Source organism: Hypanus sabinus, chromosome 7 (genome assembly GCF_030144855.1).
Source record: "Hypanus sabinus isolate sHypSab1 chromosome 7, sHypSab1.hap1, whole genome shotgun sequence".
In the NCBI taxonomy this organism is placed as follows: domain Eukaryota; kingdom Metazoa; phylum Chordata; class Chondrichthyes; order Myliobatiformes; family Dasyatidae; genus Hypanus; species Hypanus sabinus.
Window position 1 is genome coordinate 178,450,530 of NC_082712.1, and position 71,791 is coordinate 178,522,320.

The 71,791-nt window shown below is 45.9% G+C and overlaps 2 protein-coding genes and 1 non-coding gene across 3 annotated transcripts in view; 2 read left to right on the forward strand and 1 right to left on the reverse strand.

Moving 5' to 3' along the window:
- Window positions 1-9,824: 9,824 nt before the first annotated feature.
- LOC132397437 (eukaryotic translation initiation factor 4 gamma 2-like) lies at window positions 9,825-42,022 on the forward strand (the record flags this gene model as incomplete). Its single annotated transcript, XM_059976230.1, is given in 22 exon segments — window positions 9,825-9,845; window positions 9,848-9,903; window positions 14,410-14,475; window positions 17,256-17,324; window positions 20,797-20,899; window positions 21,782-21,916; window positions 22,037-22,103; window positions 22,455-22,606; window positions 23,617-23,727; window positions 24,460-24,543; window positions 24,631-24,729; window positions 24,815-24,956; window positions 25,949-26,109; window positions 27,122-27,235; window positions 27,630-27,758; window positions 28,947-29,045; window positions 30,045-30,260; window positions 30,813-31,071; window positions 31,913-32,117; window positions 33,662-33,867; window positions 34,708-34,829; window positions 41,153-42,022. Coding segments are annotated over 22 exon segments (2,685 nt in total), but the record flags the coding sequence as incomplete, so codon positions are not given.
- On the forward strand, window positions 27,268-27,469 carry LOC132397597 (small nucleolar RNA SNORD97). Its single transcript, XR_009513410.1, has one exon. It is a non-coding gene; the product is annotated as a small nucleolar RNA SNORD97 (small nucleolar RNA).
- A 28,958-nt stretch (window positions 42,023-70,980) lies between the features above and the next one.
- Window positions 70,981-71,791, reverse strand: part of ctr9 (CTR9 homolog, Paf1/RNA polymerase II complex component) — a 108,111-nt gene continuing 107,300 nt past the window's right edge. The window contains exon 25 of the mRNA XM_059976231.1: window positions 70,981-71,791. Within this exon, the coding sequence (XP_059832214.1) occupies window positions 71,392-71,791 (400 nt within the window). The 3' untranslated portion in view covers window positions 70,981-71,391.

Genomic DNA, 71,791 nt, shown 5'->3' on the forward strand with positions numbered 1-71,791 from the left:
CCGCATCGGAGTACCAGCAATTCTCCTTCGGTCACCAGAGTGACCCAGCCCGCATCGGAGTACCAGCAATTCACCTTCCGTCTCCAGAGTGACCCAGCCCGCATCGGAGTACCAGCAATTCACCTTCCGTCACCAGAGTGAGTCCGGGCAAGGTCAATCTACCGGGGGTGAGTTGAAGCCGGAGTCCTGACTCGACGTTTACGCCCCTTGTCCGTGTCTACCCCTCGAAGAGTCCCGGCTCGATGGCTGAGTTGAAGGCGGAGTCCTGGTTCAAGATTCCTTGTCCTGTGTTTTGGTGTCCATGTTTCTGACTGCAGCGATCCATGGAATCCAAGTGTCTGGCGGCGGTAAATCAAGGTCACAGGGTCCGAGTCCAAGGTCCGCGGCTGTCCATGCTCCCCCTGTCCAAGTCCAAGGTCCGCGGTTGTCCATGCTCCCCCCTGTCCGAGTCCAAGGTCCGCGGTTGTCCATGCTCCCCCCCGTCCAAGTCCAAGGTCCGCGGCTGTCCATGCTCCCCCCGTCCGAGTCCAAGGTCCGCGGCTGTCCATGCTCCCCCCGTCCGAGTCCAAGGTCCGCGGCTGTCCATGCTCCCCCCGTCCGAGTCCATCCGCGGTTGTCCATGCTCCCCCTGTCCAAGTCCAAGGTCCGCGGCTGTCCATGCTCCCCCCGTCCGAGTCCAAGGTCCGCGGCTGTCCATGCTCCCCCCGTCCGAGTCCAAGGTCCGCGGCTGTCCATGCTCCCCCCCCCGTCCGAGTCCAAGTTCCGCGGCTGTCCGTGCTCCCCCCGTCCGAGTCCAAGGTCCGCGGCTGTCCGTGCTCCCCCCCGTCCGAGTCCAAGGTCCGCGGCTGTCCGTGCTCCCCCCGTCCGAGTCCAAGGTCCGCGGCTGTCCGTGCTCCCCCCGTCCGAGTCCAAGGTCCGCGGCTGTCCATGCTCCCCCCGTCCGAGTCCAAGGTCCGCGGCTGTCCATGCTCCCCCCGTCCGAGTCCAAGGTCCGCGGCTGTCCATGCTCCCCCCTGTCCGAGTCCAAGGTCCGCGGCTGTCCATGCTCCCCCCTGTCCGAGTCCAAGGTCCGCGGCTGTCCGTGCTCCCCCCGTCCGAGTCCAAGGTCCGCGGCTGTCCGTGCTCCCCCCGTCCGAGTCCAAGGTCCGCGGCTGTCCGTGCTCCCCCCGTCCGAGTCCAAGGTCCGCGGCTGTCCGTGCTCCCCCGTCCGAGTCCAAGGTCCGCGGCTGTCCATGCTCCCCCTGTCCAAGGTCCGCGGTTGTCCATGCTCCCCCCGTCCGAGTCCAAGGTCCGCGGCTGTCCGTGCTCCCCCGTCCGAGTCCAAGGTCCGCGGCTGTCCATGCTCCCCCTGTCCAAGGTCCGCGGTTGTCCATGCTCCCCCCGTCCGAGTCCAAGGTCCGCGGCTGTCCGTGCTCCCCCCGTCCGAGTCCAAGGTCCGCGGCTGTCCGTGCTCCCCCCGTCCGAGTCCAAGGTCCGCGGCTGTCCGTGCTCCCCCCTGTCCGAGTCCAAGGTCCGCGGCTGTCCGTGCTCCCCCCGTCCGAGTCCAAGGTCCGCGGCTGTCCGTGCTCCCCCCGTCCAAGTCCAAGGTCCGCGGTGATCCAAGTCCCTAGTCTCCCAGTCCGTGGTTCGTGTTCCTCTTTGTCCTCGATTTCCCGATCTTCTGTGCAGCGAGTAAAAAACGCTATTTTATTGTACCGAAGAAAGACGTGTTTGTGTCCTGCGTGTGGGTCCTCTCCCAGCACCCTTAACCCCATCTCATGACACCCTCATTTTTCACAGAAACTCCAGCCATTTCTGCTCTGCCGTCCTTCCTGCTAGAGTCCCTTTCCAGTCAACCTTGGCCAGTTCTCCTCTCATGCCATTGTAATTTCCTTTATTCCACTGAAATACTGACACATCGGAATTTAGTTTCTCCTTCTCAAATTTCAAAGTGAACTCGATCATATTGTGATCACTGTTCCCTGAGGGCTCCTTAACCTTAAGCTCTCTTGTCACCTCCAGATCATTGCACAACACCCAATCCCCTAGTGGGCTCAACAACAAGCTGTTATAAAAAGCCATCCCTTAGACATTCTACAAATTCTTTCTCTTGAGGTCCAGTACTGGCCTGGTTTTCCCAATCCACTTTCTTGTTAAAATCCCCAACGATTATGATGAAATTGCCCTTTTGACACACCTTTTCTATCTCCTGCTATAATTTGCAATCCCTGATGGACAGGGCTGTTTCAACTACTTCTTGCTAGCTTTTCCATACAGTGTTTCCATAACAGGCCTTGACGCAAGCAGTCAAAGTACTCTCCAGCTCACATCTATAGAAGTTTGTCAAAGTTTTGGAAATCATGACGAATCTTTGCAAACTTCGAAGGAGGTAGAGGTGCTGTCATGTTTTCTTTGTAATTGCACTTACCGTATGTGCTGGGTCTGGAACAGACTCTCTGAAATGATAATCCCGATTGATAACACCATAGGAGAATATGGTGCTAGGGGAAGCATAGACAAAGTGGACAGACATCACTATTTTCCCAGCGCAACAAATACCAAGAGGACATCAGCTTTTATTTTGCTCAGCATAACAAAACTTTCAAATTCCAGGTACATTTACATTTCTTCCCCTCACAGATAGCAGCTATCAGAACACTTCCATCAAATCACCACAATGTCTCCCATCCACTCCATAATGTACTGGTTAAGCACAGGAGGACATTCAGCCAGAGACTCATTCCACCGAGATGTAACACTGTGTGTCATAGGAAGTCACTCCTGCCTGTGGCCATCAAACTTTACAACTCCTCTCTCGGAGTGTCAGACACCCTGAGCCAATAGGCTGGTCTTGGACTAATTTCCACTTGGCATTATTTACTTATTATTTAATTATTTATGTTTTTATATTGCTATATTTCTAACCTATTCTTGGTTGGTTGCACTGTAACGAAACCAAATTTCCCTCAGGATCAATAAAGTATGTCTGTCTGTATCCTATACAAGAACCTTTATTAGTATAGCAGATAGGTTTACATCTACATATTGTACAAAATGTTGCAATGTTTTATGAAAACTATTTGTTTTTGAGTGTACCATACATGTTAAAAAGTCCAAAGGAATGTATTCCATGATTAATTTACGCCAACCAGAAAGTCCAGGGGCCTTATCGGATATCCAACAAAGTAAAATGTTCTTCCTCGCACAAAAAGTCATTATGTTAAAAAGTTTTTTTCTGAAGTACATATAGGACATCAATTTAAGGTGGCTGGAGGAAAGATGGAAGAGATGTTGGAGGGAAGTTTTTCCCACAGTGAGTGATGGGTCCCTGGAATGCACTACCGGGAATGATTACAGTGTGGCGGTGTGCTACACGCAGCGCTAAAATTACGACACGGAGTCGGTAACTGCAGTCGAAGGAAAAAACTTTATTCGAAATCTTCAGCCTCACTTTTAAGCCTCCCTCAAACTGCCCCCCATGGCGCAGAGGCTCCAAAGCTCTGTGCTCGCAAACCCCCGTAGGCTATCTAATTGTGAGTCGGTTCGGATGTGCCAGGAAATGGGTCGCCACATAACCCCCCCCCCCACCCCAGAACCGGCGATACACCCCCCAATGTCCACAGTCTGGGCCAGAACCTGCTTGGGAGGTCGGCCTCTGCGCCAAGGCGCCGGAAACTCGGCCGGTTGCACCAGGTCCACATGGGCCGGTTTGAGGCGGTCCACCGTGAAAACCTCTTTCCCCCCAACGTCCAGCACGAACGTGGACCTGTTGTTCCGGAGCACCATAAACGGCCCCTCGTATGGCCGCTGCAGCGGTGGCCGATGCCCGCCCCTTCGTACAAACACAAACTTACAGTTCTGTAGGTCTTTGGGTACGCAGGTCGGGTTCCGCCCGTGCTGTGAAGTGGGTATGGGGACCAGGTTACCGAGCTTCTCGCGTAGTCTGCCCAGGACTGCTGCGGGTTCTTCCTCTTGCCCCCTTGGGGCTGGTAGGAACTCCCCGGGGACAACCAGGGGCGCGCCCTATACCAACTCGGCCGACGAGGCGTGCAGGTCGTCCTTGGGCGCTGTGCGGATGCCGAGTCGGACCCAGGGAAGCTCGTCCGCCCAGTTGGCTCCTCGCAGGCAGGCCATGAGGGCCGACTTCAGGTGACGGTGGAAACGCTCCACTAGCCCGTTCGACTGTGGGTGGTAGGCAGTGGTGTGGTGCAGCTGAGTCCCCAAAAGGCTGGCCATAGCTGACCACAGGCTGGAGGTGAACTGGGCGCCTCTGTCGAAGGTAATGTGGGCCGGGACACCAAAGCGAGATATCCAGGTGGCGATCAGGGCTCGGGCGCAAGATTCGGAGGTGGTGTCGGTGAGCGGGACCGCCTCTGGCCATCTTGTGAACCGGTCCACGATAGTCAGGAGGTAACGCGCTCCTCGCGACACTGGCAGGGGGCCCACGATATCCACATGAATGTGGTCGAAACGCCGGTGGGCGGGATGGAACTGCTGCGGTGGGGCTTTGGTGTGCCGCTGCACCTTGGCCGTCTGGCAGTGCATGCACGTTTTGGCCCATTCACTGACCTGTTTGCGGAGTCCGTGCCAAACAAACCTGCTGGAAACCATCCGGACAGTTGTCCGAATGGAGGGATGCGCCAAGTTATGAATGGAATCGAAAACACGGCGCCGCCAGGCTGTCGGGACGACGGGACGGGGCTGGCCGGTGGCGACGTCACAGAGTAGGGTCCTCTCACCTGGGCCTACGGGGAGGTCCTGGAGCTGCAAACCGGAGACTGCAGTTCTGTAACTCGGAATCTCCTCATCTGCCTGCTGTGCCTCTGCCAGTGCCTCAAAGTCTACCCCTTGGGAAAGGGCATGAACGGTAGGGCGAGAGAGCGCATCCACCACAACATTGTCCTTACCCGAGACGTGCCGGACATCCGTCGTGTATTCAGAGATGTAGGACAGGTGGCGTTGCTGGCGGGACGACCAGAGGTCAGACGCTTTCGTAAACGCAAAGGTAAGCGGTTTGTGGTCCGTGAACGCGGTGAAGGGCCGACCTTCTAGGAAGTACCTGAAATGCCGGATTGCCAGGTAGAGCGCCAACAGTTCCCGGTCGAAAGCACTGTACTTGAGCTCGGGTGGCCACAGGTATTTGCTGAAAAACGCCAGGGGTTGCCAGCGACCTGCGATGAGTTGCTCCAGCACCCCACCGACTGCTGTGTTAGATGCGTCCACTGTGAGGGCGGTAGGGGCGTCCATTCTGGGATGTACTAGCATTGCGGCGTTCGCCAAAGCTTCCTTCGTTTGAACGAAAGCGGCGGCGGACTCCTCGTCCCAGGTAATGTCCTTGTTCGGACCCGACATCAGGGCAAACAGGGGGCGCATGATCCGGGCAGCTGAAGGGAGGAAGCGGCGGTAGAAATTGACCATACCTACGAATTCCTGAAGGCCTTTGATCGTGGTGGGTCGGGGAAAGAGGCGGACCGCATCTACCTTAGCGGGCAGAGGGGTTGCCCCGTCTTTAGTAATCCTGTGGCCCAGGAAGTCAATGGTATCGAGTCCGAACTGGCATTTGGCGGGGTTGATTGTAAGACCGTACTCACTCAGTCGGGCGCAGAGTTGACGGAGGTGGGACAGATGCTCCTGATGACTGCTGCTGGCTATGAGGATGTCATCCAAATAGATGAACGCGAAGTCCAGGTCCCGTCCCACCGCATCCATTAGCCGCTGGAACGTCTGTGCGGCATTCTTCAGGCCGAACGATGCAGAGGAACTCGAAAAGGCCAAACGGGGTGATGAGCGCCGTTTTGGGGACGTCGTCAGGATGCATCGGGATTTGATGGTACCCTCGGACGAGGTCTACCTTGGAGAAGATCCGTGCGCCGTGCAGGTTTCCTGCAAAGTCCTGAATGTGCGGCACAGGGTAGCGGTCCGGTGTGGTAGCCTCGTTCAGCCTGCGGTAGTCGCCGCACGGTCTCCAGCCCCCCGTCGCTTTGGGCACCATGTGCAGGGGGGAGGCCCATGGGCTGTCGGACCGCCGGATGATCCCCAATTCCTCCGTCCTCTGGAACTCCTCCTTCGCCAGTCGGAGCTTGTCGGGGGGAAGCCGCCGAGCGCGGGTGTGGAGGGGTGGTCCCTGGGTCGGGATGTGGTGCTGTACGCCGTGTCGGGGCATGGCCGCTGTGAACTGCGGTGCCAGAACCGATGGGAAATCCGCCAGGACCCTGGTGAAGTCATTGTCGGACAGCGTGATGGAGCCGAGGTGAGGGGCTGGCAACTGGGCTGCACCCAGGGAGAACGTCTGAAAGGTCTCGGCGTGGACCAGTCTCTTCCTGGGCAGGTCGACCAGTAGGCTGTGAGCCCGCAAAAAATCCGCACCCAGAAGCGGTTGGGCTACGGCGGCCAGTGTGAAATCCCACGTGAACAGGCTGGAGCCGAACTGTAGCTGCACCTGACGGGTGCCATAGGTCCTTACTGTGCTGCTGTTCACGGCCCTCAGGGGGGGGACCCGGTGCCCTGCTGCGGGTGTCGTAACTCGTCGGGGGTAAAACGCTGATCTCAGCCCCAGTATCGACCAAAAACCGGCGTCCCGACCTTCCCACACATACAGGAGGCATCAGCGGCGGCCGGCCCCGGCGTTTCCCGGGAACTTGCAGGGCGGGCGACAACGGCAGGCTTCTGCGCCCCACCGCTGGTGGTAGAAGCACCAGTGTTCATTGGGCCGGGGGTTGGTGGGCTCTGCGGCCGGGCCTGGACTGGTTTGCTGCTGGGAGCGTGGCTGGGAGATCTGTGCGATGGACGCCCCGCTCACCTTTTTGGCGTTCCACAGCAAGTCCGCCCGGGCTGCCACCTTCCGGGGGTCACTGAAATCCGCGTCGGACAGCAGCAGGCGTATGTCCTCGGGCAGCTGCTCCAAGAATGCCTGCTCAAACATGAGGCAGGGTGTGTGTCCGTCGGCCAGAGACAACATCTCATTCATTAAAGCCGAAGGAGGTCTGTCTCCCAAGCCATCCAGGTGCAGTAAGTGGGCAGCCCACTCACGCCGTGGGAGTCCGAAAGTCCTGAGGAGCAGGGCTTTGAATTCCGTGTACTTGCCGTCTGCCGGGGGCGAATGTACGAACTCCGCGACCTGGGCCGCTGTGTCCTGGTCGAGGGAGCTCACCACGTAGTAGTAGCGGGTGTCTTCTGAGGTGATCTGGCAAACGTGGAATTGGGCTTCGGCTTGCTGGAACCATAGGTTCGTGCGCTGTGTCCAGAAACCCGGCAGTTTCAATGAAACCGCATGAACAGAGGCGGCGTCGGTCATTGCTGGTCCAAAAATCGTTTGGACCGTCGGGGTCACCAATTGTAGCGGTGTGCTACACGCAGCGCTAAAATTACGACACGGAGTCGGTAACTGCAGTCGAAGGAAAAAACTTTATTCGAAAACTTCAGCCTCACTTTTAAGCCTCCCTCAACCTGCCCCCCCCCCCGTGGCGCAGAGGCTCCAAAGCTCTGTGCTCGCAAACCCCCGTAGGCTATCTAATTGTGAGTCGGTTCGGATGTGCCAGGAAATGGGTCGCCACAACAGGGACATCTACTACTTTTAGACAGATACATGGATGACTAAAAAATGGTGGGCTCTGGGAAGGATTGATGATGCAGTAAGTCATCACAACATCATATGACGACTGTACTGTTCTATGTATAACTTACATCAATTTTAAATAAGAAATGATTTAGTTTAATGAATATCTTGTTTGTTGTAAACAGCCTGCTATTAGAGGACGGTCCCTTGGGTCACGTAGCTGTATTGATTGACAGTTGAAATGAGCTGGGGAATCAGAATGCTCCTGAAATACCCAATCAGATACGATTAGAGGGGCGGGGGAAATGAGCATTGGCCAAATTGTACTTTCTGTAGGCGGGGTCTGTTGTGATGGGCATCTTAAAAAGCACCGGGGGCGTGGCCAAACACTTCAAACCGCAGTGCGGCTTCATTGAAGTGACTGTCCAATCAGCATGAGCGGCCGTAGGTCCGTTTAGCCTGATTGGTGGAGAGGGCGGGATGTATCACACAACTAGACGGCGTGACTGGCGCAGCCCTGGTATCAATCAAAGGGTGATGACATATTTTCAGGTTTGGTTGTGTAGGAGACGCGCATGCGTAGTGGTGGGCAGGCGTGAACGAAAGAGGGAAAAATAACAAAAAAAAGAGCGGGGGGCCGGAAATAAAGTTGGGTTGCGCGGCGTGGCGCGCTGCTTTGTGGGTAAGAGAAGCCATTCGGCGGAGTGGCGGCGGCTGCGGCAGAGCTCGTCTCTTTGTCCCGGTCGCTGACGGCTCCCGCACGGTGCTGTCCTCTATGTTGAGCGGGAGTGGCCGAGCGATAAGTTAATGATCGTTTCCGCCTCTTCGTCGCTTTTTTTTCCTTTTTATTTTAGTCAGTGTGTGAGAGCGGCTGAAGACGCCTGGTGCTGACTGGGGCTGCGAGGCCGCCGAGGTGAGTCTTCCCGCCGCCATTTTGTGGCTGTCGCTCCTCACAAAATGGCGGCGCCAGGCCATGGGGCCTCGGCTTCCAGTTCGCTCTCATTCTTGGGGGAGGGCCGGCTTGCTCTTTAGTAATTAGTGTATCAATGCTCGTGGTGTTTGCTTTGTGTCGGGGTGAGGGGGATAGTGATTACTGATCCCGGTGTACGCCCTGTTCCCCCACCCCAGCGCCGCCACTTTTATATGTGTTCAGTTGGGAGGGTAGTGATCTCTTCCCCGGCGCCTTGCCTGGTCATCTGCTCTGTTTCTCCTCACCGAGATTTTACCGAAGAAGAGAGGGTGGGGTGGACGGTTCCCACAACTAGGGTGTTGGCCGATGCACCCTGTTCGGAGGATGTTCGGCCGACTGGCCAGCTCCTGTTCTTTGTCTTCACACCCCACATCACCCAACCTCCAGCATACAAGATTTGTGCTGCACCCCACCTCCCTTGCTGGAGTGAGGTTTAATATCAACCGGCATTTGTTGTGACTACTGTGTAATATATAATGATAAATTGTAACACAGTAAGTATATATATTTAAATGGGTACAAGGGAGAAAGGAATTTACACCGAGATAGTATTCATGGGTTCGTGGTCCGTTCAAAAATCCGACGACAAGAGGAGATGAAGCTGTTCCTAAAACGTTGAGTGTGTGTCTGGTAACAATGAGGAGAGGGCATGGTCCTGGGCGATGAGGTCCTTAATGATTGATGTGCCCGTCCTGCCTTTCCTCACCTCCTACCCTTGGCCCTCGCCCTCCTTCTCCGGCGGCTGGCAGACCAGTTTCCCTTCCTGTTGTTTCTCGGAATTACTGTTGTGGGGAACTGTGGTTTCCCTCTTGAGTTTTGTCAGTGTTTGCCGTGTTCGTTAGTATTTGGAGTGCTCTCGTCACCCGTCCACCCTTTCTCTAGTTTGTTTATTTTCCGTATCTTCCATATACGGTGATATATCCTGTATTTTGCTGGCTTTGATCAATTTTCCTAGCCCCTTCTCCCCCGTTCCTCTCTATGCCTCTGATTGTGGTCCTTTGTCTGTAGGTGTTGAGCCCACCCATCGTCTCTTTTTACCACTCTCGGGTCGATGGAAAAATAATCTTGCTTTTCATGGCTCCGTGACATCATTGATCAAAAGGTTTTTGATTGAGCCAGTTTTTCCGGCATTTCGTCAGACCTGGGTGGTACGGCCATTTTCCCCTTTGTTCAGTACTGTTCCTCCTTTTGTACGTTGGACTGGGTGGAGTAAGGTGGTGATTCATCATTGGGCAGATGCCCTGTTAGATCACTAGGCTGATTGTTTTATTTTCTCTCTCTCCTAGGTAACTCTTTTTCCCTTCCCTTCCCTTTAATATTCTTCTTTTGGAAGTTTTTCGTTTTGTCAAGCCGCCAAAGTGGAGAGTGTGATTGCAGAAGGGGTTGCTTCTCGTTTCAGGTACCTTGTGCTGTTAACTGCTTTTTAATTGCTGTTTGTAAGGAAGTAGCAGGGCACAGCAAATGTTAATTTCTGAGGTAGTAATTTTTTTAGTTGTATAGATTTTCAAAAGACCATTAGACACGAGAGTAAAACTGTCGTTTGGCTCATCAGGTCTGCTCCACCATTCCTTCATGACTGATTTATTATCCTGCTCAAGCCCTTTCTACTGCTTTTCTCTATAACCTTTGTCACCCTGGCTAGTCAAGAAACTGTAGGCCAATGTTTTAAATATACCCAATGACTTGGCCTCCACAGCCACCTGTGACAATGAATTCAATAGGCCCGCCACCCTCTGGCTAAAGAAATTCCTTCTCATCTGTTCGAAATGGATATCCCTCTATTGTAACCTCTCATTCTCACCCCATCTGCTTATCTATGGTTTTCTTTATATGATGGGTTTCAATGTGATTACCCTTCACTCTTCTAAACTCCAGCGAGTACAGGCCCAGAGCCATTCAACACTCCTACATTAACCCTTTCATTCCTGGGATAATTCTTGTGAAACTGTTTTCTAACTTCCAATTCCTGCCTTAGAATTGTGATGTGCTTAAGTATTAATTCATTTTCACCCCTGTGTACTAAATTGCTTTATTCTTGGAAAAACTTTAAGCATGGTCAGTATTTTAGTATCAAATGTAGCTGCCTGTACATTGGTAATGCTCACAAGTGGGGTTAACCGATTGAATGTAAATAAGTATTGGTCAGGAAATTGGGATTGTATCCCCACATAGATTGAAAGAGGTGTGCAACCATGTCTTCACTGAAACATGGCAAAGTCTTAATCTGAGACTCAACCATATCCCTTCAGAGATGCTGCCTGACCTGTTGAGCTTCTCGCATTTTTGAGGTGAAGTTGTGATTAAATTGGCACAGTACTGTGGTTAACTTTTGACTATCCTTTTGAAGTTACTTGGCATGGCAGTGAATGTACATTTTTCTGGTTTTCCACTTTAGTGTAACTTTCCTGTAATCCCATGGGCTCTTAACTCGGTAACAAGCCTCATGGGTGGCACCTTGTCAAAGGCCTTCTGAAAGTCCAAGTATACAACATCCACTACTTGTAATCTTAATTAATTCCAACAGTTTGTCAGGCAAGATTTTCCCCTAAGGAAACAATGCTGAATTTGTCCTATCTTGTCCTGTGTCACCAAATACTCCATCACCTTATCCTTAACAAATCTTCCCAATCACTAAGGTCAGGCTAACAGGTCTATAACTTCCTTTCTGCTGCCTTCCTCCTTTCCAGAGTGGAGTGACATTTCCAATTTTTCAGTCCTCTGGCACCATGCCAGAGTCCAATTATTTTTTGAAAGATCATTAATGCCTCCACAATCTACTGCTACCTCTTTCAGATCCCCAGAGTGTAGTTCATCTGGTTCAGGTGATGTCTTTTAGCTTTTTGAGCACCTTCTCCCTTGTAATAGTAACTGCACTCATGTCTCTTTCTTCCACATCCTTCAATCCCTGGCACATTGTTAGTGTCTTCCACGATGAAGACTGAGTTCATCTGCCTTGTTATTTCTCTGTTGTCATTTTCTAGCGGTCTTATGTCCGTTCTCATCTCTTATTTTTATATACTTAAAGGCTTTTTCTATCCACCTTGACAATTGTTTGCTGGCTTACTTTCATATTTCATCTTTTCTCCTATGATTTTGGTTGCTTTCTGTAGGTTTTTAAAGCTTCCCAATCCTCCATCTTCCTGCTAATTTTTGCTTTTACATTGACTTTGACTTCCCTTGTGCTATGATTATACTATTTTGCCATTTGAGTATTGCTTTGTTCTTGGAATACATCTATCCTGTAGCTTCATTTTTTCCTAAAACTCAAGCCATTGCTGCTGTGCTGTCATTTCCTTTATTCTGCTGCATCAGACTCTACTTTCTCCCTAACAGTTTCAAGTTGAACTCAATCATATTGTGATCACTATCTTCTAAGGGCTCCAGTTCATTATGTAACACCCAGTCCAGTATCACTGATTACCTTGTAGGCCAAAAGACAGACTGCTCTAAAAAGCCATCTTGTAGACATCAACAAACTTACTCTTGAGATCCATCACCAACCTGATTTTCCCAGTTGAAAACTCATGACTCATAACATTGCTCTTTTGACATACCTTTTCTATTTCCTGTTGTAATCTGTGGTCCACATCCCAGCTACTGTTAGGAGTCTTGCATATAACTGCCATCAGGGTCCTTTTATCCTTGCAGTTTCTTAAACCCACAAGGATTCAACATCTTCTGATCCTATGTCACGTCTTTGATGACTTGATGCTATTCTTTACCAGCAAAGCCACACCAACCCCTCTGCCTACCATCCTATCCCTCTTGATACAATGTGTAACCTTGGACATTCAGTTCCCAATTACAACCATTTTTCAGCCATGATTCATTGATGGCCATAACATCATAACTGGCAATATGTAATAGTGCAGCACGATCATCCACCCTCTTCTATTCTGTCATTGAGATATAACACTTTGAGTGCTGCATTTTCTACTCTTTGTGATTCTGCAACCTTAGTGCACTGATATTTAACCTGCTGGCTACTATTTTGTCCTATCATCTGCCTGTCCTTTCTGACTGCATGCTATCTTTGCTTTTTTTTTAACCATCCGTTGTATCTGGAGTTCCTTCATTCCAGTTCCCATACCCCTTCCAAATTAGTTTTAAACGCTTCCCAACGGCATCTTCTGTTACCTGCCCTGTGTTATTTCCTAATATCTCATACCTTTCTTATGCTCAGTTCTACTCGTAAAGCCTCACTAGATGGGCTCTGCAGTTGGTCCTGAGTGTGCATTGCTTTATCTTTTCCCCTGACTAGTAATGCCTTCAGCTCTTATCATGTCTGAAACAAAGGAATCCTGGAATAATGAGCTGGCAGTCCTGCCCCTCCTGCAGTCAAGTCTTACTGATGGCTGCAGTTTCAAAATTCCATGTGCTCATTCATTTCTTTAAGCTCGTCCACCTTTTCTGCAGTACTCCTTGTATTGAACTATACATAGCTTGGGACATTAGTCCCACCATGATCAATCTTTTGTTTCCTGACCATTTTCTGCTAGAGTATTAGTCTCTCTCCGGTTCAGGTGCAAGCCATCCCTTCTGCACAGGACTCAACTTCCCTTGAAGACAGTCCAGTGAAGGTGGGTCCAGTCTTCCAAAAATATGATGCCCTCCCTCTGCACTAACTCCTTTGCCATGTGTTAAACTGTATCAGCTTCCCATTTCTGATATCACTAGCACGTGACATGGAAAGTACAACCCTGGGGATCATATCCTTTAACATCACCTCATCATCCATCCTACCCATGTCATTGGAACTGGCGGGGACCGTAAGTGCTCTCCCTCCCATTTAAGACTGCTTTGGACTTGATTTTGGCACCCGGCAGGCATCAAACCATCCAGCATCTCTATTTTTTCCACAGAATCTCCTCTATCTGTTCACCTAATCATCAAATCTCGTCACTGGCTCACCTCTTCCCTTCCTTCTGAGTCACAGAGCCAGGCTCTGTGCTAGAGACTTGACTGTTGTGGTTTTCCTCTGCTAGGCCATCCTCCCCACCTATCCCCATCCCCAAGCAGTATCCAAAGTGGATACTGTTTTATCCTTTCCTTTAAGGAGAACATCTACAGGGGTACTCTGCAGGGACTAGCTATTCCTTCTCTTTCTCTCCAGTTGCCTGTGTCCTGCACCTTGGTTGTAACACCTCCTTTTATGTCCAATCAGTCCCTCAGCCTTCTGAATGATCCAAGAATTTTTAAAAAATCTACCTGCGCCTCTCCCCCTTGCAGCTGAACAAGTCAACACCTGAATTCCCCACTTCAACACTGTCCCCCTCATGCAGTAGCTGCTCTGCTTAATGCAAATTTTTTATTGGTTCTTGCCAAGTGTCTAATTGTGTGCAATTAATTGCTCCTGCTCGCCTCTTCGCAAGCTGACTCCTCAGGACTGTGATGAGCAAAATGGGTAAAGTATTCAGTTGCGCCAAGTCCATTTTGAGCACTTTTTATTTTCAAATTAACAGTTTCATTTCCCCAGGACACTCAGCACAGAGCATCAATGGTGCACATTGCAGTGGCTGCCAGCCCAATTCCAAGATGATGCCTCAGGCATTGATTGTTGTAACCAGTTGGCTTTGCTGGAATGGAAGATGTCACTCTGGGGCAGTAGGTTCATTGATTACACTATTGCTGGTTCATCTGAAGTTTGAGACCCTCAATCCTGAATACTGGAAAATTCTTGTTAGTGTCTCCTGCTGCTGACAGCAACAAATATCAACTTCAGTTGGAGGCTAGACTTCAGTTCTTATTTTGCCCTTATTAGAGATTATTGGTTTTTCTAGGCTGGCCTCTCTTCTTGGTGGAGATGTATTGCTATCCATTACCTGTAGTAAGAAGTGTGAGTTTATGCAATATTTAAAGTTGTGCCAAAGTAAATAAGGCCTTTACATTATTTTCGTACCTTTAGTGCTTCTTCGGGCGGAGGAGGAGGTAGGGGTGCGCCTCAGCACTATCCCAAGACTGCCAGCAACAGGTAACTATTAACTCTTTGAAGGTTCTTCCATTTGTGTGTCTTAAGTTATGAAAATGTGCTGCACCATAGGTGAAATAACTGCATATATACATCGTTAAATGGGTTGACCATAGGACATAGGAGCAAAATTAGGCCATTCGGGAATTGACCTGCTTCGTCATTCCATGGTTGATTTATTAACTCATTCTCCTGCTTTCTTCCTGTAACCTTTGATGCCCTGACTAATCAAGAACATACCAGCGTCTGCTTTAAATATACCCAATGATTCTGGCCTTAGACTTTCCCACTATAGGAAGCATCCTCTCCATGTTGCTCTATCTAGGCCAGGGGTCAGCAACCTTTACCACTGAAAGAGCCACTTGGACCCGTTTCCCACAGAAAAGAAAACACTGGGAGCCGCAAAACCCGTTTGACATTTAAAATGAAATAACACTGCATACAACGTTTTGTTTTGCCTTTATGCTATGTATAAATAAACTATAATGTGTTGCATTTATGAAATTGATGAACTCCTGCAGAGAAAACGAAATTACATTTCTGCATGCAACAAAAACATTTTGAACTCCGAAAAAAAGACGTTGGGTTGAAGGTTACTTTTAAGTAAAATACTCAACGTCTATTTGAGTCCTTCTTGTATTTATGAAAAACGCCAAACTTAAATTTGCCGCCAGCAGCAAACCAAAAATAACGTCAGCCAGCTGTCAACCTGAAAAATAAAAGGACTATTTCACTGAACAATGAAAACATATGAATATACGTAAAATAATACGCAATTAAAATATTTATCATACTTCTTCAGGTTGACTCACACCTGACAATGCAGTCGTATTCAGTAGGGATGGATCGATGCTTAGGGGAGTGACCGGGAAGGATAATGTGTTTTTTTCCTCTCTGAACTCACAGAAGCGTTTCCCAAACGATGTTTGCATTGCGATGATTGCAGAATGTAAATACTCCGAATTTATCATGTCGTGACATTGTTTGAACTCTCTCAAATTGGGGAAGTGAGACAATGTGCCTTTCTGTAAATCTCTGGCAAGCAACGTCAACTTGCGCTCGAATGCAAAACATCCTCCAACATGTGCAGGGCTGTACGTCCTTACCCCGTTGAAGAGCTGTGTTCAGCGTGTTCAGGTGCGCTGTCATGTCTACCATGAAGTGTAGCTTTTCCAGCCACTCTGGCTGTTCCAGCTCAGGAAAGTTGAGCCCTTTGCTGCCCAGGAAAGTTTTCACTTCTTCCAGACGCGCGACAAAGCGTTTCAGCACCTCCCCTCTGGACAGCCAGCGATAAAAACACGTTGTAGCGGTTGCTACACGCAGTCAGTAAACTGCAGTCAAAGATAGCTTTATTCGAACTAAACAGCCTTGCTTTTAAGCCTCCCTCAACCCGCCCCCCATGGGCGCGGATGCTGCAAAAGACACGTACTCACAAACCCCCGTAGGCTATCTCCCTTAGCCTGAACGCTGGCTAATTGTGAGCCGGTTCGGATGTGTCAGGAAATGGGTCGCCACAACGTCTTATTTAGATTGTACAAGATCACCATAATCTTCAAATTTAGATTTACATTTCAAAAACTAACAAACTAACATAAAATACATATTAATTAAATACTGATCATGTAGCGGTGTGCTACACGCAGCGCTAAAATTACGACACGGAGTCGGTAACTGCAGTCGAAGGAAAAAAACTTTATTCGAAATCTTCAGCCTCACTTTTAAGCCTGCCTCAACCTGCAGAGGCTCCAAAGCTCTGTGCTCGCAAACCCCCGTAGGCTATCTTATTGTGAGTCGGTTCGGATGTGCCAGGAAAAGGGTCGCCACAACCAATTATTTCCCAAAGCAACAGGGAGCCGCAGCACAGACGTAAAAGAGCCACATGTGGCTCCGGAGCCGCGGGTTGCCGACCCCCGATCTAGGCCCTTCAATATTTGATTGGCTTCAGTGAAACCCCGTGTGCAGAAATCAAAGTTATTCCCTGGCATATTAGTAGTTACAAATACTTGCATCAGTAAATATTTAATTCCTGTCTTTAAGCGCACAGGAGCGTAATGGTTAGCACATCACTTGACAGTGCCAGTGACCTGGATTAAATTCTCGCCACTTCAGTGCCTCTGAAGATCTACTGGTAGTGGGCTCATTGGGCAGTGTAAATTGTCCTGGGATTAGGGTGGGTTAAATCGGTGGGTTACTGGCCAGTGCAGGCTCATTCCAAGCAGTATCTCTGGATAAATAATGTCTTAATCGTAGCCATTTGGCAGTATACAAATCACGAAAAAATCTGCAGATGCTGGAAATCCAAGCAACATACAAAATGCTGGAGAAACTCAGCAGGCCAGGCAACATCTATGAAAAAGATCACAGTTGAACCTGAAGGGTTTTAGCCCGAAAAGTCGAATGTGCTTTTTTTCCATAGATGCTGCCTAGCCTGCTGAGTTCCTCTGGCATTTTGTATTTGGCAGTATATGTTGGGATTTGCTGTATGCTGGTATTTTTGTTGTTACTGGGATTTTGACTACCCCAAAGGGTTGTTACAGCATCTGTTAACTTTGCCTGAATAGTAGATCAGAATAAATCTCGGAAGTGTATGGCGCTTTGTTAATAAATTTACTTAGAACTTTGAGATTAGTGGTGATGAATTGTTTTGAGCAACTGTTATAGACTCTGTTCCTATCTCTCGACAGCCGGTTCCTGGGGGGGGGGGATGTTCTCCCTCTTCTCCCCCCACCCCCCCCCCCCCCCCCCCCAGGGCCTAGCGGTCAGAGATGGGTACCTTCATGAAGCACTAAACGAGATGTCAACTCCTTGAATGAGAAAGAACGACAAGATGGAATCTTCAGGAAAGTCAGAGGGTGAGTTTATTTAATAGGTTAACTTGTACTGGTGCGTATTTGGTGTGCAGTGTTTAAATCAGGAATCTTGAATGATATTTTTTGGGAGGGAGTATACTGTGAGCAGGCTGCTTTGGTGGCTGTGTAAATTTACCTTGTACTGCTGTGAGTGAAGTGGGATTTTTCAGTCAGGTTTAATATCACTGGCATATGTCATGAAATTTGAGGCAGCAATATATTGCAATACACAAAAAAATATAAATTATAATGATGTTTCTTTGGGAGGCTATAATATTTGACATGTCCCTTTGACCCTTGCCTGTTCACAGCCAAGCTTGGGACTTTGTCCATGGCAGAGTTTTGTTTATTCTTAGATCAACAGCATTGCATGAATTGCATTCTTTAATTTCTGAATGGGTTGAGAGAATTATGAAGTTCTCCCTTGGCAGTGTGAATTATTATGTGTGAGCCTTGACTAATTTGGTGGGATGTCCTTGTGACAGATTAGCAGTCTGGCATGCTTTACAACAGATGATTAGGATAATGGCTATAGACAGAGTGACATTGCACGTCCTCCAGACATGCCCTGCAGCTTGTGAATTTTCAAGTGTTGAACAGTATTAAGTCCATCATTTGAGAAATGGAGTTCTTTCTTAAGTTAAATGTGATTATTTCTGTTGTGTGCTTCAGCTGCAATGGAAGCATCATGATATGGTTCTGTTCTTTAGGATTTGCAGTCATTTGTAAATGTTAATTGATGAATCTGTTGGCTGTGAAAGGATTGGGCTATCTTGTTCTCTGGTTTGTATCTTTGTTTTCTCAAGGCGTGTGGTTTACAGTGCTGTGGTCTCTATTTTCACTGCTTGTTCAATCTCCCGTTGCCATGTCAAAATAAATAGCCCAGTCTGATACAGATTCACATGAATCTTGTCATATCTGTGTTATGCTTGTGGATATAAGCTTTGCCATAATCCTTTAATCTGGGTGGGTTATGGTTCAGCACTTCAACTTCAGGGTAGCCTTAGCTTCCAAGGACATGAAGGAAAGCAGTACATCATTTGTGCATTTGATCATGCATGATTGGCCGGGCTGCGCAGTTATGCTCTTCATAGTTCTATACACCTCTAATCAGGCCCTCCTGGCAACATCCTTGTAAATCTCCTTAGCACAATCCCCAGTTTAATCCTTTAGTTTGGTATGCAAAACTAAACAAATATTGGAAATTTACCTTTGTCAATGTCTTGTACAACAGCAACATTACAAAGGTTCATTTATTATCAAAGTACACAATTCTGATAAACTTTTCCAAATAGCCACAGAACCAACAGAGAATGACAGCATGATCATTAACCCACAAATCCCTAGCACCCCACCCCCCCCATACAAGAAACACAATCTGAGCAGGTTCATTGACCACTAAATACCCCTCCCCGCACACGTAAATGAGAAAGATCGGGCAAAAAAACACGGAATATATATTTTTTTAAAAACTGGAGTGGGTTTAGGAGTCTATAGTTCAAGCCTCTATCTGAAAAGCAAGTCGCCGGTACTCACCTTCCATTTTCATCTGTTTCAGTTGCTCCCTCATCACTTGGGAGTTGAACATCAGCTTGCAGCCTTGCCATGAGGTTTGCAATCTGCCTCTGCCTCCCAGTACCCTCCTGGAGACTGCAGAGCGTTGGAACACCTTAACGATCTCCAAACTGCAAATCACAGGCTCAAACAGTTTGTCACATACAAGACATAAAAGAAGTGAAATAAATGGTTTCATGTTCTATCCAGATGATGTCAAGCAAAGGAGAGTTGTACACAGACTCCATTATATCTTCTCTACTCCGTCCTAACTGAAGGCCAGTCCCTCCCAACTGCTGTGATGCCACTTTCAGGGATCTGTCCTTGTAGGTTCCCCTGTTCTACACTTCCCAGGACCTTGCAGTTGACTATCAATGTCCTGCTCTGATTTGTCTTCCCAAACTGCAGCTTTTCACACTTCAAATTAAACGTCATTTACCGCTCCATGGACTAGTTACCAAGCTGATCAAGGTTCATCTAAATCCTGATGACTAACTTTACTCAGTCACACCACTTATTTTTGTCATCTGCAAACAAACTGTGTTTTATACTTCCTTGGGCCTAGTATTGACCTCGAGGGAACGCTGCTATTCAGGAAAAACAACCTTCCACTATCATCCTCTGGTTTCTACCATCAAGCCAATTGTATATGAAATTAGCTAGTTGTCCAGCTGGAACCTCAAGGCTTTTCTGAAGCCCATATAAACCATGTCTGTAGCCCTGACTTCATTGATATTGGACATGAACTGTGCAGACTATTCATGATCAACCTGTCTTTTGAGTTGTTTGTATGTTAATCTCAGGATCCTGTTAAGTAAATTATCTGCTACAGATGTTGGCTTTACTAGTTCCCAGGTTTTTCATTTTTGGCCTTTCTTAACTGTGGAGTGTGGGGGTGGGTGGGAAAGAGTCTGCCTCTCTATGCTTTTCATAATCCTTACTTGTCACCAAACAATTGATACTAGAGCGTACAATCATCACAGTGATATTTGATTCTGTGCTTCGCGCTCCCTGAAGTACAAATCGAAGTAAATATAATAAAATTTTAAATTATATATCATAATTAGAAAGTGAAAGTAAGGTAGTGCAAGTCAGGTCCGGATATTTAGAAGGTACAGCCCAGATCCCTGTCAGGGTCCGTTCAGCAGTCTTATCATAGTTGGAAAGAAGCTGTTCCGAAATCTGGCCGTACGAATCTTCAAGCTCCTGAACCTCCTCCCGGAGGGAAGAGGAACAAAAAGCGTGCTGGCTGGGTGGGTCATGTCCTTGATTATCCTGGCAGCTCTGCTCCGACAGCGTGCAGTGTAAAGTGAGTCCAAGGTTGGAAGATTGGTTTGTGTGATGTGCTGGGCTGTGTTCACGATGTTCTTTAGCTTCTTAATCTTGTGCCTCTGTCAGGTTAATGTTTTGCTCCAGGGAAATCAAATCCATCCTATCAAACCTAAAGATTTTCATTCCGTGTAGCATCCTGATGAATCGCTGCACTCCTGGGGCAGTCCCATCCTTCATGACATTTTAGAACAGTGCAGTATTGCAAGTGTAGCTTAACCAATGTTTTGTGAAGTAATGTAACCTCCAACAAATATTGTTCATTCTACTTGAGAACAGTTTTTAAACATTGGCTGATTTTAATGATGGAAATTATGATTATTCATAAACTTATTCTAGGTACTCAAGTCGATGGACTGCTTCATATTTTATCTAATGCATAATTCTATCTAATCCATTTTTTATTATCCATGGTTCATAATTTGTATTTTGAATTCATGAACAGCTTTAATTCTGGCATGTTTTTTAAGAATAGCTTGAATGCTTTGCCTCGTCTTGGTGTTCTGGGAAATTACCCAGCAGTGATGTCTTGATTGGCTCTCAACTTGAAATTCGTCAGTTTGGTACATTAATCATCTGGTTTCTCTTGCAGCATTTTGAACAAGCTTACTCCAGAGAAGTTTGACAAGCTATGCCTTGAGCTCCTCAATGTGGGTGTAGACTCAAAACTGGTCCTAAAAGGGATCATTTTACTGGTGAGTTCAAAAATAGCTTGGCTGCTACTCAGATTAATTTTTACAGTATGCAGCCTAACTTAACTGTTAAGTTATTTGTCCTCTGCAAGCTTCTTATTTTCATTATTGTCCTACCAAATGTTTCCCGTTCTTTCTGATTTGTGGATTCTCTTGCTTGCTTCTATTTGCTTCATCTATTTTGTAAGGTAATGAATTCGCATTCACTTTCTAAAATTTCTTGTGATTGTTAAGCTCATAATTTCAAGAGCAGAAGTAGGCCATCCCATCACTAATATTATTATCCCTCTCAAACCCATTCTCTTGCCTTCTCCCTGTAATCTTTGACACCCTGACTAATTAGAACCTGTCAGCCTCTTTAAATATACCCAGTGACTTGGCCTCCACAGCTGTCTGTGCTCATTGAATTCCACAGATTCGCCACACTCTGGATAAAGAAATTCCTTCTCATCTGTTCTAAATGGACTTCCCACTATTCTAAGATTGTGTCCACTAGTTAAAGTACTTGGCTCCTGTTGCTTCACTGCTGCTCCAGTTTACATATATTTTGTATGATAAATGACGAGAATGTGCTTGGAAGTGGGTACAGAACGGATGTCGGGTAAGTTTTATGCAGTGTCGAGTGTGTGGAAAGGGCTGCTGGCGACTGGTAGAGGCAGACACAATAGGGTCTTTCAAGGGGTTCCTGGATAGGTACATGGAGCTTTGAAAAATAGGGCTATGGGTAACCCAAGGTAATTTCTAAAGTAAGTACATGTTTGGCACAACTTTGTGGGCCAAAGGGCCTGTATTGTGCTGCAGGGTTTCTATGTTTCTAAAGCATTTTGTTGCTTTACTCAACACTGAGAATATTTTGCTTTGATTTGGAATCTTTCCCTGCTGTAGATAGTAGACAAAGCCCTTGAAGAGCCCAAGTATAGCTCACTGTATGCTCAGTTATGCCTGCGTCTAGCAGAGGATGCTCCTAACTTTGATGGCCCAACTCCAGAGGGTTTGCTACAACAACACAAGCAAAGTACGGTAAGCAGAATTCACCCCAATGATTCTAGTGCTGTTGGCTTGTCTGCACATTGATAGATGCATTGGATCTTGCCTCTTAAAAAATTTTTTTTTTAATTACTTGTTACCTTTTCTTTCCAGACATTCAGGCGCCTTTTGATTTCGAAACTTCAAGATGAATTTGAAAACCGTACCAGAAATGTCGATGGTGGGTACAATTTTAATTATCTTAAATGCAAATTATTTTATTTAGAATATCACAGAATAGGCTTTTCCTGCTGTTTGAGCTGTGCAGCCCAGCAACCCACAGTTTTAACTCTAGCCTAATCATGAGTCAATTTACAATGTCCAATTAACCTATAATTGGTACATCTTTGGACTGTGGAGGAAACCAGAGCACCTGAAGAAAATCTATGTGCACACGGGAAGGAACATACAAAGTTGCTTACAAAGGGCATTGGAATTGGTCTCTGAACTCCAATGCCTCAAACCTTAGTAACATCATGTTAATCACTAAATTTCGTGTAGTCTTAACAAAACATTATTTTTGTTTGCTTAGTCTATGACAAGCATGATGGCCCCCTCTCAAATGAAGAGGAAGAGCAGCGGGCTATTGCCAAGATCAAAATGCTGGGCAACATCAAATTCATTGGAGAGCTTGGCAAGCTTGATCTTATCCACGAATCTATCCTTCATAAGTGCATCAAAACAGTAAGTCTCTTGGCTTTTATGCTTTTTGTTTCTTTCCCGCTTGTTGTAGGTTGTGAACATATGAGCTTTCAGTAGAGCAACTCGCACAAAATGCTGGAGGAGCTTAGCAGAACAGGCATCATCTGTACTTCTTCCTCTCTGCCCACCTTATTCTTCCCCCTTTCCAATCTTGATGATGCGTCGACTTTTTATTCATTTCCATAGTTGCTGCCTGACCTGCTGAGTTCCTCCAGCATTTTGTGTTGCACTGGATTTCCAGCATCTGCAGAACCTCCATTTATAGTTTTCAATAGAAATGTCTGGCTGGAATGTGGGAAGGAGTAGCATCTGAGGCTTTGGGAGCCAAGACAAGTTGGGATAGGGCATTTTGACAATGTATTGATTAATAGATTTGAAAGCTTAATTGTTTTATAATGTTACTGGATGGTCTTTTTCCCAGGATAGACACATCAATAATAGTGGCCATCTCTTTAAGATGAGAAGGGGATTGTTTTAAAGCCCATATGACATGGGTACAGAATTGGGACATTTGTCCCATCAAGTCTTTTGACCGATTTATTTTTCCTCTTAGCCCCATTCTCCGCCTTTTCCTTGTAATCTTTGATGCCCAACTAATCAAAAACCCATAAACCTCAATTTCAAATGTGCCCAATAACTTGGTCTCTACAGCTGTCTGCAGCATTGGATTCAACTGATTCATCACCCTCCTCATCCCTCTATTCTGAGGTTCCGTGTTCTGTTTAGGAAACATCCTCACCCCAGCCACTCTATCTAGGCCTTTCAAAATTTGGTAGGTTTCAATTAGATCCCCTTTTTTTGTTCTGAAATCCAGTGAGTACAGGCCCAGAGTCATCATATGCTCCTCATGTTAACCTTTCATTCTTGTGAACTGCCACTGGACTCTCTACAATGCTGGCACATCCTTTCTTAGATAAAAGGCTCAAAACTGCTCACAATACTCTGTGGTCTGACCTATGCGTTACATCCTTCCTTGCCATTTTTTCCCTCAGCTTTTGGAAAAGAAGAAGAGGATCCAACTTAAGGATATGGGGGAGGATTTGGAGTGCCTCTGTCAGATAATGAGGACAGTAGGACCTAGACTAGACCATGAAAAGGCCAAGGTAAATGGATATTGAGCTATTTTCTGCATGCATTTAATTGTTTCAGTTAAAACATAAACATGCCAAGTAGATTGTAGCTAGCCGGGTACAGAATGGTCATATGAGCCATGGTCCCTTTGAGCTACAAGTGAATGAATTGGACTTAACAAAGTGGATTTGGCATCCTTCAATCTTAGATGCTGTCCCTGACTGGGATTTCACCTCCACTGAAAGTCCTCTTTTGCTTGTTATGGCTGAAACATCTACAGAGTAGTGCACCTTTTTGCTGTACTTTGATTTGTGTGCATCTGACAGTAAGCTTGGTATTCACAAATTTTGCTGTGACAGGTTAAGCTTCTGTTTGACTTGGCCATACTTGAAAAGGACTTGATAGATTGATTTATTTAATTCAGGCCCTTCAGCCCTAAAGAGTCACACCACCCACCTAACCTAATCACAGGACAAATTTACATGACCAATTAACGTACTAGCCATTATGTCTTTGTGATGTGGGAGGAAATGAGAGCACCAGGAAGAAATGTGTAAACTCCGTACAAAAATGTATGCTGGAATGAATTGAACTCTTGACACTCATAGCTGTACTAATGTTGCACTAACTACTATCTACTGTGACGCCCTACTTAAACGTCTTCAATGTCGTTATTAATTTATAAATTATCTAATATGATTAATCAATGTCATACTGACATGTTTAATTTAAGCTTAATATTTGGAAATTTCTGCTCTTTCTAGTCTCTAATGGATCAGTACTTTGCCCGGATGCGTTCCTTGATGCAAAATAAGGAATTGCCAGCTAGGATTCGTTTCCTGCTGCAGGTAACACGTGTGGTTTTGACTTCATAATTGTGCTTTTTAAACAAAATCAGGAGTGTGAAACAGCAGCTTTATCCCCCTTCTGACCAGGATACTGTGGAGTTGCGTGAGCACCGCTGGGTTCCTCGCAAGGCTTTTATTGATAATGGACCAAAGACGATAAACCAGATTCGTCAAGATGCAGTAAAGGTGAGTTGTTATGAAACTTTGCGTTTCAGATTCAGGAGAAGAGAATTTTTTGAACTGTGGTTCATATTTCTGGTTTTGTGTGCAGGATTTGGGAGTTTTTATTCCGCCAACCATGGCTCAAGGAATGAGGAATGACTTCTTTCTGGAGGGACCTTTTATACCACCTGGAAGGAAATTTGATAGAGACCCACTTGGAGGACTTGCTGATATGTTTGGACAAATGCCGGGTAAGTCCAAAATAAACTTATCAAGGTGATTCGTTTTCTTGTGAGCATTCACAAAGTACAAAGAAACATAACTGAATCAATGAAAGATGGCACACAGCAAGACAAATGGACCAATGTACAAATGACAACAAACTGCAAATACAAAAAGAAAAATAAGCACTAAACTAAACAAAGTAAAATTTCTTATCAAATTATGTTACCATCAAGAAGATGGTACACTGAAGGCACATTGTTTTTCAGGATTCAGGAACATCACTTTCTCTGCCATCTGATTTCTAAATGGGCACAGGACCTATGACATAACAATACAGCACAGTACAGGCCCTCCGGCCCACAGTGTTATGCCAACCCTTAAACCCTGCCTCCCATATAACACTCCACCTTAAATTCCTCCATATACCTGTCTAGTAGTCTCTTAAATTTCACTAGTGTATCCAAATATAAGCACTATCTTGGTGGTACTTACTTGTTTTTTACACTATTAATCTTATGTTAACTGTTTAATAGACAAGTAATTAATGTAACTCAGCTTTTTCTCTCATGTATGTCATTGTACTTCTGTTATATAGTTCATAAATTTCATGACATGACGGTGATACTAAATCTGATTCTGTTAAATACTGCCGAGATTTCATTTTCTTGCGAGTAGTCATAGAAAATACAAAGAAGTTCGGTGAATTAATGGAAAAACGCACACGAGGCAAACAGCCAGTGTGCAACTGACAATAAACTATCAATACAAAAAGAAAAAAAAACAAAATAATAATAAATAGTAAGTATCGAGAATGTGAGTTGGAGTCCTTGAAAGTGAGTCCATAGTTTGTGGGAACAGTGATGAGGTGAGTGAAGTTATCTCCTCTGGGTCAGGAGATGGCTGAGGGGGTAATAACTTCCTGAACCTGGTGGTGGTATTGGACTCTGGGTTTTAGAAGTGCCTTTCAGGCATGTTTAATATCCTTTCTGAAAGTGTCTTTTTTCTTTATGACTTGAAGGTAGTGGAATTGGTACTGGTCCAGGCGTAATTCAAGACCGATTCTCACCTACTATGGGGCGACATCGTTCCAACCAGCTCTTTAATGGCCATGGTGGGCATGTTCCTCCTCAGTCACAGTTTGGGGACATGGGAAGCAAGTCTTTCCTTAAATCTAACCAGGTGAGAGATGGGAACATTTCATGTCACTTTAGAACAGTTGATTTAAGTTTGTTCTTGTGTATATTCATTAATGCAGTCCGACCCACAAGTTTGCCAACTTCCTTTGTAATGGCCTAGTAGGCAGCCTAGAAGTGGGATTATACTATCCTTGAATTAATTGAAAAGTGGGACAAGTTGGTGGGATACTTTTGCATTTAATAAAAATTTGTAGGTCAGATCAATAATTATCGTAATTGGTAGGTTGCATCCCCAGTCTGAAGGAGGTAAGTAGTTTGTTATTCCTGGCTTGTGCAGCTTGTGATCAGCTGAGATTTGAAGAGTGTAACTTATAGTTGAACTACCCAACTGAATAGCTGTATTCTATAGCTGCTTTTAATATCAAAAATTACCTTGTTTACTTCAAATAAGTTGAACGAAATTCCTTGTAGCGGCTAACCTTGTGTAATACAGAGCTTTCAAGACCTTGTGGTAGCGAACTGATTGGATTTTGCTTGCAATGGCATTTTGTGGTTTCCATACCACGGATGTTCCCTGCCCACCCCTTTCCTCCCCAGGGTGAAATAAAGCCCCTAGAAATGCTCACCTTACTGATAGGGTTAATGTTTCTGAAGAGGCTGGTACCAGAATGGGACTTGAAATGGATTATTTAATAGGCAAGTAAATTTGAAGTTAACCGAGATGCACCTCTGCAAACCTGCTTGATGAGCAGCCAGTCACTGGCATCACTTTGCCCGTGGTTACTGGGCAGCTGAAGTCTTGCAGAGTGCATGTTCGAGGCTGTCCCTTGTGATTTGTGTGTTGTCCTTCTGAGTCGAGCCTTGTGGCTTCCTATACTTGGGATGTGGCTGTCTGTGGAAACAGCCCCTGGTTGCTGGTGGACAAAAAGTACTGGTGTTGCAGGGTGTGGAGTCAAGGACTTGGCTCGGCCGCTGGTTGGGCATGTTTGTCCTGTTAAAGCTGAGGCTGGCAGCAGGTAGTATTGGCACAAGGAAGTGACAGTGTTCTATTACAGGGACAGATCCAGCATTACCACGGACAAAACCAGGGACACTCATCCCAGCAACCAACTCAATCCAAGGGCATGCCTCCTCGGTTCATAAAGAAAGGACAGATCAATGCAGATGAGGTAATCTGAATCTGGACATATTCACTGGTTCGGTGCCCAATGATTAAGGAATGACGCGTTATTGCGAGGACTAATCTGGCAAGCCATTCTTTCCATTTGACTCACTTGACCTCTCTTGCCAATTTCTCTCTGCCCCCCCCCCCCCTCACTCTATTTGCTTTGTCCTTCCCCCTCTCCAACCTGTCACGGATAGCTGGCCAGTGTCCTGTGAGCGTGGTTAAGAAATGAGGGCAGCCACACAAGTACCTGACAAAGTAACCAGCTGTTCTTCAGATATTTGGATCTGTATTAAGCTTTTTCGAAATGTTACATATCTGCATGCAGTACTAACTGTGTGTGTGTTTCTGTGTTGTAGGCAGCTGCTGAGTTTGTTATTTGCCTTTTCTATTTGCAGATCAGTTTGAGGCCTGCACAGTCATTCTTGCTGAATAAAAATCTAGTGCACAAACTTCAACCGCAAACACCAACTATGATCCCACCAAGTGCACAGCCTCCTCGTACTCAGACACCACCCCTGGGGCAGGTATGTGTTTAAGCACTGCTCAATTTGCTTGGTAAAATTCTAACACGTTCCTTTAGATACTATAAGACCATAAGATATAGGAGCAGAATTAGGCTTTTGGCCCATTGAGTCTGCTTCACCAATGTATCATGGCTGATCCAATTTTCCTTCTCCTGCCTTCTCCCTGTATCCCTTCATACCCTGACCAATCAATGATCTATCAACCTCTGCCTTAATAGACAGTAGGTGCAGGAGTAGGCCATTCAGCCCTTCTAGTCAGCTCTGCCATTCACTGTGATCATGGCTGATCATACACAATCAGTACTTCATTCCTGCCCTCTCCCCATATCCCTTGACCCCACTTATCTATAAGAGCTCTATCTAACTCTCTCTTGAATGCATCCAGAGACTTAGCCTTAAATATACATAGAGGCCTCCACAGATGCCTGTGGCAAAGAATTCCACAGATACACCACTCTGGATAAAGAAATTCTTCCTCATCTCCATTCTAAAAGGATGCCCCTCTATTCTGAGACTGTCCCCTCTGGTCTTAGACTCTCCCATCATAGGAAACATCCTCTCCACATCCATTCTATCAAGGCCTTTCACTGTTCAATAGGTTTCAATGAGGTCACCCCTCATTCTTCTGGATTCTAGTGAATACAAGCCCAGAGCCTGTAACTCAAGACTATAACTCAGTCTTGGCAAAATAAGGATTTATTATCTAGAACATTAAGCCCTCAACGTTATGCCAATCTTATAACCTTCTCTAAGGTCAATCTACCTTCCCCTCCTACATGACCCTCTATTTTTTTGTCATTTAAGAGTCTTAACTATCCTTAATGTATCTGCTGCTGTCCAATCTGACAGTGTGCTCTTTGCAACCACCACTGAAGAAATCTGCCTCTGACATTCCCTCTATACTTCCTCCATAAAATAATGCCCCCCCCCCCCACCCTGGTAAAATGTCTCTGCCTGTCTGCTCAATCTTCGTCTCGTAACATCTTGTAAACCTCCTTCGTTACCACTCTTCCTTTGCTGCAAAGAAAAAGCACAATGCTCGATGTTGTGAATTTTGTTTTGCAAGTTCGATGCAGTTCCTCATTAGAGAGGAATGATTTAAATTTTGACCTTCAAATATTTCTCTAATTTTTAAACTATTTAACATTGTAGCTTCACTATTGAGTGGTAACATCTGTTTCTTGTCAGCCCCCTCAACTAGGTCTCAAAACAAATCCACCCTTGATTCAGGAGAAGCCTGTGAAGAACAAGAAAGCACCTTCCAAAGAAGAACTGCTTAAACTGACGGTGAGTGACCTCACAGTTTTTAGATTGGGATGCTAGGGAGAATTGTATCTTGAGTAGGTAAGATAATCTGGTCACGTTCTACATCCAATTAGTCTTCACTGTCTGGCTTACAGTGGTTTTAGGGGCCAGTTTAATTTGTATAGTAACAATTCTCTGGTACTTCAGCCGATTTGATCATATAGAATAAATGGTTCAGTGACATGGCCAAATGGGGTCTGTAGTACAGTAATGTTCATATCCATAGAACAGTACAGGCCTTTCAGCCCACATGTTGTGCTGACCTTTTAACCTACTCAGCGATCAATGTAATCCTTCATAGCTCTCCAGTTTTCTGTTATTCACATGCCCATCTTAGTTTCTTAAATATCCCTAATGTATCTGCCTTAAACGCCACCCTGGTCAGTGTACACACATCCACCACTGTGTATATATTTTTTTAAAAAAACAGCTCCCTCTGACATCATCTGTCTTGTCATAGCTGGTGGTGGGGGGGGGGGGAGAGAATGCGTGCTAATGGGAATACCCCACTAATTAAATGCTCCCAATGGCCTGTCTTTCAAATAGCCTCTGACGGAAGGAGTAAAGCCGCTGTCCTGTTCAATGCTGACTGGCAACTCCTGCAGTGCTACTGGTGCTAAACGGCATCTGTCTCTGGAATTCCTTAAGATTTATCAACTTCAAGGAGAGTGGAGTCCTGCTGTATGGCAACAGCTTGCTTTCCGTACCATGCCAACATAATATCATTGACAGATCCAGACGAGCAGAAGGCCTCATGACATTCTCACCTCCCCCATCCCATGCTTCCCTCTAATCATCTTAAAATGATATTTCCTTCGTATTCAGAAGTGCTGCTTTCAATATTAAAAGTTGCAATTGTTATGCACCTTGACAGTCTGAACCTCTACTAGTAAAACTTACTACCCTCGAACACCACTGTGAAGATTTTTTTTAAAGCTTCATTTTAGTTTCTCACAATGGTCAATTTTTTTCTTTTTGCAGGAAACTATCCTAACAGAGTATCTGACAAAGGTTAACATTAAAGATGCTGTTAATGGAGTGAAGGAAATGAGGGCACCAAAACCTTTCCTGCCAGAAATGTTGAGCAAGATGATTGTGTACACTCTCGATCGCTCAGATGAGGACAAGGAACAAGCCAGCAGTTTAATAGATGCTCTCAGGCAGGAGGGCCTTGTTACGGGTGAAAATTTCATGCAGGTAATTTGGGAGTATAAGAAGTTGAGTTATTTGTCATGCTGGATTTATTCTTTTCGGTGTCCACTGCTGAATGACATTTACAGAATATAGTGTTATAGCTGTTGTCATACATCTGTATGAGGAGCATTTGATGGATCTGGGCTTATACTCGTTGAAGTTTAGTTATAATGACGGAGGATCTCATTGAAGCCTATCAAATATTGAAAGTCCTAGATACAGTGGACTTGGAGAAGATATTTCCTATTGTGAGGGAGTCCAAGAACAGGGGGTGGTGTATCTTGAAGTCATTGCCATAGACAAATGTGGAGGCCAAGTAATTGGGTGTGTTGAAAACCGGTTGATGGGTTCTTGGTTTTATTTCGGATGTCAAAGATTACAGGAAAATGGGGTAGAGGAATAATCAAGTCAGCCATGATGTAGTAGCAGAGCAGACTTGGCTGATTTTGCTCCTATGTTTCATGGTCCTAATTTTAAACCAGGTAAAGTGATTATTGATAATGGCAGAGCTACCTTGTAATTTTCTTGTTAATGGAGTCTGTTTTTTGTTTTCAGGCTTTCTTGAATGTATTGGACCAGTGCCCCAAGCTGGAGGGGGATATCCCGCTGGTGAAATCTTACTTGGCCCAGTACGCAGCGCGTGCTGTTATCTCAGAGCTTGTGACCCTTCTGGAACTTGCCCAGCCCTTTGAGAATGGAACCCAATTCCCCTTGTTCCTTCTTTGTCTACAGCAGCTTGCCAAATTGAAGGATCGAGAGTGGTTGACTGACCTTTTTCAGCAGAGCAAAGTCAACATGCAGAAGATGCTACCAGGTTTGTGAATCTGAGGGATAGTGTCATTAAGGTGTGAGCCTTTGGGGTGGTGGCTAATGCATAAGAGCATAGAAAGATGGCATTTCATTGCAGATAATGTGTTGGAATGAAGAACTGGAATTAGTTTTATTATCACAGAAACGTATTGTGAAAATTCCAGTTGTGGATTCCCAGTTTTTGCTGGGTGTAATCTTAAACTTACCTGGCATTAACTCCGGGTTTAAATCCTGCTTTTCTATGCATCCTCCTTTAGAATTGGGCTAATTTCCATGTCTTGAACTTTCTTGCATCAGAGGTTACAGAACCTGCTTGTGTGGTTGGAAGTACTCTTGATGTAGATCCACTGACCACATACACCTCTGCTCTGTTTGCAAGTGCTGTAAACCTACCATCACGTTTTCAGTCACCTCGGTAGAGCCCGTACTCATCTTCTCTGTTTCTTTATCTTGTATTGAACACCGTTTGGAAAGCCATTTTGTTTTACTTGCATTACAGCAGTCTTTCACTTCATCTCCTTCCCTATCTTGGATCTTTTATCCTATTCTCCCCTCCTCCAGTCCTTGCTTTCTCAGCTCTTCAACCATCAGTGTTCCCTCTGAGTCACTGTTGCTCACCTATTTTCTGACTGACTCAGATTTGTTGATTTGATCTGATCTTTTTCCCAGTTGATTTGCAATGCTTTCATGGGGTGGTAAGTGGTTAGCGGAGCACCACTTACCGGGTTCAGTTCCTGCGTGTTTTCTCTGTGTGGGGTTCCTCCCACAAAGACCTACTGGTTAGTAAGTTAATTGTTACTGTGCTGTATGTCTAACTTTAAAAAATAAAGTTTCTGTATCTACAGAAATTGACCAGAACAAGGATCGCATGTTGGAGATACTAGAAGGCAAAGGACTCAGTTTTTTGTTCCCACTACTGAAATTGGAGAAGGAGTTGGCAGAACAAATTAAGAATGACCCGTCCCCTCAAGCCATTTACAAGTGGATCAAGGATAACATTTCTCCCAAATTGCACACAGATAAAGGATTTGTCAACATTCTTTTGACCAGGTACATCTGCCAATGCTGGAGATTGTAAATAGTCCCGCATCTTAAAAGGAAAGCAGCAGCTGTTTTTCATTTGGAAGAAGGGAGACAGCTTCTGTTCTCTGAAGTACTGCTGCTTTGCTACCTTGGGGCTTGGTTTTCAGGGATCCTGTTTGAAAATAACTCGTCAGTCCAGACTGCATATTCTGGTCCTAGAATATACATAGTATAGCACAATACATATCCTTTGGCCCTCAGTATTGTGCAGACCTTTTTAACCTACTGTCTGAGATCAACTAGCTCTTCTTTGTCACGTAGCTCTCTTTTTCTGTCAACCATGTCTCTTTAAATATCCCTAAATGTACCACTACCCCTGGCTGAACCTCCATGCACCCACCACTGATTTAAAACAAACAGCTACCTGTGACATCCCAGAATACTTGATCACCCTTTTAGCCATTTCTGCCCAGGAAATGTCTTGACTTTACATTTAATCTATGTCTCATCTTGTTCACAAGACGTCCTGGAGATCCTTGAACTGTGTGGCTGAGTTCCATATGCCCCTCGGTGTCCATAGTTATGCTATAGACGAATCATTATCATCCAAAAATAAGTATTACAAGGCCAACATGTCCTCTTACCCTTTTTGCTTTTGTTATTCCCTGGCTAAAGATATTTCTCATCTCTGCTCTAAATGGATGCTCTTCTATTCTGAGGCTGTGCCCTCCAGTCCATCTCCTACCCCCCATCCTCATCACATTCTACAGGGGTTGTATTGAGAGCATCCTGAGCAGCTGCATGGTTCGGAAATTGTACCATCTCAAATCGCAAGACCCTGCAGCGGATAGTGAGGTCAGCTGAGAAGATCATCGGGGTCTCTCTTCCCGCCATCAGGGACTTTTACACTACATGCTGCATCCACAAAGGAAACAACATTATGAAGGACCCCATGTACCCCTCATACAAACTCTTCTCCCTCCTGCCGTCTGGGAAAAGGCTCCGAAACATTTGGGCTCTCACGACCAGACTATGTAACAGTTTCTTCCCCCAAGCTATCAGACTCCTCAATACTCAAAGCTTGGGCTGACACCTTGCCCTATTGTCCTGTTTATTATTTACCGTAATGCCTGCACTGTTTTTGTGCACTTTGTAGTTTTCGTAGTTCAGTCTAGTTTCTTTGTACTGTGTCATGTAACACCATGGTCCTGAAAAATGTCTCATTTTTACTATGTACTGTACTAGTTATGGTGGAAGTGACAATAAAAGTGACTTGACTTAGACTCTTCCTCTATAGGAAATGTCTTCGCATCCACTGTATTTAGGCCTTTCAATGTTTGATAGGTTTCAGTGAGACCTCCCTGCTCAATCCAGTGAGTAGTCCCAGAGCCATCAAATGATATTCAAACTTCCTTCTCCCTTCAAGCAGAAGATAGAAGAGACCCACTTCCCCCTATTCTAAACTTTAGTGAGAATAAGAATCAAGTGTACTAATTCTGAGGTTATGAAAGGGATGCAAGTTGGCTCTGGTGTTTACAGGACCTTGCATAAACTGTTTGCTATTCTTGCAGCTTCCTGCAACACATTTCGAAGATGGCCCCGGCTGAAAGTGCTGACCCAACAGGTGTTCCTTCCAAGGATGTGTTGGAACTTGAGAAGCAGCTGCTCCTGTCTTTTAAGCCAGTAATGCAGAAGTTCCTGCACGATCACACGGAGCTGCAGGTTAGCGCCCTATATGCATTGCAGGTGCACTGCTACACTCATAACTTCCCCAAAGGTAGGTTCCATGTTCATTCTGGCCTTCCTTCTCTCTTGTTTCTCTCGTCTATGATGGGAATAAGCAGAAGTGACAGTGATGTTGGTGTACTGGTTTTGTTTGTGCTTTGGACTTTTATGATTTCACTTTTTTCTGTCAGATTGTTTCTTGTGTTCATTTTGAAAGTGGCAGTCATACTGTCTTGAAACTTGAAATTGTTTATTCACTTAGCTATACAGTGCAGATTAGACCCTTTGAGCCATGCTGCTCCAGCAACCCCCATCAACCCTGGTTTAACTCCAGCTTAATCACGGGGTAGTTTACCATGAGCAGTTAACTACCCAGTACATCTTTGGGGAGCTGCAGCTTCTGAGGGAAAACCCAACCATGTGGAGGACGTACAGGGACTCCTTAATGATGACATCGGAATTGAACTCCTAACACCTGAGTTGTAATGGTGTTGTGCTAACTGCTAAGCTGCTGGGGCACCTTTGAGCAGTGCACACAAGATGCTGGAGGAACTCGAGGGTCAGGTTGAGTTTATTTTCATTCAGCTGTACATGTGTATACCACCAGATGAAATGGCATTTTTCTGGACCAAGGTGCACAATACAGTGCAAAACACAAGCACATGCACACACTCTTGTGATACAAATTTAAAAAGTAGAAGTATAATGCTATTGGTATTTTAACGTGATGAGGTCTGGATGATCTAAACCCTTTACCAGTCCTGGAACGTTGACTGTTAATTCCCCTCCATAGGTGCTGCCTGACCTCGGTTCCTCCAGATTTTCTGTTGTATCTGCAGAATCTGGTGTTGGCTGTTAGTTTTGTTAACCTAGTATACTGCTTCAATTACAGGTATGTTACTGCGCTTTTTTGTGAACTTTTATGACATGGAAATAATTGAAGAGGAAGCCTTCTTAGCATGGAAAGAGGATATCAGCCAGGAATTTCCAGGAAAAGGCAAAGCTTTATTCCAGGTATTTACATGTGTACATGTATCAGTTTTTGAGCTGAATCAAAATCAAGTTTCATACCAGTGGCATATGTTGTGAATTTTTTTTGTGGCATAATACATACTAATAAAAATGACAATAAGAAATGTTTTAAAAATTAGAGTAAAAAGGGAAAAGGAAATGAATGGGTGTTCATTAGATGTCTTAAAAGAATGTTCCTTACTGAAATGTCCGTGGCTGTGACTGGGTTTCAGCTGTAGTAGTCCTGAACAGAAATATTTGATTCCTATCAGAGCTGCGTACAATGAGTCTGTACTTAACGGCACAGTCCTGCACTTGTGAAGGATCTTCAGCAATTTAATGTTTCATTCTTGCAGTGTAAGGAAAGGGTCGCTTTGGAATCTTTTGCAAGTATTGCATTGTTTAATAAGATGTAGGAGCAGAATTCGGCCATTTAGCCCATCGCATCTTCTCCGGCATTCCATCGAGGCTGATATATTATCCCCCTCAACTCTATTCTCCTGGCTTCTGTCATATTTTTGATGCACTTACTGATCAAGAACATATCAACCTTCTTTTTAAATATACTCACTCCATGGATGTCCGTGATAGAGTTCCACAGGTTTAATACCATCTGACAAGAGAAATTCCTCATCTGTTAATCAGTGTTACACAGCATCTCACTGACTGCTCAGTGTAGCCCAAGTGGATGGTTATGATCAGCTAGCAGTAGCTTGTAACTGAAATTAGTCCTCACTTTTTCTCAAGTCTCAAGCCAGAGTGGCTTGCTGGTTCTTTGGGTGAGTGTGGCTGGGATGCCCAAACTAGTTGCAAATGCTGTCTTCTTGTGGTGAGCCTCCTCTTAGTTGGACCATAACACCATAAAACATATTTAAAACTCCACTTTAAATGAACCCAATGTCCTTCATGGATTCTCTACACCTTGTAGCATCTGGGGCATTCTCCCTTCTCCCATCAGGATATTTCTTGCAGTGGGAGAGTCTAGGACCACAGGGCACAGCCTCAGAATAGGAGGTCCTTTTTTTTTGGCTTCCAGGGAAAAGGACTGGCAACTGTGGGGATGAGTTGCAGTGGACTGGAGCGCTTGAGTGTATAGACATTGGGATAGAGGGTGTGCTGGAGCTTTTAAAAAGCATTAAGTTAGGTGAGTTGCTGGAACTGGGCAAGATATACCCCAGGCTATTATGGGAAGCGAGGGTGGAGATTGCTGAGCCTCTGGTATTGATCAATAGGGACGGGAGAAATATTGGAGTGTTGCAAATGTTCTCTTGTTTAAGAAAGGGAGTAGAGATAATCCAGGAAATTATCTTTCTTCAGTGGTGGGCAAGTTGAAGATCTTGAGGGGCAGGATTTAATGAGCAAAAGGAGAGATGTAATCTGATCAGGGATAGTCAGCAGGGCTTTGTCAAGTGCAGGGCATGCCTTATGAGCCTGATTGAATTCTTTAAGAATGTAGCAAAACACATTGATGGAGGTAGAGCAGTGAATTCAGAAAGTAAGGAGGCTTTCCAAGGGACTGTTTTGTAAAGGGCTTTCCTTGGGATCCAAGGAGACTGTTTTGTGGATCTGGAATTGGCTTGACAAAAGGGTGTTTGTACCAGATCTATTCTGGGATTCCTTCTCTTAGTGATTTTTATAAATGACCTGGAAGAGGATGTAGAAGGGTTATTAGTAATTTTGCTGATGACGCAAAGATTGAGAGTGTTGTGGATAATCCAGAGGGTTGTCGAGGTTACAGCAGGACATCAATAGAATGCAGAACTGGGCTGAGAAGTGGCAGCTTGACCTCAACCCAGATAAATTCAGGGGTTTGATCGGGGCACAACTGCATGAGTGCGTGAATATCAGCCGGGTAGAACAGCGAGAAGAGTTTAAAAGGAGACAGCATTAAAGAGAGGGCAGCAGAGTAGGGGGGCTTTGGCGATGATGGGCCAAGGCGAGGTAGGCTGCCTGTGCTGAAGATGGACAGGATGTATGTGTGTGAGGCTGGTGTTCTGTGCTCAGTGTCAGATGTGGGAAGTCCTGGAGACTCCCAGATGACCGCATCTGTACCAGGTGCATTGAGCTGCAGCTGCTTGGAGACCGTGTTGGGGAACTGGGAATGTAGCTTGATGCCCTTTGCCTGGTCAGGGAGAGTGAGGCAGTTACAGAGAGGGGCAGGTAGTCACACCGGGGCCTTGGGAAGCATAAGTGGGTAACAGGAGAGGGAAGGGCAGGAGTCAGAGGCTAGAGAGTACCCCTGTAGCTGTCCCCCTTAACAGTAAGTACTCCTGTTTGAGTACTGTTGAGGGGGGATAGCCTATTTGGGGGAAGCAACTGTGGCTGTGCCTCTGGCACAGAATCTGGCCCTGTGACTTAGAAGGGAAGAGAAAGGAAGAGGATGGCAACGATGATAGGGGACTCTATAGTTAGGGGGTCAGACAGGCAATTCTGTGAGTGCGGGAAACATGGATGTTAGCTTGCCTCACAGGTGCCAGGGACTGGGATGTTTCTGATCGTGTCTGTGATATCCTGAAGTGGGAAGGAAAACAGCCAGAGGTTGTGGTACATATTGGTACCAACAACACAGGCAGGAAAAGGGAGGAGGTCCTGAAAACAGACTACAGGGAGTTGGGAAGGAAGTTGAGAAGCAGGATCACAAAGGAAGAAGTCTTGGGATTGCTGCCTGTGCCACATGACAATGAGTATAAGAATGGATGAGGTGGAGGATAAACGCGTGGCTGAGGGATTGGAGCAGGGGACAGGGATTCAGATTTCTGGATCATTGGGGCAGGTGTGACCTGTACAAAAAGGATGGGTTGCACTTGAATCCCAGGGGGACATATATTCTAGTGAGGAGGTTTGCTAAGGCTATTGGGGAGAGTTTAAACTAGGATTACTAGGTGGTCGGAACCAAATGGCAAAGGCAGTTGGCTCACAAAAAGAGAAAGCCATTACAGAGACTTGGATGGCTCAGTGGCAGGAATGGTTACTTCAAGTGCTGGGTTCAGAAAGGACATGGAGGGAGGCAAAGGAGGTGGGTCAATGGCACTGTTGATCAGAGATAGTGTCACAGCTACAGAAAAGGAGGAAGACATGGAAGGATTGTCTATGGAGTCTCTGTGAGTGGAAGTTAGGAACAGGAAGGGGTCAATAACTAAACTGGCTTTTTTTATAGACCAACAAGTAGTAACGGGGACATCAAGGAGCAGATAGGCAGATTCTGGAAAGGTGTAATAATAACAGGGTTGTCGTGGTGGGAGATTTTAATTTCACAGATATCAATTAGCATGTCCCTAGAATGAGGGGTTTAGATGGGGTGGAGTTCGTTAGGTGTGTTCAGGAAGGTTTTTTGACACAATGTGTAGATTAGCCTACAAGAGGAGAGAGAGTACTTGATCTGGTATTGGGAAATGAACATTGTCAGGTCTCAGTGGGAGAGCAGTCTGGAGATAGTGATCACAATTCTACCTCCTTTGCCATAGCGTTGGCGAGGGATAGGAACAGACACGTTAGGAAAGTGTTTAGTTGGAGTAAGGGGAAATATGAGGCAACCAGGCAGAAAATTGGGAACAGTTGTTCTCAGAAACATACAGAAGAAATGTGGCAAATGTTCAGGGGATATTTGTGTGGAGTTCTTTGTATGGATACGTTCCAGTGAGACAGGAAAAGGATGGTAGGGTACAGGAACCATGGTTCACAAAGGCTGTCTTGTAAATCTAGTCAAGAAGAAAAGAGCTTTATGAAAGTTTCAGAGATTGAGAAGATTATAAAGCTAGTAGGAAGGAGCTTAAGAATGAAATTAGGAGAGCCAGACTGGGCCATGAGAAGGTCTTTTGGTGGACAGGATTAAGAAAAACCCCAAGGCATTCTACGAGCATTTGAAGAGCAAGAGGATAAGGCATGAGAGAATAGGACCAATCAATTGTGACAGTGGAAAAGTGTATAGAATCGGAGGACATAGCAGAGGTACTTAATGATCACTTTACTTCAGTGTTCACTACGGAAAAGAATCTTGGCGATTATAGGGATGACTTGCAGCAGACTGAAAAGCTTGAGCATATAGATATTAAGGAAGAGGATGTGCTATTGGAAACCATCAAGTTGGATAAGTCACCCGGACCGGATGAGGTAAACCCCAGGCTACTGTGGGAGACAAGGGATGAGATTGCTGAGCCTTTGGCGATAATCTTTGCATCATCAATGGGGACAGGAGGGGTTCTGGAGGAGTTCAAAGGTTATGGATGTTCCCTTATTCAAGGAAGGGAGTAGAGATAGCTCAGGAAATTAGACCAGTGAGTCTTAACTCTGTGGTTGGTAAGTTGATAGAGAAGATCCTGAGAGGCAGGATTTATGAACATTTGGAGAGGCATAATATGATTAGGAATAGTCAGCGTGGCTTTGTCAAAAGTAGGTCGTGCCTTATGAGCCTGATTGAATTTTTTGATGTGAGTAAACTCTTTGAAAATAGATTGGTAGGTGTAGTGTATATGGATTTAAGCAAGGCATTTGATAAGGTACCTCATGCAAGGCTTATTGAGAAAGTAAGGATGCATGGGATCCAAGGGGACGTTGCTTTGTGGATCTAGAATTGGCTTGCCTACAGGAGGCAAAGAGTGGTTGTAGACGGGTCATATTCTGTGTGGACCACTGGTGTGCCTCAGTGAACTGTTCTGGGACCCCTTCTCCATGATTTTTATAAATGACCTGGATGAGGAAGTGAAGGGATGGGTTAGCAAGTTTACTGATGACTCAAAGGTTGGAGGTGTTGTGGATAGTGTAGAGGGCTGTCAGAGGTTACAGTGGGGCATTGATAGGATGCAAAACTGGGCTGAGAAGTGGCAGATGGAGTTCAACCCAGATACGTGTGGAGTGGTTCATTTTGGTAGGTCAAATATGATGGCAGAATATAGTATTAATGGTAAGACTCTTGTCAGTGTGGAGGATCAGAGGGATCATGGGGTCCGAGTCCATAGGACACTCAAAGTTGCTGCATAGGTTGACTATGGTTAAGAATGCATATGGTGCATTGGCCTTCATCAATTGTGGAATTGAATTTAGGAGTTGAGAGGTAATGTTGCAGCTATATAGGACCCTGGTCAGACCCCACTTGGAGTATTGTGCTCAGTTCTGGTCACCTCACTACAGGAAGGATGTGGATCCTACAGAGTGCAGAGGAGATTTACAAGGATGTTGGAGAGCATGCCTTATGAGAATAGGTTAAGTGAACTTGGCTTCTCTTTAGAGGTGTATTAGATGATGAGGATAGCCAGAGAGTGCTCTTTCCCTGGGCTGAAATGGTTAACACAAGGGTGTTTAGTTTTAGAAGTTGGTACAGAGGAATAAGTTCACACTGAGTGGTGGGTATGTGGAGTGCACTGCCGGCGATGGTGGTGGTGGGTTACATGCTCAGCACAACATTGTGGGCTGACGATCCTGTATTGTGCTGTATATTTCTGTTCTGTGTTCCACTTAGAACAGATGAGGAATTTCTTTAGCCAGAGCGTGGTGAATCTGTTGAATTATTGCCACAGGTGGCTGTGGAGGCTGTCATTGGGTATATTTAAAGCAGAGTTTGATGGGTTTTTAATTAATTGAATTGACTTTATTTTTTACATCCTTCACATGAATTAAAATCTTTGTTACGTCTGTCTCAGTGTGCAATCAGTAATTTATAATAAATGGAACAGTCAGTGTAACAGAAATGCACTCAATCAGCGTGAGTTAATCAGTCTGATGGCCTGGTGGAAGAAGCTGTCCCCGAGCCTGGTGGTTCTGGCTTTTATACTGCAGTACCATTTCCCAGATGGTATAGATTGTGGTTGGGGTGGCTTGGGTCTCCAATGATCCTTAGGTGATTTTTTCACATCTGTCTTTGTATATGTCTTGAATAGTGGGAAGTTCACAACAGCAGATGCACTGGGCTGTCTGCACCACTCTCTGCAGGGTCCTGTGATTAAGGGAGGTACAGTTCCCATACCAGGCAGTGATGCAGCCAGTTAGGATACTTTCAATTGTGCCCCTATAGGAAGTTCTTGGGATTTGTGGGGCCCACACCAAACTTCCTCAACCATCTGAGGTGAAAGAGGTGCTGTTGTGCCTTTTTCACAACACAGCTGGTGTGTACAGACCATGTGAGGTCCTCGGTGATGTGGATGCCAAGGGCATCAAAGGTTATGGAGAGAAGGCAGGAGAATGGGGATAATAAATCAGCCATGATAGAATGTCAGAGTAGAGTTGATGGGCTGAATTACTTTTTTGCTCTTAGTGGTATGTGCTTTCAACAAGGGCTCGAGCGGTTTCCTGGTACGATGCATTTTTGACCTTGCATTTCATCTGATCTACAGGTGAATCAGTGGCTGACCTGGCTAGAAACTGCAGAGGAGGAAGAGTCTGAGGAGGAAGATGGCGACTGAAAACCGGCCAAAGCCTTAAAATTGTGCAAATATACTGTTGCTGTGCTGTAACTCCGTTCATGCCAACCACTGCAGAGATTCATTCCACTGTTGCAGTATTTAGCGCAGGAGCATGTTCATGCCTCAACGTCTGCATAATCTTTTAGTGTATGTCTTAAGCGTAGTGTACCATTGAATCTTCAGATTACAGTACCTTTTTTTAGGCAACTTCATGACCTTTGAATAGCATGCAATAACTGAACCCTAAATTTGCTGAGTGCAAGCGGTAGTTATAATGAAGACAATGCTGTTGGCTGCTGTTCTACATTGGTTGATTTTTACAAACTGAATAGCAACACCAATACACTGTAGAAATGCACTTTGCTCAGCAAAATACTTGAGTCGTTGCAATATTTGATTTATTTTCCCTTTGGATTGTTTGAAACAAAATAAATTGGAAACTGTAATCAGTGGGTTGCAGCTGTAACATTAATTTGCCTGTCTTTCTACCTCCGCTATTGGGTTCGAAGGCATATGCCAGGGTTAACTCTGTTTAAACCCTACATCCTGAGCATATGCCCAAGTCTTTAATCTCTTGTTTACCAGTTCATGCCCTGGTAAAAAGACTTGAAAGTGCTTGTCAAGATGGGGTGAAAAAAATACAATGGTGAGGTTATTGGAACTAACTTTTCTTTGACCCCTTTTGTGTGACAGTAACAGAATGAAGCCTACATAATTTATCAAATTGTGTTCACTACTTGTTCACATGGCCTGATTTTATATACAGTAACTTGTATCTATAATAAACATTGTGATACTTGATGGCTTTATTTTCCTGTTGATTTTATTTGGCTTCTTGCGTTAGTTTGAAGAAATAGATAAAATCTTCTGCTTGCTCAGTGGGCGCTAAGTGTAAAGTTTGTGCAGAGACATAAAGATACTGCTATTGAAGTGTAGCGCAATGCTATTGCATCTTGGGGTTAACATTTGGTGTCCTTCCTGTGAACATGGGAGTTTCTTCCCGGTGTTCAGGTTTTCTCCCACAGTCCAGAGATGTATCAGTTAGTTGGTTTATTGATCATTGTCCAGTTAGTCGGCTGGGGTTAAATAGGTGGATTATTGGATAGTGCTGCTCATTGCTGTATCTCCGAGGAAAAGTAAGCTTCCCTGTGGGTGAGACAGGCTTACAGCAGGTGGGGGTGAGGATGCTGCAGTTGTGACTAATATGCTGTTTAAACTGCATTTCAACAGTTGGTGCATTTTGCTTTCCAGTTCCAGCTTGTTTAACTGAGAGACAATGAAGGCTGTGCTTAGTGTGTACATTTGCCAATTTTGCATGTTTGCCAAGGTTAGGAACAAGGGAAAAATGACAGATCAAATATTTTTGAATGTATTTTAATGTAGGGACAGCAATTTAATGAAGACATTTGCTTGGCATTGACATTAAAATTTCTAACATCAAAAACATGATTTCTGCTTCATATTGTTTCAAACCTGTAAGCATTGTGGCAGAGTTGATCATCTGGTGAAAAATGAAGGTGATATAGCCACAGACTTGTTTACAATAGTCTTGTGTCTAGAAATGCCTGTGGCATTTAAATCTGCAAATAAATGACCTTAGGGACTCATGTTACTATTTTCCTCCATTCCCATCCCTGGCACCCACTGTAATTTTGTTTTAAACTTGCCCCTCTCTCTCACCTTAAATACCTGCTTTCTAAGTGATTTAAAGGACATTTATCATCAAATGAGAAATCTTGCCACAAAAAGCCATGAGACACAGAAAGCCCTCACTGTTCAAAGAAAAATATCGAACACCAAACCTCACAAACAAGCAAAATAAACACATTGTGCAAATGGCAAAAGAAGTCCAGGCATGTTCAGTCTAGTGCTCTGTTCATTATCTGCAGGCCACCTCGATCAAAATAGTGAAAAAGGAGCAAACAGGAACTGGAGTCCAATCCACAAACCTTGCCCAAGACCCAGGACTCTAGCTCAATCCCCCGGTAGCAGTAAGCGGGAGAGAGATCATTTGAATGCAGGGACTTTCCTCCAGCAACAGTGGATGTGAAGGAGAAAGACCATCACATGTAGGCACCACTTTCCAGCAGCTGTGGGTGAGGGGCTGGTAGATGATGCTGAACGCCTGCTTGTCTTCTGCTTGCTCCTCAATTTCGATCTTGCTCGACACTAATCAGTGAAAAATAGAGTTGATCCAGGCTTTTTGGTGTCATGGAATCCTCTCGGAGACAGCAAAGTGCCAGATCATTTAATCAGCCCATAAACACACAACCAAATGTAGATCACAGGCTGCAACAGTAGCAGAATCACATTGGAGAGAAATAGATATGTAAGTAGTTTTGTGAACTGTCTGGAGGATATTACATTTGGTTGTGTTGTGCACTGGTGCTATCTACCCTGAGGGGAAAGGATGCTGACTGTTAATGTTTCTTATAAAGCTGTCTGCTTTCTCCTTGCCCCTGGCTGCTCCAGAGAAGACAGCCCAAGTTTGTCCAACCTGCGGTAGTACATAACTTTTTCAAGGCAGTTCTTTGGTTCAGCCTCTCTTACTCCATCTCCAAAGCCTCCAGTTCCTTCCTGTATTGGTACAACCAGATATGAATGCAATACTCCAGATGTGGGCTAACTTGAGCTTTATAAAGTTGTACCATAATTTTCTTGCTCGAATTAACTGTCTCCACTAAAAGGCAAGTCCCATATCTTTGTTGTCTGTCATAGCCAACAATGACAGGAGACCTGTGTGGGTGAGTGTTTAAAGCCGTTGCACTGGGACAGTTCCACTCTTGACCTTGGAAGTCTGGGTCCAGTAGTATGAGTAGTCATCATAAATTGGGGTTTCCCTTGTCTGCAATAGATATCTATGACTACTGTGCCTTCGCTCTGCAGTACTGCCTTCCTGGCCTGTTCATCCCACCTGCACAGTCTGCTGGAGCTGGCTTGCACTAGCTTCACTAACCCTACCTTCCAGTCCTGATGAAGGGTCTTGGCCCAAAATGTCAATTCTTTTCCATAGATGCTGCCTGGTCTGCAGAGTTCCTCCAGCATTTTGTGTATGTTGCTTGGATTTCCAGCATCTGCAGATTTTCTCTTTGTAACCCTACTTATGCCCTATGGTTCACCATACCTCCGCTCCATCTGCCACTACAGACAGGATCTCCCTGTTGCCACCCACTTCAACTCTGCTTCACTCTCCCATTCGGATATGTCCATACATGGCCTCTACTGCCATGATGAGGGCCAAACTCAGGTTGGAGAGCTCATCTACCATCCAGGTAGTCTCCAGCCCCTTGACATGAACTTTGAATTCTCCGACTTACGGTAATTCCCTACCCCTCCCTTCCCCCATCCCTGTTTCCCTCTGCATCCTCCTCCAGCTGACTACCCATAGTGTTTTCCCCTTACATTCCTCCTTCACCTTTCCTGCCTATCCCCTTCCCTACCCCTTGATCTTTCCCCTTACTGGTTTTTCACCTGGCACCTACCAGCCTTCTTCCCATCCTCCCCCACCTTCTTTAAAGGGCCCCTGCCCCCTCCCTCTTCAGTCCTGATGAAGGTTCTCGGCTTGAAACATGGACTGCTCGTTTCTATGCATGCTGCCTGACCTGCTCAGTTCTGCGTGTTGCTTTGACCCCAGCATCTGCAGAGTATTTTGTGTTTACCTCTAGCCACTTTCAGGGATTTGATCCCTTTTGTCCCTCTTCTTCAACACTGAGAAGTCCTGTAATACTGTATGTTAATTTTGCATTTAATCTTACATAACACCTCACTTTTAGTCAGATTAAACTCTCCCATTCTCACTACCCTTTGGTGATATTTCTATCTTGTCCATCCATATTTTACCCAAGTAATTTATGTGAATGGAGGGGCCTCTGCACAGGATCAGAAAAAGATGCAGAAAATTGTAAACTCAAACCATCATGGACACTAGTAAAGACATCTTCAAAAGGCGATGCCTCAAAAAGGTGAGGACCCCCATCATCCAGGACATGCCCCCTTCTCATTACTACCATCAGGAAGGAGATACAGGGGCCTGAAGACCCACATTCAATATTTCAGGAACAGTTTCTTCCCCTCCACCATCAGATTTCTGAATGGTCAGTGAACCCGTATACACTATTCTGTTAATTCTGTTAAGGCCCCTCCTCCCCTTCTTACCCCACCCCTTATTTAATTATTAATTATTTTCACCTTTTTTTCTCTCTGTCCCTCTCACAATTACTCCTTGCCTGCTCTCCATCTCCCTCTGGTGTTCCCCTCCCCCTTTCTTTCTCCCTAGACCTCCCGTCCCATGATCCTTTCCCTTCTCCAGCTCTGCATCACTTTTGCCAATCACCTTTCCAGCTCTTAGTTTCATCCCTCTCCCTCATGTCTTCTATAATTTCAGATCTCACCCTCCCCCCCCCCCAACTTTCAAATCTTTTACTATCTTCTTTCAATTAGTCATGAAAAAGGGTCTTGGCCTGAAACGTCGACTGTACTTCCTATAGATTCTGCCTGGCCTGCTACGTTCCACCAGCATTTTGTGCATGTTAAACTGCTGCACTATTTGCTCTTTTTGCATTAATGTATTTATATGTTGTAATTAATCATTTCTTATTACGCACTATTGCTGCAAAACAACAAATTTCATGACAATAGCCAGTGATATTAAACCTGATTCTGAATTCACAGACCTCCAGTCAGAATTTAAATCCCATCAACCATGACCCTCTTTTCTGTGGAGCAAGTCAATTGTGAATCATCATGGCCAGTTCACTGTGGTGGCATTTGATAGAATTCCTGGGTTTTCCATCCAGGCCTCAACATCACTAACCAGCAACCTTTCCACTGCCCCTGTGAGCCGGCGAGAGCTCACGAGGAATTTGATAAATGTGTGTAGATGAGTCTGTGCAGATGGGGTTCATCAGCTGTGCTTGGCAGTTCATCTAGCAGAAGAAAAACACTGATTTCACATCTTTGCTGCCTTGCAGCTACACCCACTCATGGAGAATTGCTTTGGGAGTAAATCCCAAAGAAAATTCCAGAACTGGAGTCCCTAAGGCAATCCTATGTTGAGTTCTAACCTGCCTGGCAACTCCTGCGATGCTGTTGGTGCCAAATTGTTTTGGTCTCTGCAGTTCCTTTGGATTCATCTACTCTGTGTGTGTGTGTGGGGGGGGGGGGGGAGAGTGGGTGAGGTTGCTGTTACATGGGCAACTAGCTTGTAGACAGTGAGGAGACAACATCCAGGGCCAACCCCGGACCAGTAGGTGGTTTCAGTGTGTAGATGAGTCCAAACAGTTTCACTTCACTGGTAACCCCAGTTAAAGAAAATGCGTTACAAAAGTCCAGATGTTGGGAAACAAGAGTCTAATCAATGTGAGAGTACAGGGAATCAAGATTCATTATCTTAGCTGGTCCCATTTGCCCATGTTTGGTCAGAAACTCTTCTATTCCTCTAACTGTCAAAGTGCTCTTAAATGTCATTAATGTACCTGCCTCAATCACTTCTAGTAGCTCATTCCATATTCAGGCCATCCTCTGGTTCCTAATAAAGTTCTCGTCTTACACCTACCCCATTAGTTATCAATTCCTAGCCCAATCTATAACTCCACAATGGACACTCCCAAGCCTGGCTGTGAAAAGAGGAGAGTTGGGCATGGAGCATAACATTAAAAACAAAGGCAGTTACAGGAACACCAACAGAAGCTCCAAAGACCTCATCTGTTGGAGAGGAACGATTTTCGAAGATGGTCTACTTGTGGGAACAACTTAAAAGACTGGCCCAGCAGAACTGACAGAGGTAAGTGACCCTACCTCTGCCCCTCATAATTTTATATAAGGTCACCCTCATTCCCCTCCACTAATGAAAACAGTTGCAAAGTGCTCTTTCCAGGTTGTTCGTATGGCAGGCTGACCAAATCTGAGCACAATGTCCTGAGTGTGTGTGTCTAACCAATGTCCTGAGTGTGTGTGTCTAACCAAAGTCTGGTACAACTGCACTGTAACATCCCAGCTTCTGGACTCAGAGCCCTGACTGATGAAGGCCAGCATGCGAAACCTGTCTACCATTTACTTCCAGGTCCTTCAGTCTACAACGTTCCTCAGGGCCAGGCTGTTCTCAGTAAAAGTCTGAAATCAACCAGTCTTTCCAAACTATCAGTGTCTGTCGTCTCCAACAATGCCAGTGAAACTATGCAGGAGAGTTTTCAAAGTTGAGAAGTTGTTTAAGCAGGGCAGTATCTCTCTTGAGCGCAGAGGCCCACGTCCAATTGTAGAAGTAGTCGTCACAAACTGGGGTCTGCTTTGGTTGGAGCGAATGACCGTGACTTCTGTGCCATGTCATTCCCTTCAGTCTCCATGAAGTATTACAGAACCTCATTCCTGGCCATTGGATCTCATCCACCTCGCCCAGTGAAACTGACTTTGCATGCTAGGGCAGACATATGAGGAAATAACAAGCAGGATAGACAAAGGAGAATCAGTGGATGATGTGTTCTTAGGTTTTCAGAAGGCCTTTGACAAGCCACACATGAGGCTGCTTAGAGCCCATGGTGTTACAGGAAAGATTACAGGATTAGCATGGATAAAGCTGTGGCTGACTGGCAGGAGGCAAAGAGTGGGAATAAAGGGAGCCTTTTCTGTATGGCTGCTGGTGACTAGTGGTGTTCCACAGGGGTGGTGTTGGGACCGCATCTTTTTACGTTGTGTCAGTGATTTGGATGACAGAATTGAGGGGCAGGTAATGTTGAGGAAGCAGATTAGGAGAATGGGCAAAGAAGTTTCAGATGGAATACAGTGTCGGGAAGTGTATGATCATGCGCTTTGGTAGAAAGGGTAAAATTGTAGGCAGGGAGAAAGTTCAAAAGACCGAGGTGCAAATTGAGGAGGGAGTCATTGTGCAGGATTCCCTAAAGCTTAATTTGCAGGTTGAGTCTGTGATGAGGAAGGCAGATGCGATGTTAGCATTAATCTCAAGAGGACCAGACTATAAAAGCACGGAGATAATGCTGGGGCTTGATAAAGCACTGGTGAGGCCTCAGTGGAATCCTGATTCTGTTCTTGCTGGAATTTAGAAGAATGAGGGATGATCTCATTGAAACCTGTTGATAGAGTGGAGGTAGAGAAGATATTTCTTACAGCAGGGGAGTCTAGGACCAGAGGGCACAGCCTCAGAATAGAGGGATGTCCATTTATAACAAAGACGAGTGGGTGGTGGATCTGTGGAATTCACTGCCATGGGTGTCCGTGGAGGCCAAGTCATTGCTGGATGCTGGTAAGTCAGGGCATGAAAGTTTACAGGAAGGAGGCAGGAGAAAGGATTGAGAGGGAAATGAATCAGTCATACATCAGATGGGTGAGCAGGCCTGATGGGCTGAATGGTCTAATTCTGCTCCTATGTATTATGGTATGAAGCCCGCCGGCACACCTGTTGAAGCTGTGTACTGGGGTCACATGCAAACAGATACTTGGACACGGGTGAGAGCTGAGTGTCCAGTGGGGTCCAAAGGTGTACATGACAAGCCCCTTCACCAGCAATGCTGCCCCTCCCTGGACACCCCATACACTCAATGAATTAAACTCTATTTGACAGCCGCTGCCTTACTCCCCTGATCAAGATCCCGTTGTAAATCATGATCTTTATCTTCACTGACAACAAACCACATTTTAATGACTTACTCACCTTTGCCTAGTTTGGGTACTTGTAATTGCAAGCGAGTTTGTACTTCGGACTTCACTCAGTACAATCACACAATGGACATGAACATGCAGGGGAGTACTCTCTGAGGAAGGGCCTCGTCCCGGAACTTCCACAGATGCTCCCCGGCTTGCTGACTTCCTCCAGCACTAGTGAGGGATTTTCTGGATTTACAGCGCCTGCAGAATCTCTCGTGTTCATGATGTGCTGTGCTGTAGTTTTTTGAGTGTAACTGTACGATTACTGCGATCTTATCCGTGCTGGGTGTAACTGTTGGTATTGTGTTTGTACCTTGGCCCCAATGGAGACCTGGACTTCATTTGGATATACGGACGAGTATTCAGGAATGGTTGAATGATAATTAAACCAATTTGAACTTGAACTACTGCATATCCTTGCAATTGTTCAGTAAAATTTCCAGTAATTACCATACAGTTCTATTTTCAGTAGCAAGTATCATACCCCATGAATCTGGCTGGATTGTTATCTCGAGTCGGAGGATGAGACGGCCACCCCTGCTGTTTTTTTGTTCCCTCGGCTCGCCTCTGTTGCTCCTGTAAACGATTGTTAGCATTAAGATTTATGCCTGATTCTTGACTTCCAAAAACCCCTTTGAATTGCAAAAGTATCAGAATCTAACAAACTCACGCAGTGCCAGTTCTCCCACAGTGTGACCCTCCCTCAGTACCACCCCTCCCCAGTACCGCCCCTCCCACAGTGTGACCCTCCCCAGTACCGCCCCTCCCACAGTGTGACCCTCCCCAGTACCGCCCCTCCCACAGTGTGACCCTCCCCAGTACCGCCCCCCACAGTGTGACCCTCCCTCAGTACTGCCCCTCCCAGTGTGACCCTCCCTTAGTACCTCCCCTCCCATAGTGTGACCCTCCCTCAGTACCTCCCATCCCACAGTGTGACCCTCCCTCAATACCTCCCCTCCCACAGTGTGACCCTCCCTCAATACCACCCCTCCCACAGTGTGACCCTCCCTCAGTAGTGACCCTCCCTCAGTACCACCCCTCCCACAGTGTGACCCTCCCTCAGTACCACCCCTCCCACAGTGTGACCCTCCCCAGTACCGCCCCCCCACAGTGTGACCCTCCCTCAGTACTGCCCCTCCCAGTGTGACCCTCCCTCAGTACCACCCCTCCCACAGTGTGACCCTCCCTCAGTACCACCCCTCCCACAGTGTGACCCTCCCTCAGTACCGTCCCCACAGTGTGACCCTCCCTCAGTACCACCCCTCCCAGTGTGACCCTCCCTCAGTACCGCCCCTCCCAGTGTGACCCTCCCTCAGTACCTCCCCTCCCATAGTGTGACCCTCCCTCAGTACCTCCCCTCCCACAGTGTGACCCTCCCTCAGTACCGCTCCTCCCACAGTGTGACCCTCCCTCAGTACCTCCCCTCCCACAGTGTGACCCTCCCTCAGTACCGCCCCCACAGTGTGACCCTCCCTCAGTACCACCCCTCCCACAGTGTGACCCTCCCTCAGTACCACCCCTCCCACAGTGTGATCCCCTCCTCAGTACCAACCCTCCCACAGTGTGACCCCCCTCCTCAGTCCCACCTCTAGACTATTATTGTTATTGGGATGTGGGATTTGCCGCAGAACGAGATTCAGTGGGAAAGGAAATGATTTAAAGGGAATGTTCCTGCAGATGGCACATGTGCACCACCTGGTGGGCAGTCTCTGAACTACAACTACTGTGCTCGGACCGGGAATGGTGATTAGCCCATGATCTCAAAATGTTTAGAATTCAAGATTCCAGATTCAAAATTGTTTATTGTAATTTGTCAGTACACATGAGGATTTGGTGGCTGCAACAGATATTAATTCAACAACAACCCATTCGAAGGACATTACTATATAAATAGGGGAGGATGAGAGCCCAGCGTTTACAGGACAGCTGTAGGTTATTCTCTCAGCAACATTTTAAGTAAAATATTTATCTGAGCCGAACATAAAAAGTCAGTGAGATGACGGAGTACTTCAGTGCACAGGCAGAGAAAACCATCTTGTCAATGTTTATTGAGTAGACTCTCGATGTGGAAAGATACCTTGGAGACAGATTTATAGCTTTTTAATTTTCTTTGCTGTAGTATCTTTGTAGTGTTTGCAAGTTCCAATGTGGAATTGTTATGGGTTTGAGGGGATTTTGACTTTTAAATATTCTTAGGTGCACTAAGAATTTTGAGAGCTACATGTGAAGGGAAGTGAAATAATTGTTACTCTAGATCTAATGTAGCAATAAAAAAACATTATGCTAAACAGCAGAATAAAAACACAATAAGTATAAGCAGCTAATATAAATCCAATAGCCTGTCGATAAAGTGATGCTCGATACAGGAGAGTCTGTACATAAGGTGTCTGACAGGAAATGATACAGTAGTGGTGGTTGGGGGTGTGGAGGGGTGGGTTAGTGGGTATAAGTGTTGATCAGCCTCACTGCTTGAGGCAAGTAACCGTTTTTGAGTCTGGCGGTCCTGGTGTGGATGCTACGTAGCCTCCTCCCTGATGGGAGTGGAACAACAGTCCATGAGTAGGGTGGGTGGGATTCTTCCTGATGTCACTGGCCCTTTTCCGACACCTTTCAGTAAATATGTCCTCGACCTTGCAATTCCAGGGATACCATTCCTCCGCTCCTCACCTACCACCCAATCAGTCTCTGCATCCAGCACGTAATTCTCCATAACTTCCACAATCTCCAACGAGCTCCCTCCCCCGACTTTCCAGTTTCCACAGGGATTGCTCCCTACACGATTCCCTTGTCCATTTGTCCTTTCCCACGGATCTCCTACCTGGCACTTATCCTTGCAAGCAGAACAAGTGCTACATCCGTTCCTACACCTCCTCCCTCACTACCACCCAGGGCCCCAAACAGTGCTTCCAGGTGAGGTTACACTTCACCCGTGAGTCGGCTGGGGTCATTTACTGTGTCCGGTGCTGTCTCCTGTATATGAGTGGGACCCAATGTCGACTGAGAGACTGCTTCGCTGAGCATCTATGCCCCGTCCACCAGCAAAACCAGGATCTCCTAGTGGCCACCCATTTCAATTCTATTTCCCATTCCCATTCTGAAATGTTAGTCCACGGCCTCCTCTAATGTCGCAATGAGGCCACACTCAGGTTGGAAGAGTAACACCTTATATTCCGTCTGGGTAGCCTGCAACCTGATGGCACGAACGTTGATTTCTCTAACTTCTGGTAATTGCCCCCCTCACCCCCCACCTTCACCATTCTCCATCCCTATTTCCCCCTCTCACCTTATCTCCTTACCTGCTGATCAACTCCCTTTGGTGTTCCTCCTCATTCCCTTTCTTCCATGGCCTTATGTCCTCTCCTATCTCTTCCAGCCCGTAATCTCTTTCACAAATCAACTTCCCAGCTCTTTACTTCACCTTTTCCCTCTCCTGGTTTCACCTATCACCTCGTACTCCTTCCTCCCCCTCCCCCCCCACCTTACTTTGACTTCTCATCTTTTTTCCAGTCCTGATGAAAGGTCTCAACCTGAAACATAGAAAACCTACAGCACAATACAGGCCCTGTGGCCCACAAAGCAGACCCAACATGTCCGTACCTTAGAAATTACCCAGGGTTACCCGTAGCCCTCTATTTTTCTAAGCTCCATGTACCTATCCAGGAGTCTCTTAAAAGACCCTATTGTATCCATCTCCACCACTATCACCAGCAGCCCACTCCACACACTCACTTCTCTCTGCATAATGAACTTACTCTTGACATCTCCTCTGTACCTACTTCCAAGCACCTTAAAACTGTGCCCTCTCATGCTAGCCATTTCAGCCCTGGGAAAAAGCCTTTGACTATCCACACGATCAATGCCTCTCATCATCTTATACACCCCTATCAGGTCACCTCTCATCCTCTGTCACTCCAAGGAGAAAAGGCCAAGTTCACTCAACCTATTCCCATAAGGCATGCTCCCCAATCCAGGCAACATCCTTGTAAATCTCCTCTCCACCCTTTCTATGGCTTCCACATCCTTCCCCTCACTCCATTGTAAGACTTCAGCTTCTCCCTCAACTTGCAGGGTGAATTCTATCATATTATGATCACTGCCTCCTAAGGATTCATTTACCTTAAGCTCCCTAATCAAATCCGGTTCATTATACAGCACCCAATCCAGAATTGCACTTCCCCTTGTGGGCTCAACCCCAAGCTGCTCTAAAAAGCTATCTTGTAGACATTCTACAAATTCAGTCTCAGGATCCAGCACCAACCAAATATTCCCAATGTGCCTGTGTATTGAAATCCCCTGTGGCTACCATAACTCTGCCTTCTGGCATGCCTTTTCTATCTCCCATTGTAATTTGTAGTCCACATCCTGGCCACTGTTCAGAGGCTTGTATATAACTCCCATCAGGATCTTTTAACCCTTGCAGTTTCTTAACTCTATCCACAAAGATTCTACATGTTCCGATCCTATATCACCTTTCTAAATATTCGTTTTCATTTTTTTACCAACACAGCCACCCTCCCCCTCTGCCCACCTATATTTTTGATGCAAGATGTAACCTTGGATGTTAAGCTTTGAGACGCCCACGTCATTCCTGTCAATGTCTAACTGTGCTACAAAATCATCTACTTTATTCCGTATACTGCATGCATTCATATATAACACCTTCAGCCCTGTATCCGTCACCCTTTTCAATTTTCTCCCCCTTTTACACTGCGACTCATCCCACTGATAGTAATTTTTCCCTGTATCATTTGCCTGTCCTTCTGACAGTCTCACAACACACTGCCTCTGTTTATGAACCAATAGCCCTACCACTCCAGATCCAAACCCTGCACAACAGCTTCAGCAAACCTGCCTGCAAGGATTTTAGTTGCTACCCTGGAGGCCCTGCTTTTCAGCTTCCTACCCAGCTCCCTAAATTCTCTCTTTTGCTGTTTATGTCTTTGGTGTCAAAATGAACCAAGAGTTCTGGCTGCTCACCCTCCCCATTTGGAATGTCATGGAGCTGATCTGAGATGTCCCTGACACTGGCACACAGGAGGCAGTGTCCCACCCAGGTAACTCTATTGTGTCCATGTTGTCCCATCTCTGTTCCCCGACTATGGAATCCCCAATCCACTTCTCCCCGCTAGCCTTCTGAGCCACAGCACCAGAGACCTGGTAGCTGCAGCTTACCCCAGTAGGTCATCCCCCTCAACAGTATCCAAAACAGTACACTCATTCTTGATGGGAATGTCCACAGGGTGCTCTTTACTGGTTGCCCACTTCCCTTCTCTCCCCTGACAGTCACCCATTTCCCTGCCTCCTGCATTTTGGGAGTGACCACATTCCTGTTATCACTTCTTCACTTTCCCAGACCAGCCAAAGGTCACTGAGCTGTAGCTCCTGCTTTTAAAGCGATCTCTGAGGAGCTGCAGCTAAGTGCAGATGTGGTTATCCAGGAGGCCGGCGGTCCCCCAGACTTCCCACATCTCAGGCCCTGGAGCCATTCTCGCTGTTGAACTGCATACAGACAGATAAGACCATAAGATACAGGGGCAGAGGTAGGCTGTTTGACTCATCGAGTCTGCTCTGCAATTTCATCATGGCTGATCCAATTTTCCTCTCAGCCCCAATCTCCTGTCTTCTCCCCAAATCCCTTCGTGCCCTGACCAATCAAGAATCTATCAACCTCTGCCTTAAATATACATAAAGACTTGGCCTCCATAGCTGCCTGTGGCAAAGAATTCCACAGATTCACCACCCCCTGGCTAAAGAAATTAAGAAATTCCTCCTTATCTCCATTCTAAAAGGATGTCCCTCTATTCTGAGGCTGTGACCTCTGGTTTAGATTTGCCTACTACAGGAACCATCCTCTCCACATCCACTCTATCAAGGCCTTTCACTATTCGATAGGTTTCAAGGAGCTCACCCCTCATTCTTCTGAATTCCAGTGAATACAGGCCCAGAGCCGTCAAACACTCTTCACATGACAAGCCATTCAATCCTGGAATAATTTTTGTGAACCTCCTTTGAACCCTCTCCAGTTTCAGCGCATCCGTTCCAAGAAAAGTAGACAAGGTAAGTAGGCAAGTTCATTCCTTATTTCTTTTTTTCTTATTTAATGCTTGGAGAAATAGTGTCTACAGGGCCAATGTTCTGTTCTGCGTGTCCAATGTGGGATTTCCAGGAGACTTCCAGCCTCCCCGATGGCCGCATCTGCACCAGGTGCATCGAGTTGCAGCTCCTTAGAGACCGTGTTGGGAACTGGAGCTGCAGCTCGACGACCTTCGGCTTGTTAGGGACAGTGAAACAGTGATAGACAGGAGCCAGAGGGAGGTAGTCATCCCAAGGCTACGGGAGACAGATAAACGGGTGACTGTCAGGAGAGGGAATGGAGAATGTCACACAGTGGAGAGTCATTCTCCTCAACAATCTACTTCATTTTCAGTACCATTGGGGGGGGACAATCTACCTGGGGGGAAACACAGCAGCTGTGCCTCTGGTACTGAGTCTGTCCCTGTGGCTCAGAAGGTTAGGGAACGGAAGAGGATGATGGCAGTGACAGGCGATTCTGTTGATGTGAAAAGGAAACTCGAATGTTAGTTTGTCTCCCAGGTGCCAGGGGCCACATTGTTTCTGAACGTGTCCACGATATTCTGAAAAGGAAGGGTGAGCAGCCAGTTGTAGAAATATAGAAACATAGGAATCCTACAGCACAATACAGCCCCTTCGGCCCACAATGCTGATCCGAACATATACTTACTTTAGAAATTACCGAGGGTTACCCATAGCCCTCTATTTTTCTAAGCTCCGTGTGCCTATCCAGGAGACTCTTAAAAGACCCTATTGTAATGGTACCAACAACATAGGTCCTGAAAACAGAATACAGGGAGTTTGGAAGGAAGCTGAGAAGCTAGAGTATTAACCTTGGGATTGTTGCCTGTGCCACATGACAGTGAGGAGAGGAATAGAATTAGGTGGCAGATAAATGCGTGGCTGAAGAATTGGAGCAGGAGGCAAGGATTCAGATTTCTGAATCATTGGGACCTCTTCTGGGGCAGCTGTGACCTGTACAAAAGGGACGAGTTGCATTTGAATCCAAAGGGGACCGTTATCCTGGTGGGCAGGTTTACGAGAGCTGTTGGAAGTGGCGGGGGGCTGGGAACCAGGACGATAGAGCTGAGGATGAGCCAGCAGGTTTACAAGTAGATGATGGGTGTATCATGAATGTAAGGAAGGACAAGCCAATGACTCGGTACAAATGCAGACAGAGCAAAGAATTAAACTGTACCACAGAGGCAAAATTCAAAAGGGTGAAGAGTGCAGGACTGAAGGTGCTGTATTTCGTAGCATTTGAAATAAGGTGAACGAACTCGAGGTGCAATTAGAGATTAGTTGGTTTGATGTTGTGGGCATCACTGAGTCGTGGCTGAAAGAAGATCACAATTGGGAGTTTAACATCAAAGGATATACTTTGCATCGAAAAGACGGGCAAGAAGGCACAGGCTGTGGTGTGACTCTGTTCGTAAGAGATGGAATTACATCTCTAGAAAGAGGTGACATAGGGTCAGAGAATGTTGAATCTTTATAGGTAGAATTAAGAAACTGCAAGTGAAGTCAGAGCCAAAGTAAAAGCAAAAGAGAGGGCATACAAGGAAGCCAAAGCTACTGGGAAGATAGAGGATTGGGAAGCTTTTAAAAACTTGCAGAAGGAAACTAAGAAGGTCATTAAGAAGGAAAAGATGAATTATTAAAGGAAGCTGGTGATGAATATCAAAGAAGATACTAAAAGCTTTTTGAAGTATATAAATAGTAAAGGAGAGTTGAGGGTAGATATAGGACCATAGAAAATGATGCTGGAGGTATTGTAATGAGAGTCACAGAGATGGCAGAGAAACTGAGTGTGTATTTTGAATCAATCTTCACAGGAGAAGACGTCTGCGGTATACCAGACATTCAAGAGTGTCAGGGAAGTGAAGTTTGTGCAGTGAAAATTACAACTGAGAAGGTGCTCAGGAAGCTTAATGGTCTGAGGGTGGATAAATCTCCTGGACCTGATGGAATGCACCCTCGGGTTCTGAAGGAAGTAGCTGGAGAGATTGTGGAGGCATTAACAATGAACTTTCAAAAATTGTTAGATTCTGGCATTGTAGCAGATGACTGGAAAATTGTAAATGTTACTCTGCTATTTAAGAAGGGTGGGAGGCAGCAGAAAGGAAACTATAGACCTGTTAGCCTGACATCAGTGGTTGGGAAGTTGTTGGAATCGATTATTAGGGTCGAGATTACAGAGTACCTGGAGGCACAGGACAAGATAGGCCAAAGCCAGCATGGTTTCCTGAAAGGAAAATCCTGCCTGACTAACCTACTGCAATTTTTTGAGGAAATTACAAGCAGGGTAGACAAAGGAGATGTAGTAGATGTGGTGTACTTGGATTTTCAGAAGGCCTTTGACAAGGTGCCACACATGAGGCTGCTTATCAAGATAAGAGCCCATGGAATTATGGGGAAGTTACTAGCGTGGGTGGAATATTGGCTGATTGGCAGAAAGCAGAATGGGAATAAAGGGATCCTATTCTGGCTGGCTGTGTTGGGACCGCTGCTTTTTATGATGAATGTAAATAATGTGAACCATTGGATTAATGAATTTGTGGCTAAATTTGCCAATGATACAAAGATAGACGGAGGAGCGGGTAGTGTTGAGGAAATAGAGAGCCTGCAGAGAGACTTAGATAGTTCAGGGAAATGGGCAAAGAAGTGGCAAATGAAATACAATGTTGGAAAGTGTATGGTCATGCACTTTGGTGGAAGAAATAAACGGGCAGACTATTATTTAGATGGGGAGAGAATTCAAATGCAGAGATGCAAAGGGACTTGGGAGTCCTTGTGCAAGATACCCTAAAGATTAACCTCCAGGTTGAGTCAGTTGTGAAGAAAGAGAATGCAATGTTGGCATTCATTTCTAGAGGTCTAGAATATAAGAGCAGGGATGTGATGTTGAAGCTCCATAAGAGGCTCGTGAGACCACACTTGGAGTACTGTGTGCAGTTTTGTGCTCCTTATTTTAGAAACAATATACTGACATTGGAGAGGGTTTATAGAGTAGTCCGTCCCTGAGTCCATGAATGTTGCAGCAGTCCTACATTGAGTTCAATGCTGACGCTGGCATCGGCAGGTTTTAAATCACCAGTAACCCACCTTTGCCCCTTCTCCTGTCAGTAGAAACAGTTACGTCGGGCATAGTAGCGAGGCCACAGGTGAAGGCCAAGAGCCGGACTTGGTGGCATTGTGCAGATGGGGCTGGTCAGCTCATCTAGGAGCATGAAAACCCTGCTGCCTTGTGGCTATACCCATTCGTGGGAAAGGCTTTGGGAGTAAACCCCAAGGAAAATTCCAGAGCTGCAGTCCTACATTGAGTTCAATGCTGACGCTGGCATCGGTTTCTGCCATTCCTTTGGATTCATCAGCTGTGTGGAGAGGGGAGCCTGCTGCGCGGGTAACAGCTCACTCTCCACTTTGTACTGACCTGGAACGGCAGTGGCAGCAGTACACAGTGAGGAGATTACTCTCAGGAGAGCTTCACGGGTGTTCCGTGTCATCCAGCCCAATAAGCGGCAGAAGCAGTGCAGAGAGGAGTAATAAAAGTACAGAAGGGACAAGCAGAACGGCCATTATTTGGAGAGCTTTGCGGGTATTTGGCATCATTCCACCAGCACAATCGGCGGTGGGGATAGCACATGGTGAGGAAGTTTCTCATGGGTCAGTGGGAGCAGCGCAGAGAGGAGTAAATGAAAGTACAGAAGGGACAAGCGGAACGGCCATTGTTGGGAGTGGGCCGGAGTAAACACGAGGAAATCTGCAGAGTGCAGGTGTTAGGCTTTGGTTCGAAGGAAGCTTCATCTTGGAAGAGGCAATGGCTCTCGGTAAGTTGCCCAGGTAAGTTTCTGTGAAGTTTCCCTTTTTTCTTACTGGGTCAGGGGTTCTTTGTGTAGTTTAAATGGCCATTGTGTGCTCTCACAGGGAACTATATTTGGGTGAAATGCATCCGGCTGCAGCTCCTTGGAGACCGTGTTAGGGATCTGGAGCAGCAGCTTCATGACCTTCAGCTTGTACGGGAAAGTGAGGAGATAATCGATCAGAGTTACAGGGAAGTCGTCATCCCGAAGTTGCAGGAGGCAGGAGAAGGAATGGGATGGTGAATAGGCAGTTAATGCAGAGCACCCCTGTGGCCATTCCCCTCAATAATAAGTATACCATTTTGGATGCTGCTGTGGGGGGATGACCTGCCGGGGAATGCCATGGAGACCAGGTTACTGGCACTGAGCATGGGTCATTGGTACAGAAGGGAAAGAGAGAGAAGAGGGGAGCGGTAATGATGTAGGACTCAATAGTCAGAGGAACAGACAAGAGATGCTGTGGATGTGAACGGGACACCCAGATAGCATGTTGCCTCCTGGGTGCCAGGGTCAGGGATGTCTCGGATTGTGTCTATAGCATTTTGGTGAGGGAGAGAGAGCAGCCAGATGTCTTGGTACATATTAGTACCAATAACACAGGAAAAAGCAATGAGGTCCTGAAAAGAGAATTTAGAGAGCTAGGCAGAACGCTGAGAAGCAGGACCTCCTGGGCAGTAATTTCGGGATTGCTGCCTGTGCCACTTGCCAGTGAGGGTAGAAACAGGATGATTTGGCAGATAAATGTGTGGCTGTGAAGCTGGTGCAGGAGCAGGGCTTCAGGTTCTTGGATCACTGGGATCTCTTATGGGGGAGACGTGACCTGAACCTGAGGGGTCCAATATTCTCATGGCAGGTCTGGTAGAGCTGCTGGGGAGGGTTTAAACTTGTTTGTCAGGGGAACAGGAACTGGAGTGGATAGGATAGGACGGATGGTTAAAAAGCAGAGACACCCTGCAGTCAGACTGTCAGGAAGGCAGGCAGGTGACAGGTCGAAATTGCAGCAGGCAGGGTGAGTATCAGTGCATTAGGGATGCAGAATCAAAAAGGGTAGCAAAAAGTGTTATATCTCAATGCACAGAGTATAAGAAATAAGGTGGATGATCTTGTTGCACTATTACAGATGGTCAGGTATGATGATGTGACCATCAGTGAATCGTGGCTGAAGGATAGTTGCAGTTGGGAATGTCCAAGGTTACACATTGTATCGGAGAGATAGGAAGATAGGCAGAGGAGCTGGCATAACTCTGCTGGCAAAGAATGGCATCAAATCATTAGAAAGATCTGATGTAGGATCAGATGTTGAATCCTTGTGGGTTGAGTTTTGAAACCTCAAGGATAAAGGGACCCTGGTGGCAGTTACATACATGTCTCCAAACAATAGATGGGATGTGGACTACAACTGGACATAGAAAAGATCTGTCAAAACAGCAATGTTATGATAGCCATTGGGAAATTAAGGTTGGTAATGGATCCCAAGAGAGTGGATTTGTTGAATGCCAACAAGATGGCTTTTAGAGCAGTTTGCCATGCACCCTAATGCAGCTACACTGGATTGAGTGTAATGTAAAGAACTGGAGGCAATTAGGGAACTTAAGGTAAAGGAACTCTTAGGAGACAGTGATCGCATTATGACTGAGTTCAACTTGTAACTTGATAGGGAGACAGTAAAGTCTGATGTAGCAGTATTCAGTGGAGTAAGGGAAATTACAGTGGTTTGAGAGAGGAGTTGGCCAAAGTAAATTGGAAGGAGGTGCTGGTAGTGATGACAGCAGAGCAACAATGAGTTTCTGGGAAAAATGAGGAAGCTGCAGGATAGATGTATTCCAAAAGTGAAGAAATACTCAAATGGCAAAATAGTACAACTGTGGCTGGCAAGGGAAGTCAACGCTGATGTAAAAACAAATGAGAGGGCATACAACACAGCAAAGATTAGCAGGAAGATAGAGGATTGGGAAGCTTTTAAAAACCTATAGAATGCAACCAAAAGAATCATTATCAGGGAAAAGATGAAATATGAAAGCAAGCTAGGAAACAATATCAAGGTGGATAGAAAAAACCTTTTCAAGTATATAAAAATATATACTGTGGGAAGCGGCAGTGGCCGTACCTCTGGCACAGAGTCTGGCCTTGTGGCTCAGAAGGGTAGGGAAGGGAAGAGGAAGGCAGTAGTGATAGGGGACTCTATAGTCAGGGAGTCAGACAGGCGATTTTGTGGATGCAGGAAAGAAACTGGGATGGTAGTTTGCCTACCAGGTGCCAGGGTCCAGGATATTTTGGATCGCGTCTAAGATATCCTGCGGTGGGAGGGAGAACAGCCAGAGGTCGTGGTACATATTGGTACCAATGATGTAGGTAGGAAAAGGGAAGAGGTCCTGAAAAAAGACTACAGGGAGTTAGGAAGGAAGTTGAGAAGCAGGACTGCAAAGGTAGTAATCTCGGGATTGCTGCCTGTGCCATGCAACAGTGAGGATAGGAATAGGATGAGGTGGAGGATAAATGCGTGGCTGAGGGATTGGAGCAGGGGGGCAGGGATTCAGATTTCTGAATCATTGGGACCTCTTTTGGGGCAGGTGTGACCTGTATAAAAAGGATGGGTTGCACTTGAGTCCCAAGGGGGACCAATATCCTGGTGGGGAGGTTTGCTAAGACTACTGGGGAGAGTTTAAACTAGAATGGTTGGGGGGTGGGAACCCAACAGAAGAGACTGGAGAAGAGGAGGTTGGCTCACAAATAGTGAAAGCTTGTAGACAGTGCGAGAGGGAGGATAGGCAGGTGATAGAGAAAGGACACACTCTCAGACTGAAGGTTTGAGATATGTCTATTTTAATGCAAGCAGTGTCGTGAACAAAGCAGATGAGCTTAGAGCGTGGATCAATACTTGGAGATATGATATGGTGGCCATTACAGAGACTTGGATGGCTCAGAGACAGGAATTGTCACTTCTAGTGCCGTGTTTTAGATGTTTCAGAAAGGACAATTAATTAAGATAAATCAATTAAGATAATTAAAGGATTTGATAGGATTGAGGCAGGAAATATGTTCCAGATGTTGGGAGAGTCCAGTACCAGAGGGCATGGATTGAGAATAAGAGGTCAGTTATTTAAAACAGAATTGAGGAAGAGCTTCTTCTCCCAGAGAGTTGTGGAGGTGTGGAATGCACTGCCTCGGAAGACGGTGGAGGCCAATTCTCTGGATGCTTTCAAGAAGGAGCTGGATAGATATCTGATGGATAGGGGAATCAAGGGATATGGGGACAAGGCAGAGACTGGTTATTGATAGAGAATGATCAGCCATGATCTCAGAATGGCAGTGCAGACTCGAGGGGCCGAATGGTCTACTTCTGCACCTATTGTCTATTGTCTATTGTCTATTGACAGGGAGGGAGGCAAAAGAGGTGGGGGCGTAGCACTGCTGATCAGAGACAGTGTCACAGCTGCAGAAAAGGTGGACGCCATGGAGGACGTCTATGGAGTCTCTGTGGGTGGAGGTTAGGAACAGGAAGGGGTCGATAACTTTACTGGGTGTTTTTTATAGGCTGCCAAATAGTAACAGGGATATCGAGGAGCAGATAGGGAAACAGATCCTGGAAAGGTGTAATAATAACAGAGTTGTCATGATGGGAGATTTTAACTTCCCAAATATCGATTGGCATCTCCCTAGAGCAAGGGGTTTACATGGGGTGAAGTTTGTTAGGTGTGTTCAGAAAGGTTTCTTGACCCAATATCTGTATGTAGATTAGCCTACAAGAGGAGAAGCTGTACTTGATTTGGTATTGGGAAATGAACCTGGTCAGGTGTCAGATCTCTCAGTGGGAGAGCATTTTGGAGATAGTGATCACAATTCTGTCTTCTTTACAATAGCATGGGAGAGAGATGGGAACAGACAAGTTAGAAAAGCATTTAATTGGAGTAAGGGGAATTATGAGACTATCAGGCAGGAAATTGGAGGCTTAAATTGGCAACAGATGTTCTCAGGGAAAAGTACGGAAGAAATGTGGCAAATATTCAGGGGATATTTGTGTGGAGTTTTGTATAGGTACGTTCCAATGAGACGGATGTTATGGTAGGGTACAGGAACTGTGGTGTACAAAGGCTGTTATAAATCTAGTCAAGAGGAAAAGCTTACAAAAGGTTCAGAGAGCTAGGTAATGCTAGAGATCTAGAAGATTATAAGGCTAGTAAGAAGGAGCTTATGGAATTTAGAAGAGCCAGAAGGGGCCATGAGAAGGCCTTGGCGGGCAGGATTAGGAAAAACCCCAAGGCATTGTACAAGTATGTGAAGAGCAAGAGGGTAAGATGTGAAAGAGTAGGACCTATCAAGTGTGACAGTGGGAAAGTGTGTATGGAACTGGAGGAAATAACAGAGGTACTTAATGAATACTTTACTTCAGTATTCACTATGGAAAAGGATCTTAGTGATTGTAGTGATGACTTGCAGCAGACTGAAAAGTTTGAACATGTAGATATTAAGAAAGAGGATGTGCTGGAGCTTTTGGAAAGCATCAAGTTGGATAAGTCAGTGGGACCGGATGAGATGTACCCCAGGCTACTGTGGGAGGTGAGGGAGGAGATTGCTGAGCCTCTAGCAATGATCTTTGCATCATCAATGGGGACAGGAGAAGTTCCGGAGGATTGGAAGGTTACAGATGTTGTTCCTTTATTCAAGAAAGGGAGTAGAGACAGCCCAGGATATTATAGACCAGTGAGTCCTACCTTAGTGGTTGGTAAGTTGATGGAGAAGATCCTGAGAATCAGGATTTATGAACATTTGGAGAGGTATAATTTGATCAGGAGTAGTCAGCATAGCTTTGTCAAGGGCAGGTCATGCCTTATGACACTGATTGAATTTTCTGAGGATGTGACTAAACACATTGATGAAGGAAGAGCAGTAGATGTCGTGTATATGGATTTCAGCAAGGCATTTGATAAGGTACCACATGCAAGGCTTATTTAGAAAGTAATGAGGCATGGGATCCAAGCGGACATTGCTTTGTGGATCCAGGACTGGCTTGCCCACAGAAGGCAAAGAGTGGTTGTAGACGGATCATATTCTGCATTGAGGTCAGTCACCAGTAGTGTGCCTCAGGGATCTGTTCTGGGAGCCTTACTCTTCGTGATTTTTATAAATGACCTGGATGAGGAAGTGGGGGGATGGGTTAGTAAATTTGCTGATGACACAAGGGTTTGGGGTGTTGTGGAAAGTGTGGAGGGCTGTCAGAGGTTACAGTGGTACATTGATAAGATGCAAAACTGGGCTCAGAAGTGGCAGATGGAGTTCGACCCAGATGAGTGTGAAGTGGTTCATTTTGGTAGAGCAAATATGATGGCAGAATATAGTATTAATGATAAGACTCTTGGCAGTGTGGAGGATCAGAGGGATCTTGGGGTCAGAGTCCATAGGACACTCAAAGCAGCTGTACAGATTGACTCTGTGGTTAAGAAGGCGTATGGTGTATTGGCCTTCATCAATCATGGAATTGAATTTAGGAGTCGAGAGGTAACGTTGCAGTTATATAGGACCCTGGTCAGACCCCACTTGGAGTACTGTGCTCAGTTCTGGTTGCCTCACTACAGGAAGGATGTGGAAGCCGTAGAAAGGGTGCAGAGGAGATTTACAAGGATGTTGCCTGGATTGGGGAGCATGCCTTATGAGAATAGGTTGAGTGAACTCGGTTCTTTCTCCTTGGAGTGATCGAGGATGAGAGGTGACCTGATAGAGGCATATAAAATGATGAGAGGCAGTGATCGTGTGGATAGTCGGAGGCTTTTTCCCAGGGCTGAAATGGTTGTCACAAGAGGACACAGGTTTAAGGTGCTGGGGAGTAGGTACAGAGGAGATGTCAGGGGTAAGTTTTTTTACTCAAGAGTGGTGAGTGCATGGAATGGGCTGCCAGCAACGGTGGTGGAGGTGGATACGATAGGGTCTTTAAGAGACTTTTAAATAGGTAGATGAAGCTTAGTAAAATAAAGGGCTATGGGTAAGCCTCGTAAGTTCTAAGGTTGGGACCTGAGGAGGAAGGTAAAGCTGCGCAAGCGCGGGTGACGTCAGCAGTGAGCGCGGGCTTTAAAAAGCGGCCCACTTTCAGGAGCGGGTAGTGTCGGTGCGGGCAGCGGAGTGCTGGGCTTCGGCTCAGCGGGCTTCGGCGCAAGAAGACTTCGAAAAGAAGCCTGCTTTTCATTTATTCTGACTAATCTAGGATCAGGTAATGGGGGAGACAGTCAGAGCAGTGGTGTGCTCCGTATGCAGTATGTGGGAGGTCAGGGTCAACACAGTTGGAGCTGAACACGCTCAAGCCAAAGGAGATGATAGTGGATTTCAGGAGACATCCCCCCCCCCCGTTATGTCCCCCCTCACAGTCCTCAGCAGCCCTGTGTCCATCGTGGAGAACTTCAGGTTCCTGGGAACCACCATCTCTCAGGATCTGAAGTGGGAGCAGAACATCAGCTCCATCCTGAAGAAGGCCCAGCGGCGGATGTACTTCCTGCGGCTCTTGAGGAAATATGGTCTGCCTCAGGAATTGCTGCTGCGGTTCTACACTGCAGTCATTGAGTCTGTCCTGTGCACCTCCATCACTGTGTGGTTTGGAGCCGCCACCAAGCAGGATAGAACCAGACTACAGCGCACAGTGAGGACTGCCAAGCGCATCATTGGAGCCTCCCTGCCCTCTATTGTGGACCTGTACTCTTCCAGGTTGAAGAAGAGGGCGGGGAACATCATAAAGGACTCCTCCCATCCTGCGCACGGACTGTTTGAACTGCTTCCTTCTGGTAGGCACTTCAGATCCCTCCAGACTAAGACTAATAGGCACTGGAGAAGTTTTTTCCCTACTGTGGTCACTTTGCTGAACAGTTAACTGCCGGTTAACTGTCAGCTAACTATTACTTGGATTGCACTACTTGTATGTATAATCTATATTTTCATTTATATTTATCATTATTATTGTTATGAGCAGAGAGACAACATCTGCCGGAAGTAAGTTCCTTGTATGTGCACAGGTACTTGGCGATTAACGTCTGATTCTGATGACCACACCTGCAATAGGCGCATCCAGCTGCAGCTCCTAACAGACCAAGTTAGGGAAGTGGAGCTGGAGCTGGATGAACTACGGATCATTCGGGAGGCAGAGGCAGAGATAGATAGGAGTTATTGGGAGGTAGTCACACCGAAAAGACAGGAGGTAGGCAAATGGGTGACAGTCAAGAGAGGCAGGGGGAGCAGACAGAGAGAGAAAAGCACCCCTGTGGCCGTTCCCATCAAAAATAAGAATACCGTTTTGGATACTGTTAGAGGGGATGACCTACCAGGAATAAGCTGCAGTGGTCCTGTCTCTGGCACTGAGGTTGGATCCTCGACTAGGAAGGGGAGGAGGGAAGAGAAGAGAGCGGTATTGATAGGGGATTCTATAGTCAGGGGGGCGGATAGGAGATTTTGTGGGGAAGATCGGGAGTCTCGGATGGTATGTTGCTTCCCTGGTGCCAGGGTCCAAGACATCTCAGATTGGGTGCAGGTTATTCTCGAGAGGGAGAGCAAGAATCCAGATGTTGTGGTCCATGTAGAGACCAATGACATGGGTAGGATGAGTGAGGGGGTCCTGCGTAGGGAGTTCAGGGAGTTAGGTGCGAAGCTGAAGAGCAGGACCTCCAGGGTAACAATCTCAGGATTGCTACCTGTGCCACGTGCGAGTGAGGCAAGGAACAGAAGGATTGTAAAGATTAATACGTGGCTGAGAGGATGGTGCAGGAGGGAGGGCTTCAAGTTTGTAGATAATTGGGCTTTGTTCCAGGGAAGGTGGGATCTGTTCCGAAGGGACGGTTTACGCCTGAACTGGAGTGGTACTAACATTCTTGCAGGGAAGTTTGCTAGTGCTTCTTGGGGGGGAATCCAGAATGTGAGAGAGGATAGTGAGAGGAAGAATAAAGGACAGGTGGGGACTACACGGTTCCGGAATAGTAAGTGTGTAGTAGAGAAAGGTGAGGCGGAACAAGTGATAAGGAGGACACATGTACAGAGGGATGGTCTGACGGAACATGGAGTTAAATGTGCAGAAAGAATAAGTAAATTTAGGAAGGACAACAAAATTCTAGGGGCGTATAGCCCGATGGGAGTTCGGGGAGCTGGGTTAAGCACAATAGGCAGCGATTCAAACAGAGAGAGGAGAAATGGGCTAAAGATTCTATATCTGAATGCACAAAGTGTCAGAAATAAGGTGGATGAGCTTGAAGCCCAGGTGTGAATGGGTAACTATGATGTTGTTGGGATAATGGAGACATGGCTGCAGGGAAATCAGACCTGGGAAATGAATGTACAAGGGTATACATGCTATCGTAGGGACAGAAATGTGGGCAGAGGGGGGTGGGGTGGCCCTGTTGGTGAGGAATGAGATTCAGTCCTTTGCAAGGGGGGACATAGGGTCAGGAGAAGTATAGACTGTGTGGATAGAACTGAGGAACAGTAAGGGCAAAAGGACCCAAATGGGTGTTGCCTACTGGCCACCAAACAGTAGCATGGATATTGGGTGCAAGTTGAATAGGGAGTTAACATTGGCATGTGGCAAAGGTAATGTCGCAGTAGTTATGGGGGATTTCAACATGCAGGTGAACTGGGAGAATGAGGTTGGTGCTGGACCACAGGATAGGGAGTTTGTAGAGTGCCTACGGGATGCATTCTTGGAACAGCTTGTACGAGAGCCGACCAGGGACAAGACTATTCTGGATTTAGTGTTATGTAATGAACAGGATTTGATAAGTGATCTTGCAGTAAAGGAGGTAGTGATCATAATATGATAAGTTTTTATCTGCAATTTGAGAAGGATAAGGACAGCTCGGAGGTGTCAGTGTTGCAGTTGAACAGGGGAAACTATGGAGCCATGAGGGAGGAGCTGGCCAAAGATGACTGGACGGATAGCCTAGCAGAAAAGACAGTGGAACAGCAATGGCAGGTATTCTTGGGAATAATGCACAAGGTGCAAAATCATTTCATCCCCCGGAGAAGGAAGGATTCAAAGGGGGGAAAGGGGCCACGGTGGTTGACAAAGGAAGTCAGAGATTGCATAGTATTAAAAAAAGGAAGTATGACAGAGCTAAGGTGAGTGGGAGGACAGATGATTGGGAAGTTTTTAAGGAACAACAGAACTTAACTAAAAAGACAATACGGGGAGAAAAAATGAGGTACGAATGAAAGCTAGCCAGGAATATAAAGGAAGATAGCAAAAGCTTTTTTAGGTATGTGAAGAGAAAGAAGATAGTTAAGAACAATGTTGGGCCCTTGAAGAATGAATTGGGTGAAATTGTTATGGGAAACAGAGAAATGGCAGAAGAATTTAATGAGTACTTTAGATCTGTTTTCACTAAGGAAGACACAAGCAATCTCCCAGATGTATGGATGGGCCAAGGACATAGGGTAACAGAGGAAATGAAACAGATTGACATTAGGAAGGAAACGGTGATGAGAAGACTGATGGGACTGAAGGCTGACAAATCCTTCAGTCCCATCAGTACTAAAGGTCCCTGCATCCTAGGGTACTAAAGGATGTGGCCCTGGAAATTGCAGATGCATTGGTAATCATGAGGATTGGAGAATGGCTAATGTTATCCCACTTTTTAAGAAAGGAGGGAGGGAGAAAACAGAGAACTATCGACCTGTCAGCCTGACATCGGTGGTGGGGAAGATGCTAGAGTCCATTATTAAGGATGAAATAGTGGCATATCTAGATAGCAGTGATAGGACTGGGCCGAGCCAGCATGGATTTACCAAGGATAAATCATGCTTGACTAATCTGTTGGAGTTTTTCGAGGATGTAACCAGGAAGTTAGTCGGGAGAGATCCAGTGGATGTAGTGTACCTTGATTTTCAGAAGGCATTTGATAAGGTCCCACATAGGAGATTGGTGGGTAAAATCAAAGCTCAGGGCATCGGGGGGAAGACATTGACATGGATAGAAAACTGGTTGGCAGATAGAAAGCAAAGGGGAGTGGTTAATGGGTGTTCCTCAGAATGGCAGGTGGTGACTGGTGGGGTGCCACAGGGCTCGGTATTGGGACCACAGCTGTTTACGATTTACGTCAACGATTTAGATGAAGGCATTGAAAATAACATCAGCAAATTTGCTGATGATACTAAGCTGGGTGGCAGTGTGACGTGATGAGGATGTTAGGAGAATTCAGGGTGACTTGGATAGGCTGGGTGAGTGGGCAGATACTTGGCAGATAACGTTTAATGTGAATAAGTGTGAGGTTATCCACTTTGGGAGTAAGAACAGGAAGGCAGATTATTACCTGAACAGTGTAGAGTTAGGTAAGGGAGAAATACAAAGAGATCTAGGAGTCCTTGTTCATCAGTCACTGAAGGTGAATGAGCAAGTGCAGCTGGCAGTGAAGAAGGCTAATGGAATGTTGGCCTTTATTACAAAGGGAATTGAGTACAAGAGCAAGGAAATCCTCTTGCATTTGTACAGAGCCTTGGTGAGACCACACCTGGAGTATTGTGTACAGTTTTGGTCTCCAGGGTTAAGGAAGGACATCCTGGCTGTAGAGGAAGTGCAGCATAGATTCACAAGGTTAATTCCTGGGATGTCTGGACTGTCTTACGCAGACTGGGCTTGTACACGTTGGAATTAAGGAGATTGAGAGGGGATCTGATTGAAACATATAAGATTATTAAAGGATTGGACAAGATAGAGGCAGGAAATATGTTCCAGATGCTGGAGAGTCCAGTACCAGAGGGCATGGTTTGAGAATAAGGGGTAGGTCATTTAGGACAGAGTTAAGGAAAAACTTCTTCTCCCAGAGAGTTGTGGAGGTCTGGAATGCACTGCCTCGGAAGGTAGTGGAGGCCAATTCTCTGGATGCTTTCAAGGAGCTAGATAGGTATCTTATGGATAGGGGAATCAAGGGATATGGGGACAAGGCAGGAACCAGGTATTGATAGTAGTTGATCAGCCATGATCTCAAAATGGCGGTGCAGGCTCGAAGGGCTGAATGGTCTACTTCTGCACTTATTGTCTATTAACATGTTTGGCACACCTTTGTGGGCCGAAGGGCCTGTATTGTGCTGTAGGTTTTCTATGTTTCAAGAGCTATGAGGTGATGTTGCAGGTCTATAAAACCCTGGTTGACCACATGGAATATTGTGATCAGTTCTGGTCACTGCATGTTAGGAAAGATGTGAAAGCTTTAGAGAGGGTGCGGAGGAGATTTACCAAGATGCTGCCTGGATCTGAGAACATGAAGTCACAGGTAGTGTCTGGACAGTGGGGACTGAAGGCTTTTGCTGTCACAACTTGAACCAGATATTTCAACTCTTAGTAAGAGCTCAAGCTGAAGGATCACGTTTATATCAAAGCTGCTGTTCAGGGCACAGGTAGTGTGTAAGCTGAGTTTAAAGACAAATAAAAATTTAAAGCAGAATCATTTGTCTCATGTTAGCATGTGGTAGACATGTTTCTACACTATGGGGGTGCTGGTGTATATTGTGCCTGAAAGGGGTGTTGGCAAGAATTAAGGTGTTTTAGGAGGGGCAGTGGGCTAAAAAAGGGTTGGGAAACACTGTTCTATATCCTCCTTATACTGAAGTGACCAGAACTAAACACGATATTCCAAATGTGGTCTACCCAGTGTTTTAAAGAGTTTTGTATAAACTCTTCCATCAAGGCATTTTATCACAAAATCCTATATGAAGTAGTCTAGGATATGGCACAGTCTGCCAGAGCAGTGTCACAGGAAAGCAGCATCCATCAAGGACCCCCACCATCCAAGGGTATGCTCTCTTTTCACTGCAGCCATCAGGCATGAGGTACAGGAGCCTCATGACTCATATCACCAGGTTCAGGAACAGTTATTACCCCTCAACCATCAGAGTCTTGATCCAGAGGGGATAACTTCACTCACCCCAACACTGAACTGTTCCCACAACTTATGGACTCATTTTCAAGGTCTACTCATCTCATGTTCTTGATAAACTGTTGTTTTTTGTTTCTTTGTACTTACTGTGAATGCTTGCAAGAAAGTGAATCTCAGGGTTGGATGTGGCGACATTTATTTATGTAGTGATAATAACTTTACTTTGAATTTTGAACTTTTTTAATGTTGGGAACAGGATGGCTGTATTTATACAGTTCAGTCTGAATCATTGCACACTTACATTGACTTCTACTTTTGAATACAAAACAACCCAACTCATTCCACAGACACTTTTCTTTTTAGATGAAACATTTATTAAACAAACAGTGTAAGTTTCTCTTCGTTTACAAGAATTTCCCAAAAAAAAATCATAGGTCACATTTTTGCATCTCTATAGTTCCCATCTCTAAAATATTTGCTCTTTATTTCACAAACTAGCTGGTAGCAGCTTGCCTGATTCTCCGAGCATTTTATGACAGTGACAACAGGTGACTGCCATTAAGCCCTGTGTTATCTTAAATACGAAACACAGCAACAAACAGCTTGCTGAGTTTACAGCACAGTCCTCGCTCAAGGTCAAGAAAGGCAGGCTTCACAGCTTTTTATAAAGTAAACCATTTCTTTTCTAAGCTTCAACATTCATCCAGACCAAACTGAGTCCACATTTCAGAATGAGCCTGACTCAGTCACTGTCATCGTCTGATTGTGACGGTGACACAGACGTATGGCGACCATCTCCCTGATTGGATTCCTGGTCTGATTCAGCAGGCAACCCCTGGACTGACCCTTCCTCATAAGAATCTTGCCGGCCAGAGTCATTGGAGGCTCGTGAGGTGGGGCGAGACTCGCCGCGATCTTCCTCCCCCGAGCTGCCCGAATGGTCGGATGCTGCCTGCCCACTTGCCGATGGTTCGCTGTCAGAGCCAGCAGCTGACCGCCCACTCCTTGAGCCTGGGCTACTGTCCCCCTCATTCCCTGACCTCTCCTGGTTTCGTCCGTCCTCCGACTCGCTGTCAGACACCAGCCGCTTTCTGCGGGTGTCGGCCGCCTGGTCCTCATCTGAGCCGCTGTCACGAGCGTTC